Raw genomic sequence first — 72089 nt, 5'->3', positions numbered from 1 at the left:
TTTCCCGGCTCTGGAGATTTTAAAATTTGGGCTCTTTGGGCCAATCACATTCTCAAGAAATAAAATATGTCTAAATTCAAAATATGTAGAGCACCACAGATGCGATGTTTGTTTTGAGAATGTTGAAGGAGAAGTATATAGAGAAGGCCAGAAGGAGTCATATTGTGTCTTTGTAGATTTAGAGAAAGCATATGACAGGGTGCCAAGAGAGGAGGTGTGGTATTGTATGAGGAAGTCAGGAGTGGCAGAGAAGTATGTAGGAGTGGTACAGGATATGTATGAGGGAAGTGTGACAATGGTGAGGTGTGTGGTTGGAATGACAGATGGTTTCAAGGTGGAGGTGGGATTACATCAAGGATCGGCTCTGAGCCCTTTCTTGTTTGCAATGGTGATTGACAGGTTGACGGACGAGATCAGGCAGGAGTCTTCGTGGACTATGATGTTTGCGGATGACATTGTGATCTGTAGCGAGAGTAGGGTGCAGGTTGAGGAGAGCTGGAGAGGTGGAGGTATGCACTGGAGAGAAGAGGAATGAAAGTCAGTAGGAGCAAGACGGAATATATATGCGTGAATGAGAGGGAGGACAGTGGAATGGTGAGGATGCAAGGAGTAGATGCGACAAAGGCGTACGAGTTTAAGTACTTGGGGTCAACTGTCCAACGTAACGGGGAGTGCAGGAGAGAGGTGAAGAAGAAAGTGCAGGGAGGGTGGAGTGGGTGGAGAAGAGTGTCAGGAGTGATTTGAGACAGAAGGGTACCAGCAAGAGTTAAAGGGAAGGTTTACAAGATGGTTGTGGGACCAGCTATGTTATATGGTTTGGAGACAGTGGCACTGACGAAAAGACAGGAGGTGGAGCTGGAGGTGGCAGAGTTGAAGATGCTGATATTTTCAAGAGGGACAGAATTAGGAACGAGTATATTAGAGGGACCATTCAGGTTGGACGGTTTGGAGACAAGGCAAGATTGACATGGTTTGGACACGTGTGGAGGACAGATGTTGGGTATACTGGGAGAAGGATGCTGAATATGGAGCTGCCAGGGAAGAGGAAAAGAGGAAGGCCAAAGAGGAGGTTTATGGATGTGGTGAGGGAGGACATGCAGGTGGCTGGTGTGACAGAGGAAGATGCAGAGGACAGGAAGAGATGGAAACGGATGTTCCACTGTGGCGACCCCTAACGGGAGCAGCCGAAAGTAGTAGTAGTAGTAAATTCAAAATATGATGATGAGTGCTAAAATCCATGATGAATGAGTACATGTACTAAAGTCACTAAACCGAATCATAGTCAAATTTGCAAAACATATACTCATTAACTTGATGGGTTTTTTTATCATAGTACTGCAAAAGTGCATGGACAATGTGAAAATCAGCCACTAGGGGGCGTTATCAGTCCATTACCTCGTTAGCATTAGCCTGGACTATGAGTTAACACAATGCAGGTTTGCATCCCGTGCCATTAAATGGTTACTTACAGCTACAACTCTTAACATACAAAAACTATACAACTAAAGCATCTAACCCCCCCCCCCCCCCCCCGAGGGTCAGTTATCAGCTGAAAACCAACTGACCTGGAAGAGCCCTGCCGGAGCCCTGCCGGGATGGCTCGACACAGAGCAGACAGGTGAGGAGGAATGTGTAGAAATGGGGCTGTTTTATCTGCATCGCTCCTCTTGGCTCCGCATGTCTCCCAGAAGGCCTCAGAAGTCCTGAGACGAAGAGATGTGATAAACATTCATCAGATCTGCAAGACTCAGAACGAGCAGTGGGTCCCACACTTTTCTTGCAGGGCACCCCTTTTGTAGATAAAATTATGTTCAAGCCCCCCCCCCACACACACACACACACATGCACCCACATAAGCACACTCTCAGACACGTCATTTGCTTGCAAACTCCTACAGAATTTACTTGAAACATTCTCTGTAATGAATACAGACCTGCAACTCCAGCGTGTGACCTCTTACTGAAGAAGACCAAAGAAGGAAGGAGTCACTTTTAGAGAGGAAGCATTAAAAGTGACACTGCAGCATGTATGTACTAAACTTTTGCATGTAGCCACCTTCTGTGCTGTTTTACGGCGGATGGCGTCCATAAATATTGCATTACCGCCATCTGCTGGACTGTAAGAGCTTCACAACTTTATAACTCCGGACCACTTTCCCCCTAGGGGGCGCACCACTGAGAAGGATTTTTTTTTTTAACAAGAATACAAAATGATACAGGAACATTGTACATATATATATATATCAGACCAATCAAGTACAAACAGCCTTACACCTTTACATTCGATGGTCATAACAAAAGTAAATAAAGAAAATGAATGAACTGTGGTATTAACAATAATAATGATGACAATGTGGAACAAAAACAAAGCAGTTTTGCCAGGGGCTAAATTTACAGTGTACATTAAGGGAAAATGTTATAATGTAAACAAGCATCATATGTTTTGACTGCTTTTCTGTTTGTGCTTCTGGAAACAGTCGAGATATATCTCTGAGTTTCTATAATTAAAGCAGGAAAGCATGGTTTATTATTTAAAAATTTACTTTCATGGATGTGAAATTTTGCAAAAAAACAAAAAACAAAAACCAAAACAAACAAACAACAAGATTTATTAAGTAAAATTTATTGTTACTTTCACTATTTGTGTTATGGAAACCAAACAATTCTCAATTAATAATATTGCTATTGCAGGTTGTAAGTGAATCAGCTATGTGTAAGACCTTATAACCTGTTTGTGAAGACAATGAAGAGAATCTAAAGAACTTCCTGTCACTTGTGTTTTGAAGCTGTAGTCAGTCTTACCGCAAGATGCATGAACTTTTTGTTTATGGTCCCCCATTTCAGAGTGTGCAGAAGTATTTAGAGACATTTAAGATTGTATTCATTTTCTTTTTTTTTCCCCATTTATTTTTCATTTATGTCATCAGAAATTAGCATTATCCATCCATCCATCCATTCATTATCCAAACCGCTTATCCTGCTCTCAGGGTCACATGTTCAAATGTTGTGTTCATGTTCAAATTAGCATTAATTTGATTTAATATGATATACCAATACCATAACATCACTTTCCCATTTACTACAATTCCAGTGTAATATGATATAATGGATTAGCTATAGATCATAGTTTCATTGGTCATTGGCATAATTACTGGTTAGAGTCAATAGAATAAAAATGATAATATATGCATAATAATACAATATGAATAATATGCATTTGACTTTCTGCAGCAATTTTCTTCTGCAAACCCTTTGACAAAGCGAAATCTAGCGAAATCCTGGGAACCTAACCAAGTCCTCTCTCTTTTATTATCTGTTCATGTTGCTAAGGCCCCCACCATAGAGACAACTGTCTGCACACCCACAACAAAGAAGAGCGAGAGCGAGAGAGAGAGAGGCAGATGGGCTCTACTCTGAAGCCCGCCCAACACACTGCCACACAAGCTTTCTTAGTCTGTCCATTTTAGTGTGAGCCAACCGGCACATACAAGGAGGGAAAGCAGGTTATTAGGGATTCGGTGTTGCAATTCCCACGACATCTGAGCACACCAGAGAGCCTCTGAGCCTTGAGCATGCTCCCCGTGGACGTGCTCTGTGCTCCGGCATCAGTTGGTGTGAGTTGATCAAACTGTGGAGGAGTGCCTGGCTGCAGCCTGCAGAACGGGGCGGGGTTCAACGTTGAACATTTATTTCCACCCACCCACCCATCCCTAGCTCTAGCCCTAACCCCAACCATGTTTAACCCCGACCAAACTCAAGTCCAAAACAATGTTTAACTCCACCCAAATCGCTGTTTAACCCCGCCCAAATTCGACAGTTAAACCGATCATATCAAACGGCAGGTGAGGTTCAACCCATCTCGTTCTGCAGGCTGCAGCCAGGTATACCTAAAACTCTCTCTGTGTGTGTGTGTGTGTGTGTGTGTGTGTGTGTGTGTGTGTGTGTGTGTGTGTGTGTGTGTGTGTGTGTGTGTGTGTGTGTGCATTAATAGATCAAGTAAGGCTGTACCATCTTCACATTTCACACTTAACCACAGATGCTTATGCATGCAGGCACATGTTTCATTGGTGCATCTTTGTATTTAACACTTCCCACCGCTCACACACACACACACACACACACACACACACACACACACACACACACACACACACACGCACGCACGCACACAAACACTAAATAAACACACTAAATAAAGACATCAACCTCATCTCAAGTGGGCATCATGATAAGTGACAGTGGCAAAGCTAAGTGATGGGAAAGGGATGGCTGTCATTTCTACTGATCAACCATCTGTGGTCGCAAAATGCTTGAAACTCAGTCTGGTTACCTTGTGGACTGCCAGAATCCTGGGATATCTTGGCTCCTAGCAGCAGACTGCATCTAACATTTTTTCTCTCTTTCTCAAAAAGGCATGCCGACAGTTTATACTGACAACTTTATAGAGTCTATTAAGCAAAAAAGGCACTTACCAAATACCCTCGTCCTCTCCTTAAGAGAGGACGAGGGTATTTGGTTAAGAAGTCAGTTGGTGTTCTCTTACTCTGCAGTTTTGTGATTTGTTGACACACCTTCTTAGGTTACCGTTGTTGAGTGAAAACATAGAAGTCGGCTTTCTCTACGCTTTGCCTTTGAGGAAGAATAAAGAATGCCAGTATCACACTACTGAGGGACAACTTGCTTCCAAAAACTGCCCTTGAATGTTAAATAGCGTTACACGGTTTATCTAACAAGTCTACTAATATTAATTTCTGAAGTGCTCCTTAATTTACTCAGATGACAAGCGTGGACAAACGGTTTGCGCAGATGACAAGTCTTGCACCCCGTTTACACTTGGATTTAAAATGCGCTTTTTTTTGCGATCGGATCACAAGTGGACAGCGCTGAACACCAGTGTAAACCACCAACAAAACGTTTTCTGAACCGGTTACTCAAACCACTTGCCGAGGTGGTCTGGGACGCGTTTGCCCACATATATTTTGTAGCGTAAATGCTAACGTGTCCTGATGTGCCCTAATGTGTCCTGATGTGTCCTGTCCTATGGTGGTGGTTTTGTCAACAGGGCGCCAACTGTCGAGCAAGCTGAGAGAGGAGAGAGTGTACGTGGCTGGAGCACAAGTGAAACGAGATGCCTAATCTCCATTTGGGCAGAAGAATCGGGCCTGTCAGTCTCAACCGTTGGAAGAGTCCGTACGTGTACATTAGTGCTTGAAACATCTTCAACCATTAGCTAGAAATCTGACACTTGACTGAGGCCCTTTGACCTTGTAGCAAAAGTGATGTAATGGCAACAAAATGTCTTCTTCTTTTTCTTCTTCTCCTTCTTCTGCTTCTTTTTCTTCTTCTTCTGCTTCTTTTTCTTCTTCGGCATAATGAAATCTGACCACAAGTGGTCAGCAGGACGCGTTTGAAGAAGCATGATAGATACAGGTGTAAACGGCGATGTGTCTCGCTGTCCACTTGTGATGCGATCGCCCAAAAACGCATTTTAAAACCAAGTGTAAACAGGGTGTTTATTTTTCTTTGGCTAAGACAAGTCCGGAGCGGATGTATTAGTACACGGTTTGTCTTGTAGCAGCTAGCTCTTCAGTGATCCTGCATAGTGAGCCTCACGTTCCTGCCTACTGTCATTTTCCAAGGAGTACGGCTCACGTGCCATCTGTGTCAGGTTTACTTACGAAGCCCCTTTTCGTAGATATGTTATTATCATAGGTGTATTACATGTAAGTTGTCTTATTTATTGAATGTTGGGGATGATAATGCTGAACTCTGTGTATCTATTTCCTCCCATAAACACTTAATCCACTTCACGAGAAAGAATGAGGGAAGGGTGTTGGCGAAAGAAATGAAAAATGAAAGACGGTGGTGATTTGAAAAGTGTGCGGATGAGGGGAGAGATATCGGAGAGGGTCGTCCCTTGGTGGTTCATTTAACATGTAGATTGTATAATATTCATTTAGAAAGGGTGGATATCAATTTCACTGGACATTTTTTTAAATGTTTAAAATGTAGAATGAGGAGGCGGGTTGCCCAGTTATGCGATATCGAAACACTGTGAGTCTGAGGTAGAGTTTAGCAGCACATGTGTAATAAAGAGCGGCACGGTGGTGCAGTGGTTAGCGCGGTCGCCTCACAGGAAGAAGGTTCTGGGTTCGAGCCCCGAGGTAGTCCAACCTTGGGGGTCGTCCTGGGTCGTCCTCTGCGTGGAGTTTGCATGTTCTCCCCGTGTCTGTGTGGGTTTCCTCCGGGGGCTCCGGTTTCCTCCCACAGTCCAAAGACATGTAAGTCAGGTGAAGCGGCCATACTACATTGTCCTTAGGTATGAATATGTGTGTGTGTGTGGGGTGGGGTGGCCCTGTGATGGCCTGGTGGCCTGTCCAGGGTGTCGCCCCGCCTGCTGCCCAATGACTGCTGGGATAGGCTCCAGCATCCCCGTGCCCCCTAGCGCAGGATAGGTGGTTCGGATAATGGATGGATGGATGGATGGATTTGTAGTAAAGAATTACTAGTAATGCTTCTGGTGCCAGTTTGATTTTTTTTTGATTTTGAGATACTTTATTAATCCCCGTGGGGAAATTCTACTCTGCATTTAACCCATCCTAGCTGTGTAGCTAGGCGCAGTGGGCAGCCACTGTGCAGCGCCCGGGGACCAACTCCAGTTCATCTTTCCATTGCCTTGCTCAGGGGCACAGACAGGAGTATTAACCCTAACATGCATGTCTTTTTGATGGTAGAGGAAACCGGAGCACCCGGAGAAAACCCACCGCAGACATGGGGGAAAACATGCAAACTCCACACAGAGGACGACCTGGGATGACCCCCAAGGTTGGACAACCCCGGGGTTCGAACCCAGGACCTTCTTGCTGTGAGGTGACAGCGCTACCCACTGGGCCACCGTGCCGCTAAGGTGAAAGGTTTGTATGGTTGAAGTAAGAAGAGGTGGGGGTGGGGGGTGGGGGGGACAAGGGCAGGAGAGAAAAGAAGAAGAGAAACATTGCATAACATGGCAAAAATGTGTTTAAGACACAAAAGCTGACAGAAAGACACAAAACATCCCCCATTAACAATGCGTCTAGCCCCGTTGCCTCAGCAACACAGCTACCTATCTGTCATCAAACAGTGGACACAGCACATTCAATAATGGAGACGCTGTCCATCTGACTACCTGCACACACATGCAAGCAATATGTGCACTAAGGCTAACAACATGTGGAGAGGGAGGTAGCTTTCCTCCTCCTCTTACTGTTTCATGATGGAGGGAGGACGGCCTCTAACCCTGAAGTAGGCTGTCGCTAACAGAGCAGATTACACCGCCTTCACAGCATACAGCTCTCACACGGAAGAGCTTGAGCGTGAACTGAATCAGCCCTCACTTCCATTACGTCTTCCCACGCCACTTTTTCTTCCCCTCCTCTTCTCTCTCCTCACACTATGACACGTATACATAGCAATGCAATATATGCGTTGTCTGTTTTCCTGTGAGGAAGACAAACAGGAAAACATCTTTTCGTGCATGACGCATGAAAAGACGCACGCACGATGACGCAAATAAACATGAAAAGTGACTGAATTTTACAAAACGTACAAAGCGGTGCCACACTCAGACGCTAAATGTTGGTGAGAGCGTCGCAACACAGCCTCGGCATGAGCAGAAACACAATTTCAAATATGGAGCTTTTCTGTGTTATTCAGCGAGAAAACTAGACGGCTGCTATTGTCCCAAGGTAAACGAAGACATCACTGTCCGGTATCCATTCAAACACTGTCAGATGTGTAAATAACACTACTAATCACACTGTTGGTGCAGCAATCCAGAATTCTTATAACTCGTCAACACACTGTTTAATACAAGAAGTCACACTGTAACTCACATTTGCATGTCCATATTTGCTACTTCGTGTTTGCTGAAGATAAAAAGGTGATGTCAAAGGGGTACGCACACAGGAAGTGTGTTTCACTGGCAGTTTACCCCACAAGAAATGGAGTCCACATTTGTGCCGCAGTGGGCGGCGCCTGGAAGGAGAAACTATCAAGGTCCCAACTGAGAAAATAGGGGACGGAATCGAACATCTGATGGAAAGGTACCCAGCTGCGCGTACCCCGACGCAAATGCATCAACACACAAATGCCAAAACACGCTAAAACTTATGACATCGCAACACAAAAAGCCGAGGTGCCATTTTGAGCTGCGTGCATATAGAGCACCTGTACACTACAAGTGTGGTTGTGCATATTGTACACATACATGCTGCACCACCATACCGCTTACTAACCTGCACTTCCTGCTCATTATCACATGTCTTTAAATAAGTCTCGCAGTACTTGGAGTAACATGAAACGATATTACTGGGCACATAAGAACCGCTGTCAACTCGTGCAAGATGGAGTTTCTACGAGATGCAAAAACCCAGACTGCAAGACCCGAGGCAGTGTCAGTTACGAATGTGTCTGTCTTTTAGGGTGATGGATGGGGGGACAAGTGTAGGCTCTCACCGCAGACGCCGTTGGGACTGTACTGAGAGAGCTTATACGGTGAGACGCAGGTTATCAGAGTACGAGAGGTGATTGTGGGTTTATGGAGGCGGTTGTCATGGCTTACGATAAAAGGTTATAGAGGAATGAGTATAGGCGTGGACGTCACAGATGACCAGAGAGATGACCTTTGACCTGTTGTATCTGATAAGCAGGGTGTCGATGATATGGCTTACCTAGACACAGCCAAACAAGCAGTGGCATTATTACTCTTTTCTTGTGTTGTATTAATAACAGGATATAACAGCATGTGGTGCACATCATTCAGGGAATTACACACAAATGAGTGAAAACCCCGCAGTCGAATAACTTTACACTCCCCCTCCAGCCATGTTTTAAGGTGTATAAATGCTCTGCTAGATATAATACATTTTCTGATGTGTTTTTTTCTGCAAAATAAGTTCAATTATCTTGTTAGAAACCTGAAAATCACATCTACTCCTTCTCCCTCATTAAAGAAATCCAGAAGCTATGAATATGCAAACTATCCCCACCCTCAGTTCAAATCTCCCCACCCCTCTGTACGCTGCATAATGGCAAGTGCCATACATGTTCGAAACCGAAACCGATTCCGAGTGATTTTTGCATGTGCTCAGTGGCTGTATTCATTCGCAAGGTTCATGAGATTGCCTTCTTTCCGGGGTGAAAACGTCCCACCTCTCCAGAAATGAAATGAAACGACTGCACGGGGCAGCTGTACAAGCTGAGCCCGACAGATTAAATGGTTGTTTTCATGCACAAGGTGATCGAGAGGAAAACATTTTGCCAGCCATTAAATGTACGCGCCACTGCCTTTCAGTGGTTTTCAAAATTATGTTCAAATTCTGAAGCCGGGGACAGAGCAAGAAGAATTAGCATTTCCACCATCGCATGGCGATAAAGCTGTGGAGGAAGAATTTCTCCCATACTGTTCTCCATCCAATATAACAGACCCCAATAAAATGTATGTATTTCACATTTTTAAAAAACAACCAACAAATTGTAATCTGCAATCAGATTACACTTTATTTATAAATGTCCAGTTATCACTTTAGAATTTGTCTAAATAAGTTAATCATCTCATCTCATCTCATCTCATCATCAGCCGCTTCTCCGGGGTCAGGTGGCGGTGGCAGCAAGCTAAGTAGGGCACTCCAGACGTCCCCCTCCCCAGCAGCACCCTCCAGCTCCTCCTGGGGGATCCCAAGATGTCCCCAGGCCAGATTAGACATGTAGTCCCTCCAGTGAGTTCTGGGTCTACCCCGGGGTCTCCTCCCAGTTGGCCGTGCCCGGGAAACCTCCAAAGGAAGGCGCCCAGGAGGCATCCTAATCAGATGCCCGAACCACCTCAACTGGCTCCTTTCGACGTGAAGGAGCAGCGGCTCTACTCCGAGCTCCCTCCGGATGTCCGAGCTCCTCGCCCTATCTCTAAGGCTGAGCCCAGACACCTTATGGAGGAAACTCATTTCAGCCGCTTGTATCCGCGATCTCACCCTTTTGATCACTACCCAAAGCTCATGACCATAGGGGAGGGTTGGAACGAAGACTGACTGGTAACTTGAGAGCTTTGCCTTCTGGTTCAGCTCCCTCTTCACCACAACGGTCCCCGGTCTTAAATCAATCATCCATCCATCCATCCATCCATCCATTATCCAAACCGCTTATCCTGCTCTCAGGGTCGCGGGGATGCTGGAGCCTATCCCAGCAGTCATTGGGCGGCAGGTGGGGGACACCCTGGACAGGCCACCAGGCCATCACACAGGGCCAGAAACCTGAAACCTTTTTTTTAAAAATTCAACTAGAAATCCATCGGGTCAGGAGCTTTATTGTTTTGCATGCGCTTCATAACGAGGGTGATTTACTCTACAGGCTTTAAATTTTTTTTTCTTTCTTAAAACAAGTGAGATGTTCAACAAATGTATTGAAAAAACTCAGTGTGTTTCCAGTGCAGTTTCATTAGCTTCAAGTTTTTTTTTTCAGAAACAACTGACGTCTCATGTTTCAATATTGAAACAAGGCAAAATGAGACAAATCGCTCCGCCAAAAACAAAGATATGAACATACCCAAGGAACTAATGAAAGCATCAATACCGGCACGGATTATTTTCGAGACAAAACAGATTCGGATAATGAATGCTAGATTAAATGATGTACTAAAATTGACATTTTTTTATGCACCGTAATGCATAAAAAGCAACATTCAGCCCCAACACCTGGACTGCATCTGGTCCTGTATAACTCAGTGGGTAGAGCATGGCTTCAGTGCCTATCGGGCTGCACAATGCAACCATTTTACTGCAAGGCAGGCTTTCACTTTGGCTAAAAATGCCCACCAAAAATGCATTTATATATATATATATACAATAATATGTCAAGCAGGGGTTGATAAAGGATAACTTAACTATGAGCTCCAGTAACAATAAATAGCTGAAATATGCATCTGTCCTGCTCAAAGGCTACATTAGTGTCTCACATAGTAACACACAGTACAGTCAGGTATTACCTACATGTGTTGTCCAGCTATGGCGTACAGCTGTAGTAACTCCTGAATATGATGGTGCATCCAGACCATGGATGGCCGCTGGCATGCCTGGCTTCTATATAATGATGCTCGGACGACTTGGGAATGATAGAAAACAACTTTGTAATGACCATCGTGTCCGTGAGCGAACCCCTCCCCCTGCTTTGGTAGTACTAGGACTAGGACTGGATCCACATGTGATTTCTTTTTCATCTCCCAGTCACATGCGTCCCTCTCAAGAGTGCAGTAAACGATTTTCACAAAGGACACAAATAAAGCCTCAGTGCACATGGATCACAGGAAAGAGGTAAAATTTTCTCTTTCTCTCTCTCTCTTGCTCGGTCTCTCTCACACACATGCATGCACACACACACATGCACAAACCCACACACACATGCAAGTAATTGCATCCTGCAAAAATTAGATGAAAATCTAAAACGAATGACCTTCAACGTAGAGAAGACCCCTGTTAAGAGAATATAGAAAATGGTGACACCGCTGATCAATAACCCAACCCTTTCTATAAACTTATTAGAAGCTGATTTTACATGCAGTGTGCAGAAAGCAAGTGACTGGGCAACTTTAAAGCTTACCCCTTTTGGCTGTTCCTCCGATGAGCATACTTGTCCCATTGTCTCTGGCAAAGGCAAACCCTGGCAAGCGTTTATTTTTCTTCTTCTTCTTCTTCTTCTTCTTCTTCTTCTTCTTTTGGTACCAACTAAGTAGTCTTGTATGAACAATGAAAACACATTGAGGGTGGTGGGGGGAACTGAGCTACATCACAGAATGCTATGAAAAATCAAAAAAAGAATATCCCTGCACCAGAGGGGTGCCCACAAGAAGAAGGGGGAAAAAAATCAAATCCATCTGTGATCCAGGACACGCAATCAGATGGATTTCAGCGTGTGCTATGAGCAGCGGTGAATACAAATCACCACACGCGTCTACCTCTGCAGGATCCTTCAAATATCCTCGGGGTCCTAAGGCTACACACTGACTATTTGCTCTCACAGTGGAAATCTGATACTCAATACAGTCCAGACGACGGAGAACAGCAAACTTCAATACTGTTTACACTGGCATCGTTTTAAACAAATATCCTTTTCTTCTTGAGTCTGCCATTCATTAAAAAAGCTGCACGAGCCGAATTGTTAAAAAAAGAAGAAGAAAGAAAACATAGTCGATGTGAATTGTGACCACGAGTGTGTGTTTTGCACGGCCATTTGTGGGTTAACGGCTACCTTTCTGTACAAATCACCACAAATTCAAAAATGTGCTCATGATTGAACGGGTGTCACGCTGCTCGTGAGATGCAGGCATTGCATGTTGGGAGCCCGAGTCCTGTGTGTATTTATACATCTGTAAATGGTTCTCCAAATGCAGCATGCAAATTCACACCGCTGGCAAAATACCTGCAGTCGCAGATAAAGTTGTTGTTTCACCACCATGAGCATCTGCACACTTCACAAACTTCACCAGTACCTGCAGCCAAAACAGCTGCAGGTATCTGTGTGTGTGTGTGTGTGGGGGGGGGGGTGTTTACGCTTTTCTCATTGGTTTCTATTGTAGATGAAGGAATACAAATTATTAGTATGTCTGCATCACTACCATCCGACTGGGCCGGTTTCTCGTTTCACGGGAACCCATGAAAAATATTAAGAAGTATGATTCTCACATGCCGCTGGAGGACGTCTGGGATTTATGGTCCTGAAGAGCACAAAGCTGCATATTTGTATCAATTATATCCAGTATATATAGCTGGCAGGAAGAGTGCATGCAATTCAGCAGGACTTTCTTTTCAAAGAGTTGTATGTTTTCAAAGGTTTTCCCCGTACTGACACAATTTACAATGTTATTTATCGGACAGATGATCAGTCAGCGGAACAACTGATGGAAATTTGGGTATTTTCTCCCTTTTGCAAAGTAAACTAAATGGCGGGACAAATCAGTTTCCGCAAAGAAATGTGAAAACATCAGTTATACATTGTGCATGTCCAGTAGGTTAAGATTGCAATGGCCACTCACTACTACTACTACTACTACTACTACTGCTGCTGCTGCTACTACTACTGATGCTGCTGCTACTACTACTACTACTACTGATGCTGCTGCTGCTACTACTACTACTGCTGCTGCTACTACTACTACTACTACTACTGCTGCTGCTGCTGCTACTACTACTACTGCTGCTGCTGCTGCTACTACTACTGCTGCTGCTGCTACTACTACTGCTACTGATGCTGCTGCTGCTACTACTACTACTACTGCTCCTGCTGCTGCTACTACTACTACTGCTCCTGCTGCTACTACTACTGCTCCTGCTGCTGCTACTACTACTGCTCCTGCTGCTGCTACTACTACTACTGCTCCTGCTGCTACTACTGCTGCTACTGATGCTGCTGCTACTACTACTGCTACTGATGCTGCTGCTACTACTACTGCTGCTGCTGCTACTACTACTACTGCTCCTGCTGCTACTACTACTGCTCCTGCTGCTGCTACTACTACTACTGCTCCTGCTGCTACTACTACTGCTCCTGCTGCTGCTACTACTACTACTGCTCCTGCTGCTACTACTACTGCTACTGATGCTGCTGCTACTACTACTGCTACTGATGCTGCTGCTACTACTACTACTACTGCTGCTGCTGCTACTACTACTGATGCTGCTGCTGCTACTACTGCTACTGATGCTGCTGCTGCTACTACTACTGCTCCTGCTGCTACTACTACTGCTCCTGCTGCTGCTACTACTACTACTGCTCCTGCTGCTACTACTACTGCTACTGATGCTGCTGCTACTACTACTGCTACTGATGCTGCTGCTACTACTACTACTACTGATGCTGCTGCTGCTACTACTGCTACTGATGCTGCTGCTGCTACTACTACTGCTCCTGCTGCTACTACTACTGCTCCTGCTGCTGCTACTACTACTACTGCTCCTGCTGCTACTACTACTGCTACTGATGCTGCTGCTACTACTACTACTACTGCTGCTGCTGCTACTACTACTGCTACTGATGCTGCTGCTGCTACTACTACTACTGCTCCTGCTGCTGCTACTACTACTACTACTACTACTGCTCCTGCTGCTGCTACTACTACTACTACTACTACTACTTTCGGCTGCTCCCATTAGGGGTCGCCACAGCGGATCATCCGTCTTCATCTCTTCCTGTCCTCTGCATCTTCCTCTGTCACACCATCACACCTGCATGTCCTCCCTCACCACATCCATCAACCTCCTCTTTGGCCTTCCTCTCGTCCTCTTCCCTGGCAGCTCCATATTCAGCATTCTTCTCCCAATATACCCAGCATCTCTCCTCCACACATGTCCAAGCCATCTCAATCTTGCCTCTCTTGCTTTGTCTCCAAACTGTCCAACCTGAGCTGTCCCTCTAATACACTCGTTCCTAATCTGTCCCTCTTCGTCACTCCCAATGAAAATATTAACATCTTCACCTCTGCCACCTCCAGCTCCGCCTCCTGTCTTTTCATCAGTGCCACCAAGTCCAAACCATACAACATAGCTGGTCCCACAACCATCTTATAAACCTTCCCTTTAACTCTTGCTGGTACCCTTCTGTTGCAATGGCCACTTACATGATTAATAAGCATGTCATAACAAAACATAAACTAATGCTAAAATCACTTCAACATGAAAACCATAATCCACAATTAGTGATTTGCTCAAGGTTGCTTGCTGGAAGGGTAATTTCAGTTTATTGTTTGTTCTCAGCACGTTAGCAAGTCTTGGGATATTTGCTTGTGGTAAACACCTACAGGATCATTTTGAAAGAACATATTTCATCGTTCACAGCTATGTTATATGGTTTGGAGACAGTGGCACTGATGAAAAGACAGGAAGGCGGAGCTGGAGGTGGCAGAGGTGAAGATGCTAAGATTTTCATTGGCCATGACGAAGGAGGACAGGATTAGGAACGAGTATATTAGAGGGACAGCTCAAGTTGAATGGTTTGGAGACAAAGCAACAGAGACAAGATTGAGATGGTTTGGACATGTGTGGAGGAGAGATGCTGGGTATATTGGGAGAAGGATGCTGAATATGGAGCTGCCAGGGAAGAGGAGAAGAGGAAGGCCAAAGAGGAGGTTTATGGATGTGGTGAGGGAGGACATGCAGGTGGCTGGCGTGACAGAGGAAGATGCAGAGGACAGGAAGAGATGGAAACGGATGATCCGCTGTGGTGACCCCTAACGGGAGCAGCCGAAAGTAGTAGTAGTAGATATTTCATCGTTCACGATCCTGATGACTGAAACACGGCAGCAGAGAGCTGAAAAGCCCTTCACTGGAATCTCTGCAAAGATATCAGACCCTCTTCTTCTTCAGCCCTGCACATGGCTGGGCTTCTTCAGTGAGCTAGCTAAAGGAAGGGGTCTAGGGGGACTGAGTCTGAGAAATCTATTCATCCTTGGTACAGCTCTCTCAATTCTCTCTCCGGTCCGTCTTGTCTCGTTTTCTTCTCTCTTTCTTTGGCTGTGTGGTAAACCTGGCAAACACACACTAGTGGCCAGGGTCGGTATAGCTTTCATCTGCTGTGGACTCCGTTAGTCCCTCAACAGTTAATCAATAAACAAATATCCTGACGAGGAAAGGTGCAGCCTAATCAAATTCCTTTAACAAGATGCAGCCTAATCCTTTTCACACACACACACACACACACACACACCCTCCTGACTACTTGTGCATCTACTGTATAGGATGGTTATAAAAGAGCAGCAGATATACTAGGGGAGAATGCGGTCCATGTGTAATGCCCATTGGTTACTTGGCCCATCTTCTGGAATTCATTTTCTTCAACCTAAAAGGAGAAGCAGCTTCTCGTGCAAATGGCCCTCTGGCGGCATTTACGTGGGAATAACGTCGTCTCTTTACCTCTGATAGCTGTCAGTGTGCAGACAAAAGGTTCTCCAGAGGCCGGACTATGAATGAGAATCTTCGAGCATCTTTGAAAAGAAAGAAAGGACGAAAGAAAGCTAGGAGGAGAGAATGATCGGACGTAAGAAAGAAAGGACTAGAGAAAGAAAGGAAAAAAGACAAGGGCGTCCGGGTAGCATAGCGGTCTAGTCCGTTGCCTACCAACATGGGGATCGCCGGTTCGAATCCCCGTGTTACCTCCAGCTTGGTTGGGCGTCCCTACAGACACAATTGGCCGTGTCTGCGGGCGGGAAGCCGGATGTGGGTATGTGTCCTGGTCGCTGCACTAGCGCCTCCTCTGGTGGGTCAGGGCGCCTGTTCGGGGGGGAGGGGGAACTGGGGGAGAAGAGCGTGATCCTCCCACGTGCTATGTCCTCCTGGCGAAACTCCTCACTGTCAGGTGAAAAGAAGCGGCTGGCGACTCCACATGTATCGGAGGAGGCATGTGGTAGTCTGCAGCCCTCCCCGGCTCGGCAGAGGGGGTGGAGCAGAGCTCGGGATGGGCTCAGAAGAGTGTGGTGATTGGCCGGATACAATTGGGGAGAAAAACGGGAACCCCCCTGCCCAAAAAAAAAAGAAAAAAAAAGAAAGGACAAAAGAAAGCTAGGAGGAAATAATGCTAGGATGTAAGAAAGAAAGGACAAAAGAATGGATGGACGAAAGAAAGAAAGAAAGAAAGAAAGAAAGAAAGAAAGAAAGGCAATGACCACATGATGTCGTATACATGGAGAGCAGTGAGAACGCCATCAACAGGGCTTGTCGGGGTCAGGTGTCAAAGCCAGCTTTGAAGGGTGACAGAAAGGCGGGAGAAGGGAGGGACGCACTGCGGGAAGCCAGCTTCGTGGAAGTCCTATTCCTGCACTCAAACATCTCTATACTCCCCTTCTCTCACCAACACACAGCCACACACATACACAGAGAGAGATGCACGCACAGCTCCTGGCTGAAACGGGGAGGAGATCCACCGGCGAAGTGCAGGGCTGAATACGTGCACTGAATCGGGCTCCCTGGATTCCTGTCTGCAGGTGTGAAACGGGGAACACAGAAACGTTCTCTGCTTTTGACTGCGGATCCCCTGGGTTAGCAATAAGTTGAATTGTGTGCATAAAAATCCACCGCGCATGCGTTTCACCGAGTGGGGGGATCAGATATATCTCTCTCAGTGGTACAAACACTGCTAATTTCCCCGTAATGCTCGGAGCAAACACATCTAGTCTTTAAAAATATCCCGGTAGAAGTAGGTCAATGGTGTTATTTCAGTGCAATCTCAATGACTGCAATGATAGCGGGGCATGGACACTTCTTCCTTACATGCAAACAACAAAGTATGAATTAAACTACGAATGGATGCCCACGTACCACATGCACAAATATGTTTACCGCATCCAGGGATAAACGGTACTCCATATACATTACAAACACTGCCGAAACATTCATGCAAACCACGCCGGATAAGATACACCTAAACGTTCATGTTGTGGTATGTTGGTCAAAATCATCTTAAATATATTAATTATATCAATTCAACTTTATAAAACCCAGACAGGATGTAAAATACACCTTTGTAATTCAGTTGCAGAATTGAGTTTATTTGTTCTTCATTTTTCCCTTTTGAAACGGTCTCTGTGCCAGTTCTGTGGCTAGTTGCTTTCAGCCCAGGAGCTTAATAGCATCGCTCCATGGGCGTGTTTGTGTTGAAAGGTGCCGAGGACAACGACGGGTTCCACGTGTTCACACCTTTTCTCAGTGGGCAATATACCGCCCAAAGATGTAAACGCCATCCCTTTAAGGATCGCCTCTAAAAGCTGCTTGCTCTTTTTAGGTGTGTTACCATGCTATAACGTTAGCCTGCTTCCACGGATGACATAGTACATCATGGTAAGACCTTTTATTCTAGTGTTTTTTTTAAATTCTATTCTTGGGGTCTTGTTCACGAGTGAGGGTAGGATGGAGCGGGAGATTGACAGGCGGATTGGTGCAGCATCAGCAGTAATGCGGATGTTGGACTGGGCCGTTGTGGTGAAGAGGGAGCTGAGCTGGGAGGCAAAGCTCTCAATTTACCAGTCAGTCTTTGTTCCAACTCTCACCTCTGTTCATGAGCTTTGGGTAGTGACCGAAAGGGTGAGATCGCGGATAAAAGCGGCTGAAATGAGCTTCCTCCATAAGGTGTCTGGGCTCAGCCTTATGAGGCGCTCGGACATCCGGAGGGAGCTCGGAGTAGAGCTGCTGCTCCGGTTGAGGTGGTTCAGGCATCTGATCAGGATGCCTCCTGGGGTGCCTTCCTTTGGCAGTTTCCCAGGCACAACCAACTGGGAGGAGAACCCGGGGTAGACCCAGAACTCGCTGGAGGGACTACATGTCCAATCTGGCCCGGGAACACCTTGGAATCCTCCAGGAGGAGCTGGAGGGTGTTGCTGGGGAGAGGGACATCTGGAGTGCCCTACTTAGCTTGCTGCCACTGCGACCCGACCCCAGAGAAGTGGCTGACGATGAGATGAGACGATGAGATGAGATTCTAGTGTTTTGAATGTCACTGTCATGTAAAACTATAAAAAGTTTATGAAAGCCACATAACCGACATGTCTAAGTTACTTCGGTCAAGCACACCACCTACGCACCTTTTCCCAAATACTGAGACGGTGTTAGACCTGTGGATCTCGCTACTCCAAGCCATATTGCAGCACATTAGAAGTAATGTTGACATCAGTGCCGACATCAACATGGATGTCACTAGTAGAACCGACATTCTTTGTCGGCCCCCCGAAACATGCTGACATTACACACTGATAGCCAAGTGCAATACAGTCCCTCGAATAGATGGAGGATATCCAAGAGGTGAATGCAAGCAAAGGAGAGAGTAAAAGTTCAAGCTACCAAAATTACCCCTGTAGTTACTTATCCTTGTTATATGTCAATGTGAAAATCGGTTGGCCTTGCTAGATGCATCGATGTGACTGTACATGAAGCAGAGGTGTAAAAACCCGGTCCAGAAAGTAAAAACCCTAACCGTGTCTTTACTCCATCCATGTATTAAACCAGCTGATTTGGGAAATTAGTCAGTGCAACCTGATGGTTTAGTACATGGGTGGAGTAAAGACACGGTTAGGGTTTTTACTTTCTGGACCGGGTTTTTACACCTCTGCGAAATAGCCCAGCAAGGGCCTTGGTGTGACATCCCTCTCCCCAAGTTGTTGTGGCATGTTGCAATGGCCCTGATCTCCCTTTGTCACAGCTAAACCATGTAGATGCTAACATCTGTAGTCAAGGGATTAAAGTCCCATACTCCAACATTTCTGAGGCAAAAGCATCAGAGAAACTGTGGGGATTTTACCTTGTCTCTGAAGGGCAGAGAGAGAGAGAGAGAGAGAGAGAGAGAGAGAGAGAGAGAGAGAGAGAGAGAGAGAGAGAGAGAGAGAGAGAGAGAGAGAGAGAGAGAGAGAGAGAGAGAGAGAGAGAGAGAGAGAGAGAGAGAGCGGGAGAGAGAGAGAGGGAGAGCAGAGTCACACTAAAGATTAGACACAGTCAGAAGAAAGAGGTTCATGTAACTGAACCGAGGCTTCAGAATTGAGCCTCATGCAGTCCAGCCGACCGCTTATTACATGTGAGACGTGCCGAGGGTGCTGTCAGATGGTAAGGATACAAATTGAGGATAAGTGTAGTGGAGCAAGAGGTCAAAAATTCAGAACGATGGTGGAAACCAAAATGATGGACAGCAGAAACCTGGTGGATGATGTGAAACTGGAGGTTACACTCAACAAATTAAAGCTGAAGGATGTGGACAAAGATCACTGTAGAAAGGGAACATGGCAACTGGCGACTGGACGACTCACAATAATGTATAGGTCAGCAGAATCTGTGTCCCTTAAAGAAGCTTTTCTTTTCTCAAAAATGTCCCTTTTTCTCCTCAATTGAATTTTGGCCAATTACCCCACTCTTCCAAGTCATCCCGGTCGCTGCTCCACCCCCTCTGCCGATCCGGGGAGGGCTGCAGACTACCACGTCTCCTTCGATACATGTGGAGTCGCCAGCTGCTTCTTTTCACCTGACAGTGAGGAGTTTCACCAGGGGGACGTAGCACGTGGGAAGATCACGCTATTCCCCCCAGTTTCCCCTCCCCCCTGAACAGCCTCCCCGACCAACCAAAGGAGGCGCTTGTGCGGTGACCAGGATACATACCCACATCCAGCTTCCTACGAAGACACGGCCAATTGTGTCTGTAGGGACGCCCCACTGAGCTGGAGGTAAGATTGGGATTCGAAGCAGCGATTCCCATGTTGGTAGGCAACGGAGTAGACTGCCACGCCACCCGGACTCCATAGAAGCTTTTCTACAGTGCACAAAGAGAAATGGTATTGTTAGGAAAAAAAAGCCCTTCATAATATTTTTAGTATGGTAAAAATACAAGGAATTAATTGAAAAAACTTCATGTATTAGGGTATTGATTTGGCGCACTATATACCACTGCACCTACTAAAGTAAATCTGGTATCACCAGCGTTACACTAGATAAAGCCAGTTTGCCATGTCAGCATGTTTGGTCATGGCAGCCGAAACACACCATGAGAAAATGACGTCTTGGTCTCAAGGTATCTCTTTGAGCCACCTTCTCATGAGGACTGGGTGTAGTTATAATGAATATGGATGTTCTTGGGATTAAAAGCTGTTGTGAATGTGAGTCGTTAACAGGACTGTGGTCATGGATGAAAACCAGCTGACAGAGAGGGATACGCATCACATGTCCCAGTTTCACATATAAGCAATGTTAGCGTCCCTAGTTTGCTTGTTAAACCTGCCAGCACTATATAAAATGCAACTTGATTGATTGATTGGTTGATGCTGTGTTTGAGAAATGGGACTCCCACCCAGGCTATACGGATGATGTCTCAAAGGTAAAGCCACAAAAATGAATGATATTATTATGCATTTGCACCTTGATTTACAAAATATTGAAAAGTACTTTTCTCACCTTGGAAAAGCATTATCGAAAGGTTGATCCTACTGTCAGCATTGTCTTTATAATAGCTGACTCTTAACGGAACAATGCAATCTTCCTCTATTTTTTTCTGTAATGATGACATCATATGATGAATTTGTTCTTCTTCTTTCGGCTTGTTTTCTGTTTCACAGGGGTCGCCACAGCAGATTCAACAGTTTCCATCGGTACCCTGTGAGGGCACAGCACCGATGGCGGTCTTGTCAATCCGCATAATGATCTGGCGTTACAGTGAAACAAAAAAAACAACTATACAAAACTTAACCTGGCACGAGTACGAGATCAATCACAACCACAGATGGCAAGAATCGCTAGCCCTTGGCTAAAGGGTCGGACCCTTTAGTTGACTGGTTAATGTAGTCACCCGTGGTGTGGGTGCCCGGGTTCGCATCCCGGTTGTGGCGGTTCCCAGCTGCTCCCTGAATTCGCTACAATATTTTACAATAAAAAAGCATTTAACAACTAATTCATAAAAAGACATTTAAATCAAAGAATAAAAGAATAAAATCAAAATGTAATGCAAGGTTTACAACTTTGCAAAAGTCAAAGTGCAAGGGTTGCAGTTTAGCAGAAAGCAGTGGTAGACATAAACGTTTTTAAATATGGATTTAAAAGTAGTCAGTGTTGGAGCAAGTCTCAAATCTTCTGGAAGTTTATTCCAGCTATTTGTTGCACAGTAGCTAAAACTACATTTTAAGACATGCATGTCAGGGCCAACACCCAAGTCTGTGCCCCTGACCACGGCAAGGCAAGGCACATTTATCAATACAGCACATCTCCGCAACAAGGCAATTCAAAATGCTCCACACAAAACACAAAAGGCATCAAGGCAAGCAACATAAGGCAACAAATAAAAAAAAAAACCCTCAAAAACCAATAAAAAGAGAGTAAAAGTTACGGTGCAGTGCAAGATGAAAATCGAAAGCTTCAAACCTAATTCAACAAAAGGCAGCGGCAGAGGAAGGTCCTCAGCCTAGATTGAAAAGAACTGAGTTATAGTAGACCTGCAGTTTTCAGGGAGTTTGTTCCAGATTAAGTGGGGGCATAAAACCTCTCTTAAGGAAGAAAAAAAAAGTTGGGATGTGGAACTCTGCACTCCAACATTATGTTTGTGTGTACATTTGCAATCACTACTCTCATTTTGACATTAATGTGCATGGCGAGGTTGACGTTTATATAAAAACTGACTGCTGGGATAGACTATAGCATCCCCGCGACCCTGGCAGCAGGATAAGCGGTTTGGATAATGGATGGATGAATGAATGAATGGTGAAACGGATTACAGCAGGGACTGCTTCTTGTTGTTTTCTTCTCATCTAATGTCCCATGGCAGGCTTCTTAAAAACTAGGAAGTGAAGGGTAAAAAAAAAAACTAATTTGCTCCTTATCCCCTCAGAATTGTTTAGGTGCTTTTATTCTGCCTGGTGCTACTTATGTTTCTGTACACTTTTCTGTTTTCATAGCCACACATGTACAATTAGTTATGTTATTAAAATTCTGATAGTAATGATTAAAATTAATGTACGCATGTACAATTAAACAAAAGTTTAATACATTTCAGACTAATGTAATGCATACTATATATATATATCAGAGACTATTTCAGACAAATCTAATGTGTATATATATATATATATATACACTACCGTTCAAAAGTTTGGGATCACCCAAACAATTTTGTGTTTTCCATGAAAAGTCACACTTATTCACCACCATATGTTGTGAAATGAATAGAAAATAGAGTCAAGACATTGACAAGGTTAGAAATAATGATTTGTATGTGAAATAAGATTTTTTTTACATCAAACTTTGCTTTCGTCAAAGAATCCTCCATTTGCAGCAATTACAGCATTGCAGACCTTCGGCATTCTAGCTGTTAATTTGTTGAGGTAATCTGGAGAAATTGCACCCCACGCTTCCAGAAGCAGCTCCCACAAGTTGGATTGGTTGGATGGGCACTTCTTTGAGCAGATTGAGTTTCTGGAGCATCACATTTGTGGGGTCAATTAAACGCTCAAAATGGCCAGAAAAAGAGAACTTTCATCTGAAACTCGACAGTCTATTCTTGTTCTTAGAAATGAAGGCTATTCCATGCGAGAAATTGCTAAGAAATTGAAGATTTCCTACACCGGTGTGTACTACTCCCTTCAGAGGACAGCACAAACAGGCTCTAACCAGAGTAGAAAAAGAAGTGGGAGGCCGCGTTGCACAACTGAGCAAGAAGATAAGTACATTAGAGTCTCTAGTTTGAGAAACAGACGCCTCACAGGTCCCCAACTGGCATCTTCATTAAATAGTACCTGTTAGAGCCTGTTTGTGCTGTCCTCTGAAGGGAGTAGTACACACCGGTGTAGGAAATCTTCAATTTCTTAGCAATTTCTCGCATGGAATAGCCTTCATTTCTAAGAACAAGAATAGACTGTCGAGTTTCAGATGAAAGTTCTCTTTTTCTGGCCATTTTGAGCGTTTAATTGACCCCACAAATGTGATGCTCCAGAAACTCAATCTGCTCAAAGAAGTGCCCATCCAACCAATCCAACTTGTGGGAGCTGCTTCTGGAAGCGTGGGGTGCAATTTCTCCAGATTACCTCAACAAATTAACAGCTAGAATGCCAAAGGTCTGCAATGCTGTAATTGCTGCAAATGGAGGATTCTTTGACGAAAGCAAAGTTTGATGTAAAAAAAATCTTATTTCAAATACAAATCATTATTTCTAACCTTGTCAATGTCTTGACTCTATTTTCTATTCATTTCACAACATATGGTGGTGAATAAGTGTGACTTTTCATGGAAAACACAAAATTGTTTGGGTGATCCCAAACTTTTGAACGGTAGTGTATATATATGTGTGTGTGTGTGTGTGTGTGTGTGTGTGTGTGTGTGTGTGTGTGTGAGACAAGCGAGCGCACACACGTGCACTTGTTTTGGTTGATGAATGATAGTCTTTCCTCTTACATATAATTTTGAATTTATCAAAAAATATAATATGAATCGCATGGCACCTATCAAACGCACGTTTGCAGTGTGAAGAACGTGCTGATCACACTAAACACTGTAATTTCATGTGAGGAAACTGCTTGATCGCAGAGTTGAATCAGTTCATTCATTCATAACTGATTCAACTCTGTGATTTTCTTACCTGGGTTACTGAGCGTGCATAAAGACTGCTTGATTGAGTCAGGGTTCTCCCAAACTCACCAAATTGTCTTTAAATTGTAGTCAAAACCGTAGGAGACAATTTTACCAGATCTGACGACTTCGTCACGGGCAGTCAAAATTGAATTCGTGCACGGTGCCCTTGGATGACGCATTTCCGTTTCCTGCGGGAAAACAAAACCGTCACCCTCGCGACACAACGCAAAATGCGTGTTGCAGTATCTGGCAGCAGATGGCGCGATATTTCTCTGGCGGCGCAAGCTCGCGTCAAGCGGCACCATCCCTAGTTGCTAGGGAACATTCGCCGGGGTTGATAGGTGGTGGTGGTGGGGGGGGGTGTGACGTCAGCGCGTACGGGGGCACGTTTACGACCCGTCGGAGAAGATAAACAAAAAAGGAAGGAAGCCCTCTCGACGACGCTATCGCGGCAAAACCGGTTCAAATACTTAGCTCCGAGCTAGCCGTCCGATCGACTACATGCATTCCGTCATTGTCTAAATAGTCGACGACAGGTTTTCGCGACCATGGACGACGACGCGATAACATTTCGTATGAGTGCGTTTTCGGAGCAAGGCGGGAGGAAATACATGGAGGATGTTCTCGAGGTGAAAATCGAGTACGAGCCGACGGAGGATTACCTAAATTCGCACAGACACGGAGGGGGGGAGGCGAAAGCGGAGAACGAGCCCACCAAACAGACCGGTGGCGACACACACGGTCACGCCAGTCCCGAATCCGCTCCGGTTTCTGCGGTGTGGGTCGAGAGCTTGTCGGGCACGGACAGCGAGGGCAGCGGTGGCGGGTCAGTATCCGACGAAAAAGTCGCCAGCCACCGCGCTCGTAGGTCCGTAGCGTTTTTCGCCGTCTTCGACGGCCACGGAGGCCGAGAGGCGGCACACTTCGCGCAGGACCATCTGTGGGATCTGCTGAAAAGGCAACGAGGGTTTTGGTCGAAGGATCACGGCGAAGTGTGCGCAGCCCTGCGCAAAGGATTCATTGCCTGCCATCACGCGATGTGGAAAAAGCTACGTAAGTCAAATAGCGTACGGCTGCAAGCACTGTATTCTGTTACAGCTGCATGCTAGGAGGGACACCGTGACACACTTGTTCGTCATGGAAATACTACCGGGAGCCTTCATTTACTGTCATGGCAAGCAACGATACACTGCCCCAGCGTGGTAAAATGATCCGAAGCTGTGCCGGTGTTCACCAAAAATCTGTCACCGGTCAGATTATGTGACCCTTACCCCCAGCATGGTAAAATGATCCGAAGCTGTGCCGGTGTTCACCAAAAATCTGTGACCGGTCAGATTATGCCACCCTTACCCCCAGCATGGTAAAATGATCCGAAGCTCTGCCGGTGTTCACCAAAAATCTGTGACCGGTCAGATTATGTGACCCTTACCCCCAGCATGGTATAATGATCCGAAGCTGTGCCGGTGTTCACCAAAAATCTGTGACCGGTCAGATTATGTGACCCTTACCCCCAGCATGGTATAATGATCCGAAGCTGTGCCGGTGTTCACCAAAATCTGTGACCGGTCAGATTATGTGACCCTTTAACAAAACACTCAGCCAGGAAGCGCCAGTTTAGGTAAGGTTAGGTTTAGGCATTAAACTCGAGATGGTTACATTTAGGTATTGGGTTGGAGACGGTTGATATTAGATGTGGGTTTGGTGTAGTTAAAATTAGGATTAGCAATTTTTGGGGGGGGGGTGACCGAAATAGAGCGTTTTAAAGGCACGGTCACTTAATCTGATGTGACACACATTTTAGTATAACATCCGCCATCCCATGCTGTGTCATCAGCATTTTTGTTGTATCTCAAATTTGAGTTTATTTCCTATCACAGCTGTCAATCAAATGGGTCTTTGGTCAGGTCAAACCTGCTTTTAGACTCGTGAGCTGACAGAAAATATAACAATATAACAATATTTTGCTTCAGCGGTAAAAACAACAGATAGATGAATGAAATTTTGTTCTGGAAATGTTGTGAAGGTGGTCACCAAAATACCCTGAAAGCTTTAACCTGATATGTCTTTATGCATGCTCAATAATCCAGGTAAGAAATTCACAGAAAGTCGAATCAGTTCGTCTGGACACAACGTTTATTGAGAGAGAAACGTTTCGTCCCTCATCTAAGTGACCTCTTCAGTCTCAACTGACTGCAGGTATCCCCACCCTTATAAACTATACAGTGGCATAACGACTGAAAATGATCAGTTTCGTATGCAAATTGCCGTGAGCATTAACTGGTGTTTCAATGGCAATGTGTATTATTAACAGAGGATTTGAGAATGGTAGCAATCACAGCATTGTAAAATGCTGACAGATGTACACAGCGGCTGGGAAAGGGGAGAAATCCCACATTAAACAGGCCCTGGTTAAGTGTATTCATCCTAACTGGGCGTTTATCAAAACCAGGAGGAAGCTCAAACAGTGCACCAGCCGATCGAAGGGAGGGGAAGGACAACAGCTGCCTAAGCGTAAACCAGCGGTGATTCCATATGTGGCGGGAATGTCGGAAAAGTTGAGATGCATATTTTCCAAACACCGCATCTCAGTTGCTTTCAAACCCCAAAACACGCTGCACCAGAAATTGGTCCACCCCAAGGATCAGGTCCCCCAGCACAAACAGCAATATAGTGTACGCTGTTAAGTGTCAGGAGGATTGTGGTGACTTGTACATCGGGGAAACCAAACAGACACTGGCAAAGAGCTAACGCGTCAGGCCAGGACCCCGCAGTCCACCCATCTACAGGCCAGTGGCCACTCTTTCAAGGATCAGGATGTGCACGTCCTTGATAGGGAGGAATGCTGGTTTGAACAGGGAGTCAAAAGAGGCCAGCTATCTGAAGAGGGAATGACCATCCCTGAACCGAGGCGGGAGATGGGGCCTAAGGGCCCTGACACACCAATGTTGGGCTGACGGTGAGCATCTGTGACCCTAGTTTTTGCAGTGTGTCCCACACCATCGGCACTAGTCGGACCCCTGTTGGCAGCTTTTCGACCGATTCGGCATGTTAAATCAGTGGAGCCCGTCAGTGAGAGATCACTCTGATTGGCTGTTCAACTTAGTGAATTGGTGCAGAACGTACATACTTTTTGGCTGTCAGCTGTAGTCTTTGCGGTGTGTTCAAGTGCTACTTTTTGGCCCAGATGGCAGGCAATGTGGGGTGACGCAACAGTCGGGCCTTTGTCGCCGTTAGTCGGTTTGGTGTGTCTTGGCCCTAAGAGTACATCTGTCGCCAACTTATAATGCTGTGATTGCAACTGTTCCCAACTCCATCCATCCATCCATCCATTATCCAAACCGCTTCCCAACTCCTCTGTGAATAATACACATTGCCATTGAAACTCCATTTAATGCTCACGGCAATTTGCACATGAAACTGATTGTTTTCGGTCGTTATGCCACTGTATTGTTTATAAGGGTGGTGATACCTGCAGTCAGTTTAGACTCACTTAGATGAGTGATGAAAGGTTTTTCTCTCAATAAACATGTCCAGATGAACTGATTCAAGTTTCTGTGACTTCCCTGGTTCCAGCAGTCTTTTCCTTGACCATACTAAGATGAAATTGACTGAGGAGAGAGCAGGAATAATCATCATTACAATCTTGCAAAAATGATATTGATTATTTCATACATAATAATACAAATTTACTTATTTTATCTGTTATTTATTTTATCTGTCACTTTTATGTGTTACTTTTATCCATTATTTTACCCCTACTTTTAACTTATTTGTTATATTGTTAAACTGGGCGGCATGGTGGCATAGTGGTTAGCACAGTCGCCTTACAGCAAGAAACTCCTGGGTTTGAGCCATGGGGTAGTCCAACCTTGGGGTTTGTCCCGGGTCGTCCTCTGTGTGGAGTTTGCATGTTCTCCCCATGTCTGTGGGTTTCCTCTGGGTGCTCTGGTTTCCTCACATAGTGCAAAGACATACAGGTCAGGTGAATCAGCCGTACTAAATTCTCCCTAGGTGAGAATGTGTGTGTCGGCCCTGTGATAGTCTGGCGCCCTGTCCAGGGTGTCTCCCTGCCTACTGCCCAATGACTGCTTGGATAGGCTCCAGCATCCCCGTGACCCTGAGAGCAGGATTAGCGGTTTGGATAATGGATGGATAACAATACAAGAATTGTTATTTGCAAAGTTGACAAATGTCAGTATTTTCCCCTAGTTCTTTAAAAGCTAATTTTATGAGCACAACAGTATCTGTCTGATATTGTGGCTATTCTATTTTAATATTCCATCCATCCATTATCCAAACTGCTTATTCTGCTCTCAGGGTCACGGGGATGCTGGGACCTATCCCAGCAGTCATATTTGTATTTTTGAAATACTAGTTTTTCAGTCTAAAAATGATAATTTGATGCTCAGAAAAAAATAGAAAGAGCCTAGTTGGTGGGATTATTTTGCATGGAATTGACTCTCTGGCTCTCGGGTGCTGCCCCAAAAAACCCCACTTGCAGGACTGAGGAATCCATTCGTCATGGTAGTGCAGTAATTGGCCCTCTGTAAACCAAGAACCAAGTCCCTAAGATCAATAATTTTAGCAATGGCTGTTACAAAACAGGCCTAAGGGGTACAAGGAGATATATATATATATATAAAATATTGGGGTTTTTTTCTGAAACTGTCAATGGTGTTGATAAAAGTGCTCAACAAATGAGTAGCGGAATATCAAGATAGATGTAGGAAAAAAAAACTTTTAATGCATAGCAGTACAACCTTGTTTCGTGCATCGTGCACTCATCAGCTGCCAGTGTGATGAATCACATTGGCAGCTGAACACTTTTCCTACCACTGTTTCTTTTAATGAGGTTTTATATCTATATTTATATATATTTATATATATATATATCAACACAGATACAGGGGAAAAAAGTTTTAATACATTGCAGTACAGGCCTGTTTCGTGGAGGCACTCATCAACAAGATCACTCGTCACGCACGAAACAGGCCTGTAATGCAATGTATTAAAACGTTTTTTTTCCCTGTATCTGTGTTGATATTCCGCTTCTCATTAGTTGAGCACTTATAGCAACACCATTGACAGTTTTGGAAAAAAATGCTATACAGACACACACACACACACACACACACATATATATATATATATATATATATATTAGTCAGACAAGCGTCACACAAAGTTGGAACTAGATGTTGGGGATATCCTTGGCATTTAGTATCCAACTTCATCTTAAATTTAGTTAGCAAGTATTTAGTTTTGCACTGCTAGACTGCCTGGCCCATAATGTGCACTCATGTGTGCCCCAAGTATACCAGTTATTTGCTTTCCATCTCCAAGTTTGTCACCACATTTATTAGTTAGAATAAAACTTGTATAGTCATTCAGTTCAGTTACAGGATCATATTGTAAGAAGGAAGAGGGAATGATTCCCCCCCTTGGTCGCCATCTTACAATGGTGTGATTGCAACTATTCCCCAATTCTCTGGGAATAGTAGCCACCGAATTGCAATATTGAATCACAACTAACAGATATTGGTGAGATGATTGATGTAATGATTCCTATGTGTCTGAATGTTTGAATTTGAATTATCTAAGTGTGAACTCAGGGAAGCATACTTATTAAGTTTATTAAACTTATTACTTATAAGCATACACAATCCTTGTGTATATATCTGAAGATTGTTGTGTTGTAGTGTTGTCATTCTATGTTAAGTACACTGAGAGAGCCACAAAACTGGAGTCAAATTCCATGTATATACAAACCTTCATGGCCAATAAACATGATTGTGATTATGTTTTTAGCTTTTGTAATCACAGAAAGTTGAATCAGGTCATTTGGACTCAACGTTTATTGAGAGAAACATTTCATCACTCATCTGAGTGACTTCCTCAGTCTCAACTGACTGCGGATATCCCTACCCTTATTAACAATACAGTGGCATAACGACCAAAAACAACAATCGGTTTCATATGCAAATAGGCGTGACCATTAACTAGAGTTACAATGGCCATGTGTACTATTCAAAAAGGATTTGGAAATGGTTGCAGTCATAGCAATGTAAGATGGTGACAGATGTACTCTTAAACCCTCCGGGTTTAGGGATGGTCGTTCCCTCTTCACATAGATGACCTCTTTGACTCCCCGTTCAAACCACCAGTGTTCCCATCAAGGATGTGCACGTCCTCGAAAGAGTGGCCAGTGGCCTGTAGATGGCTGTAGACTGCATAGTCCTGGCCTGACGCATTAGTTCTTCTATGTTGTGCCATCCTCTTCGCCAGCATCTGTTTGGTTTCCCTGATGTACAAGTCACCGCAATCCTCCCGGCATTAACAGCACACATTATATTGCTCTGTTTGTGCTGGGGGACCTGATCCTTAGGGTGTAACCACAGTGCAGCGAGAAGGATCATAGAAAGATTAGAACAGAATAGCAATTGTTTGTTTCAAACTGTGTAGCGATCACCCAAAGGGAACTGATTATAAAATAATTAAAACAAACCTTAAACAGGTATATTTGGTAAGACAAACTTGATTCTCCAGTTTGGAATCGCCACACTACTTTCTGACACATACGAATAAAGGAGGGATGGGGACATAGAGGAAGAGAAAGCTAGATCTGTTTTGTGACTACTTAGGGACAAAAATAAATCAAGTAGTATTCGTAGCAGAAGGACCCCTGTTTATATTACTTATAATATGCATATTGCAATATTAATGAAGAGAAAGCAGGAGGAAATGTATGTCCTGCCTACTGGGTGGCGATTCAGGGTGCTGAACTGTATGGTCATCCTGTTGGAGCCTCTCCATCTCAAGTCATGAGAGTAGCTTCCTTCTATTGATGTTTAAGCATTAAGCCACTAGCTGCTGCGGAGTCAGTGTGGAAGTAGGTCTCCTACTGGTCCACGGTTCCTACATTCACTTCATTTAGCCCCTCTCCAGGGGTCTGCTGTTATAGTAGCATTCCATCAATTCCAGGTTCTCAGCCCTTGTCCGTGAATGTCTTGTTTCAGTAGCCCATTTCTCATCAGGTTTCCCTGGTTCCTCAACACCTGACGCAGACCTTGTTGACCTGGGCGATGTCTGAGCCAGTATGTCTCTATTCATGTTACTCTCACTCATATCTGAGGTAGCTGGCTTGTATAGCATTAGGAGTCTAAGCCACTGACTCTTACTGGATACTTGTCCCAACCGGGGTTTGAACCGTCAATCTCCAGCATGAAAAGCCGACATTCTTACCAACTGAGCTCTTTTTTATTTTATTTTATTTTCTTAAACAAAATTACAAAGAACTGCACAAACAAGAGAAATGGCGCCACCAAAGAAGGGTTTAAGGGTATTTTTCTGAGGCACCAATTGCATTCTCAAATAGGCACAGCAGAGACCATATCCTGAGGAATCTCAATGGGACAGTGATAAAAGTTCATAAGAGTTTTGGTACTCGTACCAAATGTCTTGAGATGCCTCAGAAAATGGTCTCTGCTGTGCCTTCTTGAGAATGCAATTGGTGTTGTGAGACCATGTGAGGGTGTCTGTGATGTTGAAATGAAGACATCTAAAAATGTCCACAATTTCAACGGATTGATGGAAATAGAAATGTGGTTTTCTCTGATCATTCTAAAGTCAACAATGGTTTCTTTTGTCTTATTAACATTTAGATAGGTTGTTATCATGGCACCATATAGTTAAATTTTCTACTTCCCTCCTATAGGCCCCCTCATCACTGTCACTTATTAGTCCAATCACCATGGTGTCATCTGCAAATTTAATGATGCTGTTGTAATATCAACACAGTTCTGTGTAAACAGACTGTACAATAGGGGACTGAGACAGCAGCCCTGAGGTGTGCCGTTCCTAATAACTAATATGGTGTGGGAGTGCAGGAATGAGGAGACGGAGAAATCGAGTCGAGTCAATCCCGTTTACTCACCACACAAAATGACACCGATACAGCACAATCTCGCATGGCAACCAGCTAACTGCTAGGCTGCTGCAAACATGTCTCCCCCTGGAAACCCTAAGCAGTGCCTACGTCAGCACTCTGAATGTCTGCCTTCAAGGAGCAGCAGCCCCTGGTGAATCTACCCTCATTTGTGTATCACCACAATAGACGAGTATGTTTTATCTCACAATCTGGGGCCTGCCTGTCAGGAAATCAAATAGCCAATTACAGATAAAGTTGCCCAGACCTCTGAGTTTAAACACCAGTTTGGATGATACAATTGTATTAAAAGCAAAACTGTAATCAGTAAACTACAGAACTTATCCAAACCGCTGGTGGGTAGACAGACTTTATTGAGGGGATGGAAAAAGACAGAGGCTCCTTGGTGGGAGTGGGTCATAGAACTTGAAAAAGTGGCCTCATATGAACAACTTTTCCATAAAAAGACTGACAGATGGGACAATTATATCTTGAAATGGGTAAAATGCCAGATCTATATCTCTAACCGATAAATAATGCTGCACTCAATATCTGCATGTTTACTTTTAATAGCTTGTATTAGCCTAAGAGCCTTTGGTATGTTTCGTATATTATTTTTTGTCAATTGTTTTTCTTTCTTTTTTTTCTTCTTTTTCATCTTATATCTATTATTGTTGTTGTTGTTGTTATTATTATTACTTATTTCTGTTTTATTGTTGTTTTTCAGAACTGTTCAGTGTTGAAAGTTTTGGATGTTAAAATTGAAAAATGGCAAAATTTAAATCATAAAAAACAATATTCTGACAGTTTTTTTTCTTTTCATGGTGTACTAAAGCAGTATGCAGAACAAGTGAGATAGCATCATTCACAGATCTATTTATTGGAACAGTAGGCAAACTTTAATGGGTCATGTGTAACAGGAATGTTATATTATATATATATATATATATATATATAGATAGATAGATAGATTATATATATATATGTGTGTGTGTGTGTGTGGTAGATAGATAGATAGTAAAAACCTGAGATAGTTGAGTGTAACATGCCTTGAGGACACAGGAAGGGATGCAGCCTGGGCCAGCAGCTTTACGAGCCTTAATCCTTTTAAAAGTTTACTCACATCAGCCTCTATCAGCTGTAGATATGCTTCATCTGGTGGGCACTGTGCCAAATGATACTTTTGTGGATGGATAACCGGTACTGGATTGTGGATACACTGTAAACATTATTGAGCATGCAAGCTGCCTTCCCACTAGCTATTCAGAGCTGAATTTGAATTTTGCCAATTCTTTAAAATGAGCCAATCAACCTTGCTTTAAAACCAAAACATACACTGTTTTGTTCCATAAATAAGAGAAAAAAAATCCTAAAACCACATTTTTTTTTTTTACTTTTAATGTTTACTGCTCAACTTTACTGTTGAATTTTATTACATTGTCAATAATTTCTTAAACATCGTTTATTTCATGTAGTTTCTTAAACATTCTTTATTCTTTTTTCCCTCCAGAAACAAAGCATTGTTACAGCAATAACCAGTAATTCATGACAAACATGGTCCTTATTCTAAGAAACTATATTAATTGTTACAAAAATCTTAAAATTTTGATCTCCACACTAACCTTTTAAAATATTTCGCAGTTTTAAGACGCTGGATTGTCGAACTCTTTCTAGCTCCATCAGAATTGGCTTTCAACAGTATTGTTAACCTTTTTTTTTTTCTTCCTGTCATTTATCAGCACTTGTACTTTCATCACCATGCACACCCCAAATAATCTTTAGACAAATTGCTCTGACAATGTAAAGCCTTTTCTTTAAATACTGTCTATTTTTCTTTACAGCTGAGTGGCCAAAGACTCTAACTGGCCTGCCCAGTACATCAGGGACCACGGCCAGCGTGATCGTGATTCGGGGTGTTCACATGTATGTTGCCCACGTAGGGGATTCAGCGGTGGTAGTTGGGGTGAAAGACAATGACTCTGATATCACGCTCCAGGCACTTGAAGTAACACAAGACCATAAACCTGAACTTCCCAAAGAAAAAGAGAGGATTGAGCGACTGGGTGGCAGGTAAGTTGGTGGAAATCAGTCTTGACATAATATATAAAAATTTGTGATGTGATCAGGAGTTGAGTCTAATGTGAGATGCTAAATTTTGTTGTTTGTTTTTTTTTTGGGGGGGGGGGCAGAATCAAAATGTAGCATGAGTGGTGGGATTAAAAATATTTTATAACTATTTAGAAATGTAGCAGCGCAAAAACTGACATATTGTGCGCTTTCTTGTCTTTCTCTCATTCAACATTGTGAGTTGTTTTAATTCTAATTCTTACTCAAATCAGGATCCCTCTGCTTGAGCTCATGACTCAACATTTGTATGCTGAGGAAGTGTAGAATAATTAAGATTTCTGAAATTCAAAAGAAAAAAGAAAATCCCCACTCTAACAGCAGTGTATATGGAAATATTGAGGGCTTACTAGTAAGTGTACACTGATATTGGTATTATCCAGACTGGTGTGTGTACTCCATGTTGGAGAGGTTTGTAACCTGCACAGGTTGGAGCGTGGATTGCAGGCGTTTTAAGTTGAATGTGAAAATGTCAAACTTTGTTCAATACCAACATCCAAAATCAAGTACCACAGAAGACTTTAAGGCTCTCAGCAGTGTATTACATACGCTTCAAGCGATAAGAAAGTTTTCTTAGTACATATAACGAAGTTAGCAGACTTAGTTACCGGAGTTGAAATAACAGCCAGCAGCTAAATGCACACCAAAAACTGTAACACGGATAAGCTGACAAGTGATAATGTGGAGGTAATAGAAATAACTCATACTTGCCCAAATGTGTGGCTGTTGCCAATCGGCCTTAACTAGAGCAAAACCAAATTCCCTAAAACTGGCCCTTTAATTTATCATATGAGCTTTTTTTTGCTTTGTTCAGTATGCTAGAAAAGAAAAATCTGAAATATAAAAGAAATGATGACTATAGCAAACGAATTTGAAAGATCAAGATCTCAACTATTCACAATATATGACTAGTAAAAAGTAACTAACAGGCATGCAGACTTGTTACCTTTCGGCAAAATTCTCTGTTTTGAATCCAGAATAGGTCACCTATGTGATTCCTGCAGATCCAGTAAGAAATAATGGGGGGAGGGGGTCGAGAGCCCCCCTACTCAAAGCGACTTCTACAGAAAGACAATGGAGGATGAACGTCTGATGCTGTGGATGTGTGTTTGGATGCGTGTGCATCGACTGTTAACAAAAGGCAGCAGCTAATCAATTCATTAGTCACAGTTCAGCAGGAGCACGAAACTACAGAGAAAAGCATCAACTGAAAACTGAAAAATATCTGCCATTCAGAAAGCCTGAGGTAAGAGGTCAAATTGGAGGAAACAAGCATGATTAGCAAGCTAGCTAACATTGTTAAGGGAGGATGGGAGGTGGACTGCAATCTCTGTAAGAACATCCGGTCAGTAGGAACCACTGACAATCGCCAACGGCAGCAGAGTGCTAGAAAAGCGACGGCAGCAGAGCAAGTATGGCTGCCGACCATCTGGCAGTGCTCAGAAGAGCAAAAGGCAGACGGCTGAAGAGGAGAAGAGGGCAAGGCTGAGGCATACGGCAAAACAGTGAAAGCGGGCCCTTGAGACACTGATCTAGACCAAGAAGAAAAACTAAGGACAGACCCTTCTAGCCCTGCCCCCCCCCCCACCACCACCACCACCACCACCAGTCCTAAAGCATAGAATGCTCTGTAATTTTTCTTTTCACATTTGAACATGGTTTCTGACAGAGCGGATATGGAGAGTAGTAATTTTGAAAATACTTGCAGTTAGTTGTGTACCTGGTGGGGCTGCCCTTTGTTTATTTTCTTTCTAAAGATGAGCATATCATGTGTAAAGGTACATTTGCACTTAATAAATTAATAGTTTGTACTTTATTTTGCTCAATCTTGTAATTCTGTTAGCTTGTGGCCAGCACCATAGTATTCCTAAGACATCAGAAATGAGCATTTAGTAGCTTATTTAAAAAAAAAAAAGAAGAAATCTCTGGTGAGCATACCCCCGGACCCCCCTAGCGGGTGTGTTTTTCTCTGCTCATGCATCCTTTTCACCCCTAACCAGTTTGCATGCTTGAGGTTAAAGTCTAGATACCTGTGAAGTATCTCTAAATATGGAGTTATACTTGTTGGTATAGATGATTATTCTGTAGCCCTATTAATCGATAATTGCTGTTTGGGGTGGGGGGTGGGGAGACACAATCCACTCACTTCTCACAGGGAAAAAGAATTGGGACACTTGTAAACTGAGAACAGTAATGCCACTTATTGATAATGGAGGAGCCATCTTGACTTGTTGGAGGAGCTGATGCACCTCTACAGGAAGTGAAGAGGCCCGTGGTCTTGCGTGAAAGACCTGGCAGCTACAGTGGCTTGCAGATCCTGGAAGTCAACAAGCCACCATGCTCTACCAGCCAAATTTTGTTTTATTAACTGGCCAAACTTGCATTTTCTGTGTGCGGTGTCAATTTGTCACCCTGTCTAATACTAACCCTAACCCTAACCCTAACTCTACCATGGGCCAAAACATTTTACAGATGAAAAATTGTTGCCCAAAATATTGTCTATAACACCTGGAGATTTACCCCGTCCTCTATTCTGTATGCTTGTGCACGCACTTTGCCGGTCAAAGATTTGCCAAGGATTGTACAATTGGATTGAAGACAGTTTAGCATCTTCTTCTTTTTTTTGTGTGTGTGTAAAATAAAAATTCTTGATTCCTGCCATCTGCTTGACAAAACCATTGTTAGTCTCAGGTGACAGTGATAAAACACCTACGTAAGAAGAAAAAAAAGTATGGCAACGGATTGAATGAGAGACTTTCTTGTAAGAGATTCACAAGAATTAATGTGGTTTTTGTTTTTTGGCCAATTTATGCATTTGGGCATTTCATACAGATCTCTTACATGGATAGGGAGTGTTCAGAGAATCAGGAAGGAAAACTGATTTGACTTGTCTCTCACCATTTATTGTTGACACTCCGCGGAATAATATTGTGACGTTTTTTTACATTTTGGCCATTTACAGTTTTCAACAGACTTAATGTCATGCAAGAATCTTGGACCTATCATATTATTCATGAGGCACTTTTTTTTTTTTTTTTTATGTGGTTTTAAGTATGGCCACTCAGACAGCAACCCTAGGAAAGCTGAAATAATGCTCATGGCCCCTTTAAGGCTTACGTTTTTATTTAGGTTTTTTTTTTTTTAATGCTTCTTTCAATTTAGTGTCATGAAGAAGTCTGGGGTGAACCGTGTTGTGTGGAAGCGACCCAGACTGACCCACAATGGTCCGGTAAGGAGGAGCACTGTAATTGACCAGATCCCCTTCCTGGCTGTGGCCCGAGCCCTAGGTAAGAAGAGAGTGTCTCTGTGGCTTGGATTGCTCATCACAGAATCAGACTCTACTGAGCATGAGCGACCAAATTGTTGCTCACGCAATAGTATTCTCTTATCTGTGTGTTTGGAAGGTGATCTCTGGAGCTATGACTTCTACAGTGGGGAGTTTGTGGTTTCCCCAGAGCCTGATACCACCGTGCTAACCCTTGATCCTAAGCGGCATCGCTACATTATCCTCGGCAGTGATGGACTGTGGAACATGATGCCGCCCAAAGATGCTGTTAATATGTGTAATAGCCATGACAAAATGGTGGTACGTGATTCTTAAAATTTCTTGACAGCTAAAACATCTACCTAGTACAATGCTCGCCATTTAACATCTGAATCTGAGGTAGGGCTGCATAATTTATTGTGTTGCAAACTTTCTGTGCAATAGTTTTGGCTTACGAAATATATAATTATAGCATATTTGTATTTCAGCAGCACTGAAATATAATTTCCTTTAGAAATAGCAACAATAGTTTAAAAAAAAGTCATGATTATGAGCAAATATAATAAGTGGAATGCCATAATTTTGCCCCCCCCCCCGTCCATATCATGCTAAATAATTAGGATTACAGTCTTGGTCATAACAGTACAGTCCTAGTTTGATTCTATGTTGAACGGGTTTTGCAAGATTGTAATTACAGTAAGGTTTGAAACTCATGACAACATAATTGTCCTTCTGCTGTTTGACTCCTCTGTTTGGCTCAAAGGGACCAAAGGGAATGTCATGTGCCACTCGGTTGGGATGCACAGCCCTATTATTTTGGAAACAACGCATGCTTCGGGCAGACAACACAACAGTTATTGTTCTGGCGCTACAGGAGCGCGGGGGCCCACCTATTCCTATGCATCGAGATGAAATTGTCGTGGATATGGCAATGGGAATTGACCACATTCCCAACCCGGGAACTCCTTACAACACATGTAAGATTGTACAGGTCAGTGCCACCACTCTGTTGTATTTTCCTATCGGGAGACCTCCTCAGGCTCAAACCATATTGCACGTGAACAAATATTTTTACATACACATTGATATATTTGGAATTTTACAATGGAAATGAGGATGCTTTTTGTGCTGGAAAAATATGCTACTTGTGTTTTGGATTATTCAGTGTATTGTGCATTTTTATATTTGTCCTATTTTTATTTTTTGTTATTTTGGTTTCCAATTTACTGCAGTTAGAATATAAACATAATCCAGGCCAGTTTCATCAGTTTCTCAGACATGCACGTAGCTGTTGACAGAGGGACACACCAGTGATTGACTTGAGTGGATCATGGGGTTTACAAAGTTACTTTTTGTTTTCGGGACAGAATACTTGGGTAACGGGCCAACAGGCGGAGGAGGAGGATGGCATGTTTTATGAAGAGGATGAGATATATGAAGAAGAACATGAGGAATGGACATGCCTGGAGTGGTAGTGAGGTGACTGCTTAGTAAATGAAAATGTATCAGCGTGTCAGTAACATGGCCAGCCAATGAGAAACCTCATGAGAAAATCCAATAAGCTACATGTTTACGAGGACAGACCCCTCAACACATTTGTGTGATAAAGTTTGTTGAATTAGACATAAAAAAAATACCGTAATAGTCAATTACAGGTTGTTACAGTGTCATTTATATGTGATCATACTTTTTAGTTGTTGCACTAATTGCAGAAGTCCACTCTAATTCATTTTCTATCGCCCCCCCAAAAAAATATATTAATTAAACTTCAGTTGGAATCTGTTTTCAAATATGTTAACATTTGCTCTTTTAATACTCCACTTATTCATGAAAGATAGATAAACCTATTGACAACTCAACAACTGGCCTAAAAGTTAAATGGAATCATTTTAAGTGACACCTGATACCTTCCACTTAAAAAAAAAGTCTGGTTTCAGCATGCTGTTTCATAAGTAAGGTGAAGAGAAGGACTAACACTGAATTATTTATTGACTATTATTACTATTTAATCCAACCCAGAAAAATTGTATTAAAAATCACAGTACTATCACAGCTCTACACTCAATATAATACAATACAATACAGGATATATAATATTTATATACAATGATCCATATTTTTATGACAGCTTACCTAACCAGTCTCTATGACTTTTTTTGTTTTGGTTTGTTTTTGGGGGGCTTATTCAATGAAATCACTATAGTTGGATAGCTAGCTTTATTAACACATGATCACATTAATGTTGGCTAGCTGACAGCTGTCATGAGGTGAGGAAAGTTTTGTTGCTGGATAACACCCAACGTTTACACTGCTTACTTTAGTAGAGGTAAAAATCTCCACTTCATAAGAGTTTTGTTTGCAATACACATATAGCCTTGTGCGTTTTTGTACAAAAGCATGCAAGGTGTTTATAAAACTTCCAGTTTGAACTTGACCTTTTAGCAGGCGTGTCATTGTGCTCCACACATAACACAGTTCTATGTGTTTTTGAATTTGTCATTAAATAGGAAAAGGGAAATGGGTAGTGTTGCTGTTAAGGGATTTTTCTCTCATGAGGCAGTATGCTGATAACGTACACTGGTTATCTATTTCCTGTTAATGACTGGAATGTTCAGTTGTCTGTTGTCCTTGTCCTTTGTCCATCTTGTTATCACTTGTTTCATACGCTCAGAACTACAGTGAGAGAGAGTGGCTGAAGACCAAGTGTTTATTTATGTGTGCATATGGATATATATGTGTGTGTATGTGTGTGCATATCTTCTTCTTTCGGCTTGTTCCCTGTTTCCCAGGGGTCGCCCCAACAGATTTGATAGTTTCCATCGGTACCCTGTGAGGGCACAACACCGATGATGGTCGTTGTTAACCTGGGCCTTGACCGGTCCGGTATGGTCTTGTCAATCCACATGATGATTTGGCAAAATGTTACCTTGGATGTCCTTCCTGACACAACCACTAACCCTATGGACGGGGGCATAGGTAAAATGCTGGATGCCATCCCAGTATTCGTGGACTTGTGCCCATGCCTTTCACCATATATATTCATTTATTTATTTAATCTCCCTCTCACCCCTTTTTTGGGTAGTGTGTGTCTTCCTCAAGCTCGGATCCTCTACCAGAGGCCTGGGAGTTTGAGGGTTCTGCGCAGTATCTTAGCTGTTCCTAGGACCTTACTCTTCTGGACAGAGACCTCAGATGTTGTTCCTGGAATCTGCTGGAGCCACTCTCCCAGTTCGTGGGGGGTCACAGCCCCTGGTGCTCCTATACCACTGGGACTACTGTGGAGTTCACCTTCCACATCCAATCTAGTTCTTCCTTCAGCCCTTTGTATTTCTTTAGCTTCTCATGCTCTTTCTTCCGGATGTTGCTGTCAGTTGGAATTGCTACATCGATCACAACTGCTGTCTTCTGTTCCTTGTCGACCCTCACGATGGTTAGCCAGCACCTGCTTGTTAGTCTGGAACTTGAAGTTCCACAGGATCTTAGATCTGTCATTCTCAACCACCTTTGGCTGTGTCTCCCATTTAGACTTGGGGACTTCCAGTGTGTATTCAGTACAGATGTTCCTGTACACTATCCCAGCCATTTGGTTATGCCTTTCCGTGTAGGCTTTTCCAGCTAGCATTTTATACCCTGCTAATAAATGCTGGACTGTCTCAGAGGTGTCTTTGTACAGCCTGCATCTTGGGTCTTGTCTGGTGTGGTAGACCCCTGCCTCAACCATCTGGTGCTGAGTACCTGTTCTTCTGCTGCTATTATCAGAGCCTCTGTGCTGTCCTTCTGTCCAGCCCCCCCCCTTTCTCCCCAACTGCACCCGGCCAATCACCCCACTCCTCTGAGCCGTCCCGGTCGCTGTTCCACCTCCTCTGCCAATCCGGGGGAGGGCTGCAGACAGCCACATGCTTCCTCTGATACATGTGGAGTCGCCAGCTGCTTCTTTTCACCTGACAGTGAGGAGTTTTGTCAGGGGGACATAGCGTGTGGGAGGATCACACTATTCCCCCCAGTTCCCCCTCCCCCCCAAACAGGTGCCCCGATTGACCAAACGAGGCACTAGTGCAGTGACCAGGACACATACCCACATCTGGCTTCCCACCCGCAGACACGGCAAATTGTGTCTGTAGGGACACCCGACCAAACCAGAGGCAACTTGGGGATTCGAACCAGTGATTCCCATGTTGTTAGGCAACGGAATAGACCGCTACGCTACCCAGATGCCCCAGTCCAGCCTTTTCGAAACCACTGGTAGGAGTTCTCTATCAGCGCCGTCTTCTATCTGTCGATGGTGCATCCCATGGAGGGGTTCCATGATACCTCCTCTTCTTCCTTCTCCCCACTGTGTCTTCTGCTGTCTGAGGTACTCACTCAGCAGTTCGTCCTGGGAGTCCCTATTTCTGATGTGCTCATTGATTTTTCCTTGTTTCATCCTGGATAGTGGCTCTGACACTCACTAACCCTTGACCCCCATCTTTTCGCTTATCGTACAGTCTCAGGCTGCTGAACTTCGGGTGGAACCCTCTGTCCATTTTAAGGAGTTTCCATGTCCTGACATCTGTGGCCTTTACCTCCTCCTTTGGCCAGCTTATTATTCTAGCTGGGTAACTGATGACTGGTAGGGCATGTGTGTTGATGGCTTGGATATTATTTTTCCCATTGAGCTAGCTCCTCAGGACCTGCCTCACTCTCTGGAGGTATTTGACTGTAGCTGACCTCCTTGTTGCCTCCTCGTGGTTTCCATTTGCCTGTGGGATACCCAGGTACTTGTAACTCTCCCGTACGTCTATTATCCTGCCATCTGGTAATTCAACCCCTTCAGTCCTAACCACCTTTTCTTTTTATGCTTCCATTCGACCATATTTTTCCAGTCCGAATGACATCCTGATGTTGTTGCTGTAGATCCTGGTGAGGTGGATCAGTGAGTCAATGCCTTGCTCATTCCTGATAGTAACTCCATGTTTGAACCTGTATCCATATCCATTCTTTGTGATGGTCTGGCTGAGGTGGTTCAGGCCTACACAGCAGCGGGGATAGTGCATCACCTTGGCATATGCCACATTTGATGGTTACCTGTGTGATTGTCTCCAACTCACTTGACAATTGAGTTGACAGTTGTTTTGAGTTTTTCACTGCTGCGTTGAGTTCTGTGTGTGTGTGTGTGTGTGTGTGTGTGTGTGTGTGTGTGTGTGTGTGTGTGTGTGTGTGTGTGTGTGTGTGTGTGTGTGTGTGTGGATAGCCAAAACATTAAAACCACTGACAGGTAAGTGAATAACATCGATTATCTCATTACATTGGCACCTGTCAAGGGGTGGGACACAGAAGTGAACAGTCAGTTCTTGAAGTTGATGTATTAGAAGCAGGACAACTGGGCAAGCGTAAGGATCTGAGCAACTTTGACAAGGGACAAATCGGAGCATCTTCAAAAAAGCCGGTCTTGTGGGGTGTTCTGGTATGCAGGGGTCAGTACCTACCAAAAGTGGTCCAAGGAAGGACAACCGGTGAACCAGTGACAGGGTCATGGGCACCTAAGGCTCATTGATGCGCATGGGGAGAGAAGGCTAGCCCATCTGGTCTGATCCCACAAAAGAGGTCCTTTAGCTCATATTGATGAAAAAGTTAATGCTGGCTATGATAGACGGGTGTCAGAACACAGTGCATCACAGCTTGCTGCGTATGGGGCTGCATAGTCACAGACCAGTCAGAGGGCCCATGATGAGCCCTGTCCACTGCTGAAGGTGCCTACAATGGGCACATGAGCATCAGAACTGGACCATGAAGCAATGGAAGAAGATGGCCTGGTCTGATGAATCATGTTTTCTTTTACATCATGTGGAAAGCTGGTTGCATGTGCATCATTTACCTGGGGAAGAGCTGGCACCAGGATGCACTATGGGAAGAAGGCAAGCCAACAAAGGCAGTATGTAGCCGAGTAGCCAAGGATGCACCCATGGAGGCGGAAGGTGAGAACGAGACTGAGGAGACCGGCAGCAACATGGACAGTAAGCCAAGAAAGAAGGATGGAGGAAAGGAGGAGGATGACGCGGCAGTGAGAGTGAAAGAAGAGAAGAAAAACAGAGGGGAAGCAGGGGAGACCACTAGGGTGAGGAAGGGATGGGGAGATTGGGTTATTTTGGACATTACAGTGAGGAGAATAAACATGAAAAGCTGGCTACAAATAGAAAAAGCCCACTGGGGAGGAAATCTGCTAGAATACAAAGGAAAGTGAAAAAAGATAGCTTAGATAGTTAAGAGTTTATTAATGGATTTTTGGAGAGGAGCACTTTTATTGTGATTGGGGAAGGCGGGAAGGTGATGTTGGATTTTGGTTAAATAGTGTAGTGTGTGTGGGGTATAGAAGCTTTGTGTTTTGAGTTCTTTGATTTGGGTGGGGGGTCTGTAGGCTGGAAGCCATGCCAAAGCCAACAGGTCGCCTCCCCATTGCCTTCTGTGTTTTGATTTTTAATTCTTATCCTTTTTTGATGCAGTAGAGTTTGATGTGTTGGACATCTTCCATTTCAATATTGGTTAAGATTAAAAAAAGAAAAGAAAATGACGTCCGCCCAAGATGCGAAAGGTCCTCGGTTCGAAACCGGGCAGGAATATTAACTTTTTCCAATGAAATCGGTCGAAAGAAAGAGAGGAACATTCTAATATATTATATTGTGTTATATATTAAGTCATACAGCATGTAATGGCTGTATCGTACCTGATGTGTTCTTATGAGTCAACATATTGTAACAGTTTGAGTGACATGTTAGTTTTTAGTTTTTATGTTACGAGTGTCACTGTGTTAAATGCAGCTGTGTTGCCATGTTGTTTGTACAAGAGGCAGTATGATGCTCAGGGCAATTTTCTGCTGGGAAACCTTGGGCTCTGGCATTCATGTGGATGTTACTTCGACACATACCACCTACCAAAACATCTTTGCAGATCAAGTACACCCTCTTCCCTGATGGCAGCGGCCTCCTTCAGCAGGATAATGCACCCTGCCACACTGCCAAAATTGTCCAGGAATGGTTTGAGGAACGTGATACAGTTCAAGGTGATGCCTTGGCCTCCACACTCCCCCAGATCTCAATCCAATTGAGCACCTGTGGGATGTGTTCGAAAAACGAGTCCGATCCATAGAGGCCCCACCTCGCGACTTAAAGGATTTGCTGATAACATCTTGGTGCCAGATACCAGAGGAAACCTTCAGAGGTCTTGTGAAGTCCATGCCTCAACGGGTCAGAGCTGCTTTGGCACACGAGGGAGACCTACACAATGTTAGGCAGGAGGTTTTAATGCTTTGGCTAATCAGTGTGTGTGTGTGTGTTCTCTATAATCTTGTAATTAATTAGACAGGGAACTGTCATTTTTTGGAGAGGGACACTCCTTGACCTTCCTCACTTGTCTCTGTAATTAAGTGGGGTTTGAATTACATATTAATATTACGGAAAAAAAGATGCACCTACTTGACTCTTTTTCCAGTTTGTCAGTTTTAATTAGTCTATATTTCCTGTTGAGATGTAAATAGGCATATCTGATGACGGTCACATAACTGCACTTGCTTCCTGTTCACTATCTACAATGTTATGCGAGCATGCAACCTGCCTAAGAGCGTTGGTCAACTCATTAAACCTTGCATAATCCAAATTTGTTTTCCTGATTATATCTTTCTTCTTGCACAATATATTTATAGCATTCATCCGAATATATGGTTTGCGCTTTGATCTGCATTAATAAAGTGTCGAATTTAATGTCACATCTTTTGATTCTGAAAGACACAAGACAGAGTCAACAATTGTTTGATTTTCTTTATCCCAGCAGAGTGGTGCAGTGAAGGTGTCATCCCCATTCGGTGTGTGTCCTTGGGCTCTAGAGCGGAGGAATGGAGAGAGTAGAGCTGTGTTCTGTCATCCCTCGCAGCTGATGCCACCTGATGTTGATACCCAGTGGGCCACTCCACCTCCCCCTGACAGTTCCACGAGTTTCTGTGAGAATGAAGAGTCAAGGACTCCAGCAGACTCCCCTACGCATCCCCCTCAGCTGAAGCGGCCTCGTCAGTCTCCGTATTGCGCCCATGAACGTAGAACTCCTCACCGTCCTCTCAACCAGTCCCCCGACAGACGATCGCCTCCCAGGACACCTCATACCCGAGCTCAAAGGGAACGATCCCGGCAGGGGGGTCCTGGAAAGAGACAGAGAAACTCCTCTACTGTGCCCAGTATCCTACCACAGCACCGCAAAGCTGCCTTGTGTGGGTGCTGAATCTTGTGTTGCAGAAAAGGAGCGCTTACCATGAGACTAGTGCTATGATCCGCATCATTTTGCCTAAAACACATCATATCCTGTCAACTTTGCTCACATACTAGGAATGCCACAGGGCTGTTCGTAAATTACGTAAACTTTGATAGGAACTCCTTTTCCTCTTTGTAAATATGCGAGAATGTAAATGTGTTGTTGTCTTTGCTCTACTTTTTTTTTATTTTTTAACATTAGCTCGTTTTAATTGTGTATATTTTTAGCCCCTTTGCCCCTTTTAATGTTAGTTTTTAGGGATCAGATATTAAAGATTTTAAAAATATTCAATCTACTGTCTATTTTCATACCTATAATTCTGTACAGTATATCCAAAGGACTTATTTTCAAGATCTTGACTCACTACAACCTGAAACGGCTTCAGGTCACCAGTTAATGTCCAGTTGTGATGCACACAATCTTTGGAGCTTCATTAGATTTAACCTTGAATGGAAAAAAAAAGCCCGCGTGGGAGTCGAGGATCATCTTGTGTAACTGTACTGTGGTACAATGAAAAAAGGGATGCCTTGGCGTTGAGCAAGATGTCCTCATCTTTCGGCGAATAGTGTTTTTAAATGTTGATGGTACATTTCCGGCTGAGGGAGAAGCCCGTGGCATTGATTGCACTGCAGAAAATGAATAATGGATGCCAAATTAAGGAAGAAGAAAAATTAATGGCCTGCGGAGAGAATGATGTGACGAACACTGACATTTTTTGTCTTGTTTTCTTTGGGTCTTTCCCAATGGCCATCTGAACACATGATGATTACACACTAATATGAATAATTAGTTTATCATTTGTGTTAGCTGGCCAAAGGACATCAGTTTGGCTCCTTAGTTGTAATTTTGCGGAGCAGCCGCCTCACTGCTGCTCAAGGGAACTGCAGTCATCATGCCGCCCACGTTATAAATCGGCCTTTGGAAAGCATTGTTTGAAAAGAAGCCAACATTTTATTTTCTTTATTGGCCGAATACTGGAGAAATACCTGAGAAACTCACCGACCTTCAAAAAAGGAGTATTTAGACAGCGGCATAGACTGTCCTACACTTCCAATACACTTGTTTTTCTTTGTATTCCACATCATTTTAATCTCATGTCATTCAGCTGTGTATTTGGTATCTCCGTGTAGTGTCTTTCTGTTTGTTACGCCATACCTCCATAGCCCTTGTTTGCTGGGTATATGTACACATAACTTCATGACCACTGGAGCGTGTCCAGTAGATTCCCAGCTTGTGGTAGATGATAATCAAATTCCTAAGTGAGTATAGTTTAAATTAATGTTAATATGGAATCTCATTTTTAAGTTAATTATTTTGCCTTGTTTGTACATCATGTGGTCTTAACGGCTTTTGCATAAAAGAACCAAAAGTATTTATCACATGTCCCCGAATAGGGATCTGAAATATGCCGATACGCTGTGTGCCCCCTGTCGATAATGGATCATGTACTCGCAGTTCTGTAGTACAACAAATCTGCTTGTCATAAAGTAACAATATTGTACCATTAACACTGATGAAAATTAATCCTATTATTGTTTATCAGTGGTTTTAAAGGGTGGTTTGTCTTTATTTTTGATGTACAGTACATTATGCAACAGTAAAGTTTGTACAGTACATGAATATGCAAAATCACCTAATGATTTTAAACTCAAGTCTGGCATGCTCAGATCTTACGTGTGTGTTGTGATGTGTCCAGAGGTGATAACTGTTACCAGAGGTGTGTTGTTTTGACAGTTACATCTGAATTTCTGGTATTACATCCACTACACCCAATTTCATGTCTAACTGTAATAAATAACTACATGCTTTGGAAGTGACTGGATATATGTGTGTTGTAATGAATTTTCATTTTCCGTACAGCTCAGTCACGTTCTTGGTTACTGTTTGTTGAACTACTTTGTGACAAAGTGTCATGAGCTGGTGTGTTTACTCATTGTGACTGAGATTATTATTATTATTATTTCATTTTTTTGCTGTTTATTTAACAAACTGGATAGATGTGACACAGTAGTGCTGAATATTGCTCATAGAATATAGAGTTACGCTGAAATATATACCGGCAAAGCTGTAGTAACGTGTATCCAGTAGATGGCAGTAACATAAAGGTATTAAAACAGCTATAAATTTGTATTTGCAATCCACTCCATTACAACGTCACGTAGTTTGGTATGTTTTGTAAGAACTGGTGAGATCTTGTTTAAAGTTTCAAGTATATTTGTCATGTATGAGATGCAGTTTTGCACGTATTCTTATAATGAAATGCTTGTGTTGCTGGCTCAATACACAAGTGGGAAATAAAAGTACTTAGAAGTCAAGAAGTACAAGAACGGGATACGTGTAAAAACTGCCAGCACAGACTTTGGATGCAGTTTGTTGGACATTGTGCTACTGCAGATATATATATATATATATATATATATATATATATATATATATGTATGTATACTGGCATAATGTCTATAGATAGGGTATAGTACAAACCTGGCATTTTATCCTAGCTATGAGAAATGGTGATTATTATTTTTACCCAGTACTTGACTAGCGGTGACCGTGCCACAACAATGTGAGTTTACAGGTTTAATGAGGAGAGGAAGTGTTGGATGATAATGGGGATGGATGATGGAAGTGAGGGTGAGGATGGATGTGGAGGTTGTCCAACTAGGCTGGTCTGGGACATCTTGACATACGGTGGGTGGGGGGGGGGTTGAGGGGTGAGGTTTCCGCTTCAGGTGATGGTTTTCCTGAGCCAACCATGAATGAATGGATGATGATTTGTTTTGAACATGTAAATAAGCAGGATGTAACAGACAGATAAGACGTTGTCAGCAATGATCAACAAATCCAGACAGCAAACTCAGCGAACAAACCTCCGTATGCATCAGATTATTTGTTACATGTTGGCCTACTCTTAAGTTAATTCAGCTACTATACATTACAAACTCAACTCCCACTGTACTGTATGGTTCACATTCAATGCAAGTTGTAGTGCACAACACAAACTCAACTACTGTGAATGATAGGAGAACAAAAAAAAACATGAGAAAAAAAAGAAATTGCATCCAAATGTCACCCCTTGGACTCACCACCTGTGGGGATGAGCAATGGGGTAGGGTGCAATGCAGGCCGGGTGGCAGGCAAAGGCGGGGACCGCGGCATGCTGACTTCCGGCGTCGCAGACTGGTCCAAGAGGACCAACTGGGAGGAGACCCCGGGGTAGACCATGCTGGCCTGGGAACGCCTTGGGATTCCCCAGGAGGAGCTGGAGGGGGTTGCTGGGGAGAGGGACGTCTGGAGTGCCCTACTTAGCTTGCTGCCACCACAACCCGGCCCGGAGAGGCGGCTGATGATGAGAGAGAAAGAGAGCGATCCTAATGTCATGTACCAAGAATAAACCGATCTCAAAGTACAACCCAAATATCCACACGGTGTCAATGCAAGAAAAATGAAAAAAAAAAAGTAATAAGAAATGTTTAGAGATAAATAAAGCTTAGACAGTTAACACAACTCTTTTATCATCGCTCTACCACTTGATAATCAGCCCTTTATACTTCTTCTTGAATCAGTCCTTTGTACTTCTTTTTGTTCTTCTTCTTCTACTACTGTACCCCAGATGGTGCCTGAAAAGAGGATAGAAAGAAAGGGGGAAAGAGGGGATGAAGAATATGAAGAAGGATAGGTAGGGTGAGGGATGAGGGGATAAATGGATGTGAAGAGGGATGGGTGGGGTGGGGGGTGGGGGGGTGAGGTAGGAGGGTGAATGCAAGAGAGGGAGGGTAGGGGTCGAGAGAACGGAGACAAACAGTGCTGGACGAGTTGACCAGGTATAAGTAGGCTTGCCAAGTGGTTTGAGACGTGGCCCTGCTCCCGAACCTTAGTTAAGAAGTTCACTTCATTTCACTAGCAAGGACCGTGCCGTAACAATGTGAGTTCACAGGTTTAACGAGAAGAGGAAGTGTTAGATGATGGAAGTGAGGGTGAGGATGAATGTGGAGGTTGATTGGGCCTGTCTGAGACATCTTGATGTATGGTGGCTGGGGAGAAGGTGATTCAGGGTGGGGGTACCATCTCAGGTGATGGTTTTCCCAAGGCCAACTATGTACCCCCCCCAAAAAAAGTCGGATTAGATGGAGCTGAGGTGACGGAGGTCATTGAGATTTGCGGGCGTAAGAACAATATGCCTGAGATGACCAGCGACCGAGAGCTTGAATTGTTTGGTCCGAGATGTCCAGTCAGGCTGCTGTGGAAGCCGCAGGGATGGATAGACTAGTGTTCTGGAGGTATGGCGGAGATGCAAAGAATTAGTCAGAAATATTTGTTAAACCATAATCTGGTGGCCATTTTCCTGGTTTCAATAAGAAAGAGTGGGTGTTGAAATTCAAGATTTAGTTTGTCGTCATTTCTGTCCAGATCCCAGCTCATGTTTTATGTGTTTTTCATATTTCCCAGTGTTTCCTGTTTTATCTTGGTATTGTAAACTACTAATAAGACAAGTTAGCCCCTAGCTAACGGGTCTGACCCTTTAGCCGAGCGGTTAGTGATGTCGCCTTGTGGTGCAGTACACCACGTATCGAATCCCGCACCGGGCAAGAAAATAACCGGTTACATTGGTGGCAGCGGTGGGATCCGGAAGTGTGCAGATCCTCAGAAGTCTCTTCGGAGCGCGGGAATAACAAAACGCGAGGGCGCGCTTCCGGGGAGGGTGACGACTGTAAACTACTAATAAGACACGTTAGCCCCTAGCTAACGGGTCTGACCCTTTAGCCGAGCCGTTAGTGACGTAGTACACCCCGTATCGAATCCCGCACCGGGCAAGAAAATAACCGGCTACAACATTAACGTTTGTCTCTCGTTTTCAGATGTCTTTTCCTGTCACGTTTCCCTCCTGTGTGGTCACCGGTCCCGCCCTAATGTGCTCCACCTGCGTGTCACTGTGTCCCCCATGTGTGTATTTAAGCCACGTGTTTTCTCCCTCGTGTCGCCAGTTCCTCGCTAGGCCCGTGTGGGCGTTCCGCCATCATTTTCCTGTCTTCCCAGTGAGAGTTTTGACCGTTGCCTGTTTTTGATGCCTGATCTGATTGATTCCCGTGTGCCGACCTTTTGCCTGACTAAACCTTGTTGGAGCGTTTACCCCCCCCCCCCGTGCCAGTTTACTTTGTGGGCCCTTCGTCATTGTGAGCCTGATACGTGACGTCATTATGCACCTCTCGAATTCGCTACATGGGTGTCAGAAGTGGGATGGGGAGACCGTGCGGCCATCGGAAGCGCGTGCGCCCAGAGGCGTATGCTCTGTCACGAGGCAGGGAGTAATGTAACGACCACGCATGACTGGACTCTGTGGCCCCTGGTTAACGGGTCGGACCCTTCAGTTGACTGGTTAGCACAGTCGCTGCGGCGGTTCCCGATTTATTATGATTTTGTTGGCACTTTACACTGTGACTGTATTTTTAAACGTGCATTGTTTTCTCCTGTATGTCGCCTGCTTTTGGAGATACAGTTTCTTGGAGTGGGTAGTGGCCACCGTGTGGTCACCTCACAGCAAGAAGGTCCTGGGTTCGAGCCCCGGGGTAGTCTAACCTTGGTGGGTCATCCCGGGTCATCCTCTGTGTGGAGTTTGCATGTTCTCCCCATGTTTATGTGGGTTTCCTCCGGGGGCTCCGGTTTCCTCCCACAGTCCAAACACATGTAGGTCAGGTGAATCAGACATACTAAATTGCCTCTAGTAATGAATGTGTGTGTGTGTGTGTGTGTGTGTGTGTGTGTGTGTGTGTGTGTGTGTGTCGGCCCTGTGATGGCCTGTCCAGGGTGTCTCCCTGCCTGCCGCCAGCTTATCCTGCTCTCAGGGTCGCAGGTATCCCCGTGACCCTGAGAGCAGGATAAGCAGTTAAGATAATGGATATATATATAAAATCCAGTGAGTCAAGTATATATCCATCCATCTGCATGGGGATGCTGGAGCCTATCTCAGCAGTCATTGGGCAGCAGGCGGGGAGACACCCTGGACAGGCCATCACACAGAACAGAGACACACACATACACACACATTCATACCTAGGGGCAATTTAGTGTGGCTGATTCACCTGACCCACATGTCTCTGGACTGTGGGAGGAAACCGGAGCCCCCGGAGGAAACCCACGCAGACACGGGGAGAACATGCAAACTCCGCACAGAGGACGACCCGGGACGACCCCAAAGGTTGGACTACCCCGGGACTCGAACCCAGAACCTTCTTGCTGTGAGGCGACCGCGCTAACCAATGCACCACTGTGCCGTCTATGTATGTATATGTATATATATGTATGTATATATATATATATGCATGTATATGTATGTATGTATGTATGTATATATATATATATATGTATATATATATATATATATATATAGCGTTTTTTTCCGAAACCGTCAATGGTGTTGTGAGTGCTCATCTAATGAGAAGCGGAATGTATATATAATTTATTTTTCTGACATCAGTTCTGGTTGCCTATTTTAACACAACGACGAGTTAATTGTCACCTTGCACTTAAAAAACAATCCCATAATCATGAAAATTACAGCTCTACTTAGGAGGAGCACATTTTATTTTTATTTATGGGCACTGTATTGAGCTCGGTTGGTGATGCTGCAATCCTCCTTGCGGTATATAGGCTATATAGGTTAATATATAGGCTACAGACACACACAAATGGCAGGTGGGGTTGGAGTTGGAGGAGCAACGTAAACCAAGCATAATTTATGCAGCATCGGCATACCTAATAAACTCAACTGGTTCCCTCCCATTAAATAGCAGAGGTGATGGGTGATGGTTTATAGTCAATACTAAGCTGAGGTCAAACAGGTCAACAGTCGGCAAATGTTTCCTGGTTGAACTTGCTCCAACACTTCATACAGGAAAAGTGGATGCTGTCACCGCACTTCATGCAGATATGCGAAATAAAAGAAAATTAAAAAAGCTACTTTATTTGACGTTGTGTTCTTACACCCCGAATTTGTTCTTTACATCTAACCCATCCTATTGTCTAGGAGCAGTAGGCAGCTGCAGCGCCCGGGCACCAACTCCAGTTCTTCTTTCCATTGCCTTGCTCAGGGGCACAGGCAGGAGTATCGGACACGGGGAGAACACGCAAACTCCACACAGAAAGGACCTGGGATGGCTTGGGGCTCGAACCCAGGACCTCCTTGCTGTGAGGCAACAGTGCTAACCACTGGGCCACCGTCCCATGCAGCATCACCAAGCACGGCCATGAAGCCTCGAAAAAAGACTGAAGCTCATACGTACTACGCAGACACATCACCCACTCAGTCCGCAGTGAGAATAATGTGCATCCAGAGTTGTCACAAATGGTGATGTGAAAGCCGTGGACAAAAAGGCAAAACAAAAGGCAGGCGAGTGTGCATAGGGGCCGGGGCCGGGGGTCAGTGGCAGCTGAGAAAGCAGCAGAGATTGAAGCGTCGTACCCTCCATTGCCGCACTGCCCCCAAGCAGCCAGCACAAGCTGTAGCCCTGAGAAGAAAGGACACGAGAGAGAGAGAGAGAGAGAGAGAGAGAGAGAGAGAGAGAGAGAGAGAAAGAGCCCGGGCACAAGACAGGCCCACTCATACACTCCGAGTCGGATGAGTGTATGAGTGTGTGAAAGACAAATAGGTCAGAAATGTATACTCTCCATGTAGGAACCAGGTCAGGACTGTTGCTGCTGTGATGAGTGGCATCATGAAAGACCTGCATGAAGCCTAGGATATCAATGATTGTTCAGAAGAGTGTATGCATTGTTTAAATATATGCTAAAACACTAATGATTATGGTCTCACTGTGAATAACTGTCTGAAACAAAGTCATTAAGTCATTTAAAAAATCAGAAATAAGGCCTGGGTGGGTGATACGAAATGATGAGAGTGGTTGGTGTGGGTGTAGCACTCTCATTATATATGTTCTGTTGCTACCACAGAAGACGGGAATCATAACAACCCAGATAAAAAAGTGTGCATATAGTAAATTAACGAATCAAGGCCATACTACTACTACTGCTACATAATACTGCAGTATACCTAGTATTTGAGATGATGTTGGAAACTGCCAAACACCCACTCTTAAAGCTAAGTGGTTGCTGCTGAAAACATACCTGCACGTAGTTCCTCTTCTGTCTCTTGCTACTAACCCCAGGGGGTCAACTCTCAGTCCAGTAATCACCCATCCCCACCATCAGAAGTACACTGCCAGCACCTTCAGCTTGCTCATATCGAATTACAGGCTGCACGCTGTAATTCACCCAGCCAAGCTCCCCGTTTGTACACTTTCTCTGCTCCCTCGCTCATGTGTCGACCAATAAGAGTCAGTTTAGCATAGGTTCATTTTTTATTTCCTTTGTCGGAGCCATATAGAAGTAAAAACTACGACATTTGCTAATAAATTATATTTCCATTTCAGTTGTGCTGGCTTGATAAAGACACATCCGAAACAACAAGCAGACCGCCTGGTGAAGGAGTGTTTGCCAGGTGTAGCAGAAGGGAGGGGTGATCATCAGTCTGTCTGAAGTGCTCTGGCCATCTTTGTTGCTGCACGTAAGGTTGGCCCACGGACGAACGCCTCCCCAGGAACTCGAGCAAAAGAAGCCTGGCCTTGCAACGCTGTGGCTGTCTGAGGTGGTGTCAGATTAAGCCTGCACCATTTTGTCTCCATCTCTTAAATGACGTATATACCTGTAAGTCCAGTAACAGGAAATACATTACCAGTAACAGGAAATACACCACCTTCATCTTTTTGGAGTTGTCAGGAATCAGCACTCAGACAAGCTCATTCCTACAGTCCTGACATTACACCACCCATGGGTTATAACCCCCATGACTTGAACAGACCTGAGAGAGAGGTTTATATTTTCCGGTCTGCATATACAAAATTCACATTTTATACATAAACACGTGAAAAAAGGAGGTAGATGCTGAAATACATCAACTGAAAACCTCATATAACCCAACATAAAGATTTCTGCAGCCTGGGTAAGACAAAACAAAACAGCACAAATACAAAAACAGCCACAACAAAACAGAAAAAAAATCAGAACAAAACAAACAAAGCAACACAAATCGAAAACAATTACACATCCCGCACCCTGTTCTTCTATGTTTGTCCCGTATCAGTTCAATATGTAATACCTAAACATTCATTTAAACCTAAATGTTCTGCATGTTTTCATTTCCTCGCTAGTTTTTTCCCCCATAAATTAACTCATTTCACTGCAATGCAATGATATTTTACATTTGTCCTCACAAATTGTCTTTTCAACATACAAATTCCTCTCAAATCGTGTTGACTTTCTCTCATCTGAAGCAACTTTTGGATCTTATCGGGTAATGATTTATTTATTTTTGCTCTGTACATGATCTGAACCATCTTGAAGTCGACCAGATCTTTAAATTCAGTGCCTTTATTTTGATAGCGAGTGGGTTGGTTGGTTGGTTCTCTATAAGAGCTTTTATGTACAATTCTTATGGCTTTCATAACTAACCATGAACATGTGAGAACATAGGCCGCCGTCTCTTTCAGGCAACAACGTGCCTAAAGAATCTCTCAGAGATGTTCCTGCTAGAGTCCCTCTTCTGTTTGCAGTGTCAAAACGTGTTATTTGGCTCAAGACAATCAAGAGAGGCATTTTACCGGAGCATCAGTCAGCAGGTCTTTGGGCTTTTTGCAACCGGTGGCAAAATCCTGTCTAAGGGTCCAGAGGATATTGCATCTTCAGTGTTATGGGTTGCTTATCCACTGTGTGGCTTGGCTAGATTTTAGGCTGGTGTAGTTTTAACAGAAGGAAAACCTGCTTACTCATCATCATCGGTGGTCACCCGGGGTCAAGTTCGATTGTCCTCTGGGTCCCTCGGGGGCCTCAGACGGGTGTAGAGGCCAATCCTGGAGCCGCATAATGGGAGGACACCTGTGCGTGACAGCTTTTTACGTGGGGAGGCTGATGCGCCTGAAGCCACCACATGGTCCTTGGCTGGGGGTGGCCAGAGTCCAACGGCATGGAGAACCAAGGCGATTGGGGTCCACCTTCTGTTGCAGCCTTCATCAGCCTTCACTGCCGTTGTGACCTGGAGACATCTTCCACCAGTTCCGCCGTTGAGGTCTTTGTTGGTTCGCACTTCGTCTGGAACCTCCCCCTTGACCTATCCACCCATGGGTGACCCTACCAGGAGCCAATCTCTGGACGGCCTAGCTGTTGGGATCATTGGTTCACACAAGCTTCTCCACCATGGCAAGGGGGCGATCCAGGTGAAAACCTGATTACACAAGACTCCAAATGACACACGGTTACCCACCACTGCTCTACTGTGTAGCTAGCTAGTCAGTCAGCCAGTCATATTCAAGATATTATGTTGCTTTTGATCCTTAACATTAAAAAGAATCATACTGGCCGGACATTGGGGGGGGGGGGGGGTTCTCTCTCACCTAGGAAATTCACAGAAATTGATAGGGAGCTTGTCCTCAACTGACTGTACCATCACACATGCTCCTTTTACAAGACTGGGATCCTTGAATGAACATTTCCTCTCTATTAGCAGCCTGTTTCTGGGACATTGAATCCATGATAACAGTGTCTCGACTTCAATATTTCATTGGCTGTCAGCCTAGCATCTGCTGACCTGTGTGACAGGCTTCTTCTCTCCTTAGTGGGGACAGTCTGTCATCACAAATCAGACCGTGGCGCTTCACTGTGTCCTTCTGTTTTCCCTCGCCTCTCCCTCCCTGCCCTTATTTCCCTACAAATAACCGTCATAGTAGCGGACGAGGGGGGATAAAGAGAGTCTTCACACCCACACACAGACACACACACACACACACACACGTATATGCATACACATACATACTCCTCCCACTGTGGAGATCCCATTATCCCATACCGATAATGGGCTGCTTCTATTCTCCTCTATTGTCAAAATACCTGACACACATCTACACATGAACTCACACTGTGGCATCCCAACGCCCCATCCATCCACCACTGGGCTCAAGGAACATTTCCAGCACCACGGACAGCATTCCTCCTAACATGGGTCACTGACAAAGATAACTGATGGCAGGTATCACCCCAGTGATCTGGCCAGCATGTGGGACTGTAGCCACAGCAGCACCTATCCTCTTTCCAGCTATTCTGAGACCTTTCAGTGAGCACAGCTAACTATGTTGTGATGGGACTCTAGCACGGGCGGTACAGTGGCCCAGTGGTTAGCGCTGTCACCTCACAGCAAGAAGGTCCTGGGTTCGAACCCTGGGGTTGTCCAACCTTGGGGGTCGTCGTCCTCTGTGTGGACTTTGCATGTTCTCCCTGTGTCTGTGGTGGGTTTTCTCCGGGTGCTCCGGATTCCCCCACCATCAAAAGAAACATGCATGTTAGGGTTTATATCCCTGTCTGTGCCCCTGAGCAAGGCAATGGGAAAAGAACTGGAGTTGGTCTCCGGGTGCAGCATGAAGGCGGCAGCCCACTGCTCCATGCTACATAGATCACAGCTAGCATGGGCTAATATGCAGTAACTGGATTTCCCCAAGGGGATTAATAAAGGAAACTTAATTAATGAACTAATTAATTAATTGATTTAAAGCTATGGTGTTGTAATCTACCTCATGCCGGATATAGAGGATGGCTAAATGAGAAAAGGTAAAAGAAATGTTAGTGTAAAAATAAATAGAAACAAAATCCAATTTGATATAATTATATGTAAGTAATTTGTGCAATTTGTCCTTCCAGAGGAAAGTGGCTCCAATGCAGCAAGCAAAATAAAGTAATTTTAACTTGATGGAAAACATTGTCCATCCATCATCCATCCATCCATTATCTGAATCACTTATCCTGTTCTCAGGGTCGCGGGGATGCTGGAGCCTATCCCAGCAGTCACTGGGTGGCAGGCGGGGAGACACCCGGAAAACATTGTTTGTGACTCTTTTCCAGTGGAACATATTAAGACAATTCAGACTGCACAGCAAGCTTCCTGTTTTTAAAAAGGAGATATATCAATGCTCACATTTATTCACAAAATATCTATTAAGAAAAAAAGAGAACAATGGCTTAGTTTTGTATAGTGCCTTTCAAGGAACCTAAGGGCGCTTTACACTAGATAAAGAAAAAAGAAAAGAGAGAAAGATTTAAAGCCAAGTCTAGTCAATTTTATTTGTATATCCCAATATCACAAATGACAAATTTGCCTCAAGGGGCTTTACAGCAACATCACATCCCGTCCTTGGATCCTTGCATCGGATAAGGAACAACTCTCTCTAAGGAAGGAACAACTCTGTCAGGGGAAAAGAAGCGGCTGGTGACCCCACATGATCAAAAGACTACAGCCCATAGGCTTTAGTGAAAAAGGGGGTTTTCAGCAGTCTTTTAAATTTGTCCAAGGAAGCAGCGTTGTGGATCTCTGTTGGAATAGTTCCAAAGGGTGGGGGCTGCCACACTACAGGCTCTATCCCCAGAAGTCCACAGGCTGGTGTGGGGGATGGAAAGCAGGCCTTGTCTGTGGACCACAGATTCCAGGATGGAATATAGGGGTTGAGGAGGTCTGATAGGTACTGTGGGGGGGGGGGGTATGGGCATGGAGGGATTTATAGGTGAGGGGGAGGATTTTATAAGAAATGCAGGATTTGAATGGGAGCCAGTGAAGGTGGACAAGGGTGGGAGGGATGGGTTGCCAGGGCTTGGTGCGGGTGAGCACCCTGGCAGCTGAATTCTGCACATGCTGAAGCCTGTCTAGGGCTTTGCTAGATACCCCAGACAGGACTCCATTGCAATAATCCAGACAGGAGGCGATGAAGGCATGGATGAGGGTCTCTGCCACGGAGTCTGAGAGTAATGGCTGGAGTCTGGAGATGTTTTTGAGGTGAAAGAAAGCAGATTTGGTGACAGATTATATGTGTGACTGGGATGAGAGGGTGGAGTCCAGAATGACACCAAGGTTGCGGACTTCTGCGGATCAGCAGGCGGGCAGAAGGGGGAAGGCAAGATGGTGTCGCAGAGTAAACACAGCTATTGAGTGTGCTCTGGTGACATTTATCAGATTATGTTTTTATTTTCCTCGTCTGTATGGTACAAGGGCAGCATTTTAAATGGGAGGTGCTCTAACATGAGCCTGGACAGGTATTTTATCAAGACTTCAGACAACATGCCCAGAAACATTAAAAAACCACCAAAGAAAATCCCAGTCAATGCGGAGGACGAGGGAGAGCTAAGTGCTACGTCTGAGGCACCTAGCATGGATGCTAACCCCGGTTCCATAAAGCCAAGTATTGTTCAAGCCTAAGGTTGCCATTGCTCTAGAAGTCATTAAGGTACAGGGTTCACCATTGCAAGTGGTTGCCATCTGAGTGGGTGAAGTGGAGAAACGGATTACTGATGTGGAGGCCATGGTGACATCCTTGGCAGCTAGGATAGTATCTCTTGAAAAAAAGGTGCATGACCTACTAGAACACATCGACCATCTTGACAACCAAGGTCACAGGTGCAACATACATGTAGTTGGCTTACCCGAGACCTCAGGAGGTCCTGATCCGGGGACATTTTTTGAAAAGTGGATCCCGGATTATCTCCAAATGAATATAAAGGCAGGGTGGCTGAAGCTGGACCGGGCTCCCCAGATCTTAGCACCAAATCTGGCCCCAATCATCATCCCAGACCGGCGATAATGAAGTTCCATAACTTCACAGACAGGCAGTATGTAATGGAGGCAGCTTGTCAGCCTGGGTCTCGCCGATCTAATCGGGATGACCACACACACAAGGAGCCCAGAATCTCCTTCTTTAATGACTATTCAGCTGAGGTGGTGCGCAGGTGCAAGGCTTTTAGTGACATGAAGGCAAAATGAAAATAGACTATGCGCTACAGTATCTGGCAGCATTTAAGGTGACGGTGGACAGAACACAGAGATCATTTGACACTCAGAAAGAAGCCTCTTCATTTGTCCGTTCACTGGACCAGGAACATGGAGGTAATACTTCTCAGTGACATTGATGACTTGATTGGACATGAGCTGATTTAATTGATAAACATGATGTGTGAGTACTCTTGGGTATTTCTGATTGCGAGCTGGGATGTATATATTATTATATGTTGTCCGTGTGGTGAGTTATGGCCACCACAAGCAAGCTAGAGTTTCTGATAATTCAATGTTTGAGTGCCAGGGAAGAGTAGAGTGCAACCTCATTAATTTTTTACTGTGTTTCTGTTTTGTTTTTGGGGTGAGTCTTGTATGGAGAGTTCTCCAAGGCTTATAGCCTCAGTGTGGAAGAGGTCTAAAGTCCACTGCAGGTTGTTAAATGGTGAGGACAACCCCCCCTTGCTTTTTTGTTTCTATGTTTTCTTTTTGTATAATAGTTCTTGTTCACACTTCACACTAAAATTTCACTTTTAGCGACAGGCATGGGCACAAGTCCATGAATACTGGGATGGCATCCAGTGCTTTACCTGTGCCACCATCCATAGGGTTAGTGGTTGTGTCAGGAAGGGCACCCGACATAACATTTTGCCATATCAGTATGCGGACTGACAAAACCATACCGGATCAGTCAAGGCCTGGGTTGACAATGGACGCCAATGGTGCTGTGCCCTTACAGGGTACCGAAGGAAACTACAAAATCCTCTCTGGTGACCCCTGAGAAACAGGGAATAAGTGGCGAAGAAGAAGAACAAGAAGAAGAAGAAGAAGAAGAACAAGAAGAAGAAGAAGGGAAGAAGAAGAGGGGTAGTAGTAGGAGTACACACTTGTGTTTTCCAGTTCAGTGAATATATATATTGTGTCACGTGGTTCAGCATTTATGTTCTCAGTAAGATATGTATCTACATAGAGGATTGAGTGAGGCGGTATGGCAAGTAATAAGCTACGTTTTTGTACATGGGCTGTAAGAGGGGTCCATAGTACTATAAAAAGAAGAAAAATACTCACCTTTCTGAAAAAAGAGCAAACTGGTATTACACTTTTGTAAGAACTACATCTGGATGATGCAGAGCATCTGAAATTACAGCAGGGGTGGTTTGAACAAGTGTTCTTCTCATACACCTCTAGAAGTAGAGGGGTGGCTTTGGGGCACCCTGATCACTGCTTGGTTCATCTTATTCCAAACTCCAGGCAGAAACTAAAATCTGCAAAGTCTGTGGGTAAAACAGTGACGAAATGGACCAGCGAAGCAAAGCGGGACCTGCAAGACTGTTTCTACTGCACCGACTGGAGTGTATTTGCAGCTGCAACTGGCAACCTGAACAAACTTACTGACACTATGACACCTTACATCAGCTTTTGTGAAGACGTGTGTGCCTACCAAGACTTTCTGCACTTACAACAAGAAAAAGCAATGGTTCACAGGCAAGCTAAGACAACTTCGACAGGCCAAGCAGGATGCATACATCAGTGGGGACAGAGCCCTGCTGTACAAGTAGGCCAGCAACTCGCTGACAAAGGAGATCAGAGTGGCTAAAAGAAGCTACGCTGAAAAGGTGAAAAACATGTTTTCAGCCAACGACCCTGCATCAGTGTGGAGGGGCCTGCAAGACATCATAAACTACAGAAGACCCTCCCCTCAAAAGGAGGAAAACAAATACCTGGCTGACAACCTGAATGTCTTCTATTGGAGGTTTGAGGGAGACATTCACATCCCTCACCCACTCCATACATATCCAAAGGAATTGAATCGAGTGCAACTGGACTTGGTATATATCCGTGAAGACGTTTCGCCTCTCATCCAAGAGGCTTCATCAGTTCGTGCCTTTTGACTAGACCAGGCTAGTCTGGCTAGCTAGTCCAGACTAGCTTGGTCTGTACTGGATATCCCAGTACAGGCTGTTAGATAGCAGTATGCTGGGAATCGGGGGCCGGATAGGACGCCGTCGTAGCCTCACCAGGGCGCCGTCGCATTTACCTTGGCTCCGGCAGCCCTGTCTGCAGCCATTACTCCATGGTGGTACTGGTTTGTTACAGGTAATCTCTCTTGGCAAGTCCTCCAGCTTCCAGCTGTTGGGAATGTCTAATCTTACGTCCAGTAAAGTTTGGTGATCATAGGCAATTGTGCAAGATGTAGTTTGTGCAACAAAAGTGACGTATATCATGAAAACAAACAACAAAGTGAGAGTAGCTCGTAGCGATTTGCTATAGTATGGTGCCATCTTCAACTAGTAGACTGAAGGACTTCCATCCATCCATTATCCTAGCCGCTTATCCTGCTCTCAGGGATGCTGGAGCCTATCCAAACAGTCATTGGGTGGCACGTGGGGAGGCACCCTGGACAGGCTGCCAGTCCATCACAGGGCCAACACACACATTCACACCTAGGGACAATTTAGTACGGCTGATATACCTGACCTACATGTCTTTGGACTGTGGGAGGAAACCGGAGCCCCCAGAGGAAACCCACACAGACACGGGGAGAACATGCAAACTCCACACAGAGGATGACCCGGGACGACCCCCAAGGTTGGACTACCTCGGGCCTCGAACCCAGGACCTTCTTGCTGTGAGGCGACTGTGTAAATCACTGCGCCATACGCCAATGACATATGAACAAGTGATTGAGAAATATGGTATCCGCAGGCAGGACTTCTTTCGTTATTTGCAGATAAGGCGTTATATATTACAAAGCACAATGGTAATTGACAACCCTGAAAGGTCTCCTGATGAGAGATGGTTATTTCTAACAGCTGGAAAGATGTCTGCCAGCCTGTTCCATGAGGCTATGCGTTACTTTACAGGGGCTTAGGGGCACATGGGAGAAGGCGCTATCGGTCACAATCAGTGATGAGTGGAACGATATCTGTAAACATGCAAAATCAATTTCAGTCTGCAATCGTACCGATAGAATGCAGTTTAAGACTATACACAGAATGCACACATCCCACAGCCGTAGACCTCATTTCAGCCCGACTCTTCCAGCCATGTGCCAAGAACGCAAGTCAGAAATTGGTACTCTTACTCATCACCTTTGGTTATGCCACAAGCTGCAAGGGTACTGGTCCAATATGCTATCTGAAATAGAAAAAATATTGGTTTTGGAACTGGAGATGGACACAGTGTCCCCCATCCTGGGCCTCTGAAGTAGACAGGTAACATTAAAAAAAAGAGAGAGAGAGAGAGAGAGAGAGAGAGAGAGAGAGAGAGAGAGAGAGAGAGAGAGAGAGAGGTATTTTACTGTATTCTTATGCTATGATGAAGAACTTTTATTTATTTATTTATTTATTTATTTATTTATTTATTTGATTTTGAGCTACTTTATTGATCCCCGTCGAGAAATTCTGCTCTGCATTTGACCCATCCTGGCTGTGTAGCTAGGAGCAGTGGACAGCCGCCGTGAAGCACCCAGGGACCAACTTCAGTTCTTCTTTCCACTGCCTTGCTCAGGGACACAGACAGGAGTATTAACCCTAACATGCATGTCTTTTTGATGGTGGGGGAAACCGGAGCACCCGGAGAAACCCCACCGCAGACATGGGGAGAACACGCAAACTCCGCACATAGGATGACCTGGGATGACCTACGCATCTGAGCTGGTGTTCTGTGTTTTTGGGTTGTTTGTTTTTATTCTTTGGTCTTCAGTGCTTTTTTTTTCTTAATGACTTCATATCGCATCCATTTTGTCCTTGTTGTAAAAATGAAAATTTAAAAAATATGTTCTTAAAAAAAAAAAAACACTCATATCGGACTGGTTTACTTTTGAGGGACAGACCACATTCTCAAGTACACTAATTTTCCCCCTCTTTTTCCCCCCAAGTTGTATCTGGCTAATTACCCCACTCTTCCGAGCCGTCCCGGTCTCTGCTCCACCCCCTCTGCCAATCCAGGGAGGGCTGCAGACTACCACATGCCTCCTCCCATACATGTGGAGTCACCAGCCGCTTCTTTTCACCCAACAGTGAGGAGTTTCGCCAGGGGGACGTAGCACGCAGGAGGATCTCGCTATTCCCCCCAGTCCCCCCTCCCCCCGAACAGGTGCTCCAACCAAGCAGAGGAGGTGCTAGTGCAGCGACCAGGACACATACCCACATACCCACATCCGGCCTTCCACCCGCAGACACGGCCAATTGTGTCTGTAGGGACGCCCGACCAAGCTGGAGGTAACACGGGGATTCGAACTGGCGATCCCCGTGTTGGCAGGCAATGGAATTGACTGCTATGCTACCCGGACACCCCACACTAATGTGTTTTCTCAAAGGTTTAAGCAACTGGTCAGAGTTCCCTTATTGGCAACCATACACCATACATACTATCTGGACTAGCATGGACCCTCTGGACTTTATATCTGTTTGCTGCTGAAATACACAAACATCATGAACAAATAAACAAACACAGAAGTTCATGACAGAGGTGTTCCTCGTTGCCCTGATCAGTAGCTCCTAATTCCTCCTGCATCCATACCCGTGCTAAACTAACACCCCACCTGTCGTGGCACCATGCTGGTATGAAAGCTGCCTTATTCGACATTGTGTTCTTACAACGACATGTGTCCTCTGCATCTAACCATCCTATTGTATAGCAGCAGTGGCAGCTGCAGCGCCCGGGGACCAACTCCAGTTCTTCTTTCCGTTGCCTTGCTCAGGGGCACAGGCAGGAGTATTAACCCTAACATACATGTCTTTTTGATGGTGGGAGGAAACCGGAGCACCCGGAGGAAACCCACACAGACACGGGGAGAACATGCAAACGCCACACAGAAAGGACCTGGGACGGCCTGGGGTTCGAACCCAGGACCTTCTTGCTGTGAGGCGACAGCGCTAACCGCTGGGCCACCGTGCTGCCATGCAACGCATTACATTGTCCAAGTCTCTCCAGGTTTTTGCTTTTGAGGTCAAGCTGACATCAGTTATTGGATTAAATTTCTCACGTCTGAAAAATTGAAGATGGCATAATCATACATCCAGCAACAGTTTTTTGTGAGTAACTAATCTTTTATTTCTTAAATAACATTATCCATAACTGTTAAATTACTAGCAAGGGTTGGTGGTGAGGGTGGGCATTGTCTCATATCGTGATGACCTAACAGGCCGTGTGTACATAAATATGTCTGATGACGTCATGAGCAAAAATTAAAAAAAAATGTCTGAGAGAAGCTCAACTGGGGGGGGGGGCTCTTTCAAATAGAGGAAAACAGTAATAGTGAATTCTACCATTTGCAGTATTGTAGAAAGCCAGTACAAAATACTTGCTGATAACAGGGACGGCTGATGTTAGACAACATCGGTGTTTCAACCGTCGTCCGGCCTAACGTGTCCGCTTACAAATGAGCGCTGCCCCGGCACGGCTCTGAAGGTGCCGGGGCCGGCGTTGCCTCGTGGGGGATACGGCAGGGTCTAAAAAGGTGTTAGTGAGGGGTCAGGCCCCAAAGAGGGGGGTACTCTCACCCTCTCCTGTGTCTGTACACCACCCACACATACACAAACATGAACGTATAGACGCCCGGCCCGCGCCTCACATCTCACCCTCAGAGTGTGCCATGAAATTTTGATGAGGAAATTTGGCTGTTGTTCATCGGGAGCCTGCGGGCTCTTAGTGTTGACAGCAGCAGGGCGAGAGCCACGAGCGTGAGAGGGTCTCCGCCATTGGCAGAGCCGCTCCAGCGTTGCCTCCTACCTGTCCTCTGAGAGCATCGGTGGTGTTTCGACAGGCCTTTAATGGCCAACCCTCTGACACTCCTGGGAGGCTCCAGAGTAGCTGCTATGAGGGAGGGGAAAATGCTTCTTTAAGGTGATGGGAGATGATGTGCCCTCTTTTACCCCTCAGCTCGCAACCGGCGCTGAAAATCCGCTGCAAGTTTCCGTCATGGTCTGCCTGCGGAGGGGTGAGATTGCTCTCTTCGTATACGAGGAAGGAAAATGCTGAATCAGCACTCTCAACTGGTTACCGGTCAGCCATATTGGATTGGCAGTGGCGGCTGGCCAGTACAGGGCGCCAGGGCGCCGCCCCCTCCAAATATCAAGAGATGAAAATCTACTTAAACATGTTAAATATAGTTTAGGTGTATGGTGGAAATAATTATGAAATAAAAGTGTTTTTCCGTCTGTGAGCGCCTGTCAGCAGCCATTAAATATTGGCTCCAAATGGTGTTTGGTTGATTTCTGTGTGAATACATATACTTCCTGGGTGAGGGGCGCCGCCCAAACTACACCTTATGTAAGCCCTCAAACTTGTGGCGAACAGGTGACCCGAGGCTGCTGTCTGATTGGTTTCTTCAGATTTTCCACGTGCCCCAGACACTCCCACTTTTATTGGCGGCGAATTTTCGATCGAATGTGACAGGAGAAATCTCGTGGCTGTCAATCATGTTCACGCCCACCACCACGCCTCGTCTCGACTGTCAATCACCCACCGTCTACGAACCCTGATAAACTCTATAGGCTACATTGTCCTTAAGAACTGTGACTGTGTGGACATTAAAGCAGCTGTCAGGTGTGCTGTGCCAAGCTAAATTGTGCCCCCCCCCTCCAAATTTTTAGCAGCAGCCGCCACTGCGTATCGGCGCAATTACAGAAGGATCGAAACTGCAATATTTATTTTATTTCTAGTCTGTTTATCTTGAGATTACTTGACATGAGCACAACATTTGATCATACGGGCAGGAATTCCTAAGCCACGTGAGCGTCCTCTTCTTGTGAGGACCCATCATGTGTAAGTGTAAGTGTGAGAAAGGGACATTTGCAGGTTTTGTGGGAACACGTCCTCCTACAGCATCAAGACTCTTCGGAGCAGCAGAATACCGAGTCAAAGCAAATGTGCTGTTCCATTTAATCACACACGCTCTCTGCTGCAGCTTTGTGACAGTGGCCTGGTTTGTGTAGTGAATGGGCATCCTGTGATGAATCTGGATGCTTCTACTTATGCTCATTATCAGATAGTTATGACACTGTTGCTGAATAGAGGGACTTGTTAGCGCACAATGGCATCCCTTGATTGCAGGGCCTGAGGCCTGGCTCCACACTGACGCCCTCGAACTGACTAAACATCCACGAAAATACTTCCAGCCACCCTCGCTTCCTCGCATCACATGGATCTCCCCCCGGTGGAGCGAAACACTTCCCAGGCTCAATCCTCTCGACTCGGGGATCAAAAGGGGAGCTTCGCTTAGGTCGAGCCATTATTCACTTTATGTGCACACGAATGCACAAAAAACTCAGAAACGCTACCGCCTGCAGCAGTGCCCGTCGCTCTCACTCCCCTCGCCGTGCAGGCAGGGGTGGTCCTCGGCCGTCCGCTAGCGAGGGCGTCTTTCTCACAAACACGCTCACACCGCGCCGGGACATGTGAAGTCTGGCGAGCTGGGCCGGGTCGTCAACACCACGTATCTTTAAAGAAATAGCACAAAAAAACAACAACGCTAACACAGTAAAACAAAGTGAGCGGACCAACAATCATAAGGGCAAGATGCCATTTGATTTAAGAGCATTTCAGTGAGGCGCCTAACACCGCTGTTGTGCGTGCTGAGGTAGTCCAGACATGTACAGAGCCTGTGTGTGTGTGTGCATGTCTGAAGTGCAACTTGCAGCTACTCTTCATAAGCTAAGCCAAATATACCGTTGGTCTCTCATACCACGGTATCTTTTTTATAACACGGCGCTCACAAATCCATCCAGACCGCTGGGCGACCATGCCAAAAAGAAAACAAAACACACAAACACACAAACCCGCCGGCGCTACACCTACAGCCGCAGCGGCGTATGATAAGCACAAAGGTATCTTCAGTTAGATGTTCACCTCATTTGTCAGTGGCAAAACTCAGACCTGCTAACTGGGCCGGCTTTTCCAAAGGGCATTCTGGGCACGGGCCCAGGGGTCCGACTAGCAGCTAGCAAGCCACTTGGGGGCCCAAGCAGCACGAGGAAAACACAAAAACAAAAAAACCCCAACGTGTTTTCCCCCTTACGTTTTAGTCATGACACCACATCTAATAACCAATCAAAACCATGCTCATGTCTTTTTCTACCTGAGCAGAATGGTGTAATTGGTCACTAGTCCGTGTTACATTACATATGACCTCCCCCCCCCCCATCCCCGCTACGCTGCCTAGCAGAGTTTAGGATCCTACCGAACATGAGATTCAAGGATCTGACCACTGTTCCTGAACAGGCTGATGCAGTCTGCACCTCGTACCGGTCTGGTGTAGATCAGAACTTCTCAGATCAGGAAATGATCATATAATTATCACGCAGAGCGAGCAGGACACGTCTCCTCGGAAACTGCTGCAAGTACCCTTAAAACATGGCCTGCATCCACTTCCCCCGACGTGTTTGCAGCCCTACGTACTCTTTATTGTTACTCTGCCGGGGACAAACTGCGAAGGATGGTTTGCACGGGTGGCGAGAAATAAAAATGAACTCGGGGCAACGCAAACTCAACAGCGCCTCGGAGAGTTGTCACCGACGGCCATCCAACCTGCACTTGCCAGGAACCTGGACTTGGATGGCGTTGTGACTGAGTTTGCTAATAGGAAAGCCCAGAAGAAGTCTTCTAAGGGCAGCTGGACAGAGAAGTGGGGCGTAGGATATCGTCAGACAGACAGGCAGACAGACAGACAGACAGACAGACAGACAGACAGACAGACAGACAGACAGACAGACAGACAGACAGACAGATAGACAATATACAGAGAAAGCCCTGAAGACAACCAGGAGACAGCAACAGGTCTGTGTGTGTGTGTGTGTGTGTGTGTGTGTGTGTGTGTGTGTGTGTGTGTGTGTGTGTGTGTGTGTGTGTGTGTGTGTGTGTGTGTGTGTGCGCAACCTGCATCAAATAGTATCATCGTTATCCATCCATCCATTATCCAAACCGCTCATCCAGCTCTCAGGGTCGTGGGGATGCTGGAGACTATCCCAGCCGTCATTGGCTGCAGGCGGGGAGACACGCTGGACAGGCCGCCAGGCCATCACACACAGGGCCCACACACACACACACACACACACACACACACACACACATTCACACCTAGGGACAATGCAGTACGGCTGATTCACCTGACCTACATGTCTTTGGACTGTGGGAGGAAACCCACACAGACAAGGGGAGAACATGCAAGCTCCACACAGAGGACGACCCGGGATGACCCCCAAGATTGGACTACCCCGGGGCTCAAACCCAGGACCTTCTTGCTGTGAGGTGACTTCGCTAACCACTGTGCCACCGTGCCGCCACCCAATATCACACAAAGGTAGCCTGTTTACTTCATGTAGTGGTTTTTGGGAGGGGTGCAGGGAACTGTGTGCATAACACCGCTTACCTTTCCAGCCACTTCCAGCTGAGAAGTTCAGCAGACACACTGAATGTAAATTAAATAGCCTAGTTTAGATTTACACGTCAAGTCAGGGCTCTCATTATACAATGCAAACCTTACTGTAATACCAACATGAAAATCACAGCTGCCTGTCAGGCTAACAGCAACAGATCTGTCATGGTTTCCGGCCTGCTGTCAGTCATCCTTTCGGTCCAGTTGGTTGTGCGTACATGTTCTAATTCTGCTGTCATTTCAGACATTGCCATTTCCCCACCTGTCCACCAGAGGGCCCCTGACGTTCCTTCCTGTTTTCCCCACTCACCTGTTCCCCAGTCCTTCCTGAGCTCCCTAGCCTAGACACCGGTCCTAGTCCACTAGTCTAGGCACCGATCCTAGTCCACTAGCCTAGACACCGATCCTAGTCCACTAGCCTAGGCACCGGTCCTAGTCCACTAGTCTAGACACCGGTCCTAGTCCACTAGCCTAGACACCGGTCCTAGTCCACTAGCCTAGACACCGATCCTAGTCCACTAGCCTAGACACCGGTCCTAGTCCACTAGCCTAGACACCGGTCCTAGTCCACTAGCCTAGACACCGGTCCTAGTACACTAGTCTAGACACCGATCCTAGTCCACTAGCCTAGACACCGGTCCTAGTCCACTAGCCTAGACACCGATCCTAGTCCACTAGCCTAGACACCGGTCCTAGTCCACTAGCCTAGACACCGATCCTAGTCCACTAGCCTAGACACCGGTCCTAGTCCACTAGCCTAGACACCGGTCCTAGTCCACTAGTCTAGACACCGGTCCAAGTCCACTAGCCTAGACACCGATCCTAGTCCACTAGTCTAGACACCGGTCCTAGTCCACTAGTCTAGACACCGGTCCTAGTCCACTAGTCTAGACACCGATCCTAGTCCACTAGTCTAGACACCGGTCCTAGTCCACTAGCCTAGACACCGGTCCTAGTCCACTAGCCTAGACACCGGTCCTAGTCCACTAGCCTAGACACCGATCCTAGTCCACTAGTCTAGACACCGGTCCTAGTCCACTAGCCTAGACACCGATCCTAGTCCACTAGTCTAGACACCGGTCCTAGTCCACTAGCCTAGACACCGGTCCTAGTCCACTAGTCTAGACACCGATCCTAGTCCACTAGCCTAGACACTGGTCCTAGCCCACTAGCCTAGACACCGGTCCTAGCCCACTAGTCTAGACACCGGTCCTAGCCCACTAGTCTAGACACCGGTCCTAGTCCACTAGTCTAGACACCGGTCCTAGTCCACTTGCTCTCTGCCAGATTGTCTTTGTGCCGTGTGCCTTAGCTTTCCAGCGCTCTGGTCTTTGCCTGCCTGTTTTGATCCTGATCATGTTTTTGACCCTGCCTGTGTTTTTGGCTTTGCCTCAGCCTGCCCCCTTGTTTGCTTGCTTGGATATTTTTTTTTTGGTGTCCTTGTTTTCTTAGTAAAGACTCTACTTTTACATCTGCCTCCTGACTCGTGCTCTTGGGTGTCTTTTCTGAGAACCGTGGCAACACAACCTGGGGTGTGGTGGTCAAAACATCCATCCATCCATTATCCATGATCCGAACCGCTTATCCTGCTCTCAGGGTCGCGGGGATGGTGGAGCCTATCCCAGCAGTCATTGGGCGACAGGCCGGGAGACAGCTTGGACAGGCCGCCAGGCCATCACAGGGCCCCCCCCCCCACACCACACCGCACCACCCCACCCACAAATACCTAGAGGCAATTCAGTATGTCTGGTTCACCTGACCTACATGTCTTTGGACTGTGGGAGGAAACCCACGCAGACACAGGGAGAACATACAAACCCCACACAGAGGACGACCCGGGACGACCCCTAAGGTCATGTCATGTCAAACCTTAGACTGGCCCATGTTGCGCCTTAAGGAGAAGGTCTTGACACGTGATCTGGTTTTACATTGTGTGTAATCCTGTAAACTATTGGAGGATTTGCTTAGCTAGAGATGTCAAGCAGACTTATTCTGGGTTGTGAGAAACAGCTGAAGGGGAATTTTGGCAACATTGAGTGTTTGTTTTTGTGGTTGCCTTTAATCTGCACTCGTATATTATTACAGAGACATGACAGCGAGGCCGTCGCTTGTTCGGGATAAGTGACGGCAGCGGGCCTCGAGACTGCGGAGCAACCCTACCGCTAGCCGCATTTGTGTTTAAGCAACGCACACGGCAGGTGAGATGGGAGAACAAGCTTTATTCTTTGCTGTCAGTAGATTACAGCAGTGGGGCGTTCAGAGACGGTACCGAGTGTACATCTATCATCTCACATTAAATGGGAAGGTAAATGGTAAGGCGGCACAGTGGCGCAGTGCTTAGCGCGGTCGCCTCACAGGATGAAGGTCCTGGGTTCGAGCCCCGGGGTAGTCCAACCTTGGGGGTCGTCCCGGGTCATCCTCTGTGTGGAGTTTGCATGTTCTCCCCGTGTCTGCGTGGGTTTCCTCCCACAGTCCAAAGACATGTAGGTGAGCTGAATCGGCCATACTACATGTCTCTAGGTGTGTGTGTGTGTGTGTGTGTGTGTGTGTGTGTGTGTGTGTGTGTGTGTGTGTGTGTGTGTGTTGGCCCTGTGATGGCGTGGCGGCCTCTCCAGGGTGTCTCCCCGCCTGCCGCCCAATGACTGCTTGGATAGGCTCCAGCATTCCTGAGAGCAGGATAAGTGGTTTGGATAATGGATGGGTGGGTGGATGGAGGGATGAAATGGTCATGGAATCACTGCACTTTTATTTTTTGGCTGATCCTTACATCTGTTTGTGATCAAGAACATGCAAGTTGGATTGATAACATAGCACATATTCTTTAAAGTGTCAACTTACAATGTATAAATTACACTTAAAGAGAGATATTTCCTGCTGACTGCTGGATGGTCCCCTCGCTGTTGACCGTCCTCTCCTCCACACGTCTCCCAGCCAGCCAGCCAGCCAGCCAGCCAGCCAGCCAGCCAGCCAGCCAGCCAGCCAGCCAGCCAGCCAGCCAGCCAGCCACCTCACGTGCTTTTTGTTTACACCGTCTCTAAACTCATGTTTTATAAGCTGCCCATTAACTCCCCCAGCCTTAACAGGGTAAATGATGGGATTTCCCCGCTTTGGCGTGTTTCTCGGTAAGCAAGATGATGGTAATCCTTTTTAAGAGATTATTCCAGGAGAAAATTCGGG

The 72089-nt window shown here is 45.1% G+C and overlaps 1 protein-coding gene across 2 annotated transcripts; it reads left to right on the top strand.

Annotated features, from left to right (window-relative positions):
• Nucleotides 1–24507: 24507 nt before the first annotated feature.
• Nucleotides 24508–47750, top strand: LOC130116981 (protein phosphatase 1D-like). 2 transcript variants are annotated; one of them, XM_056285098.1, is made up of 7 exons: nt 24508–25147; nt 33860–34088; nt 37305–37429; nt 37547–37728; nt 38171–38398; nt 38775–38886; nt 45211–47750. In XM_056285098.1, exons 1-6 carry the CDS (start codon nt 24643–24645, stop codon nt 38880–38882), a joined length of 1377 nt encoding a protein of 458 aa, XP_056141073.1. In that variant the 5' UTR covers nt 24508–24642; the 3' UTR covers nt 38883–38886; nt 45211–47750. The 2 variants fall into 2 exon arrangements, with proteins under 2 accessions (XP_056141073.1, XP_056141074.1); XM_056285099.1 differs by having other exon boundaries at nt 45208–47750.
• Nucleotides 47751–72089: the final 24339 nt, after the last annotated feature.

The sequence above is a fragment of the Lampris incognitus genome, chromosome 8 (genome assembly GCF_029633865.1).
Source record: "Lampris incognitus isolate fLamInc1 chromosome 8, fLamInc1.hap2, whole genome shotgun sequence".
Lineage (NCBI taxonomy): Eukaryota > Metazoa > Chordata > Actinopteri > Lampriformes > Lampridae > Lampris > Lampris incognitus.
This window is presented reverse-complemented; position numbering and strand designations above follow the sequence as displayed.

Bases quoted from the DNA above. Each gene is read 5' to 3' on its own strand.
- LOC130116981 (XM_056285098.1), top strand. From the start codon at position 24,643: ATGGACGACGACGCGATAACATTTCGTATGAGTGCGTTTTCGGAGCAA. The intron at 25,148-33,859 runs GTAAGTCAAATA...TTTTCTTTACAG, and splicing joins CGCGATGTGGAAAAAGCTAC to CTGAGTGGCCAAAGACTCTA. The intron at 34,089-37,304 runs GTAAGTTGGTGG...CTTTCAATTTAG, and splicing joins ATTGAGCGACTGGGTGGCAG to TGTCATGAAGAAGTCTGGGG.